Source organism: Nicotiana tomentosiformis, chromosome 8 (assembly GCF_000390325.3).
Source record: "Nicotiana tomentosiformis chromosome 8, ASM39032v3, whole genome shotgun sequence".
NCBI lineage: Eukaryota > Viridiplantae > Streptophyta > Magnoliopsida > Solanales > Solanaceae > Nicotiana > Nicotiana tomentosiformis.
The window spans coordinates 25478039-25550127 of NC_090819.1; the positions used below are offsets into that span (position 1 = coordinate 25478039).

The window sequence follows — 72089 nt, forward strand, 5'->3', positions numbered from 1 at the left end:
CCGAACCCGAACCATTTATCCCGGCAAGTCACACAACAAATATAAAGCCCAAATTGAGCAATAAATGGTGAAACGGGGCTGTGATACTCAAAACGACCGGCTGGGTCGTTACATTATCTCCCACTTAAACATACGTTCGTCCTCGAACGTGACAAGAGTTGTTTCCAAGCCATCAAATCACTGTTCTATCTTAACACACACGTACCCGGGGGTGAACCCACGTCACCCTATTCCATATAGGCTTGACAACACAATACAACTGAAATCATTTATTTAACTTTAGCCTGCAAACCTTGGAATTTAATTTCCAACCCTTAGAATTTCTTTTAAGACACGAATCTTACATTTACACACTGTATGAGTTTGAACAAGCTGTATCAAGCCATAACCATGACCATAACCACAAACATAATCACCTAACATATTACACAACTCGCATGCTCGTAGCACCATTCCTGATCACAATGACTACTCCAAAACCAACCAATTACTAGTATTAAACCCATATCGAACCAAATCTCATCCCAAAACCTTCGTACACTGTTGATAATAAAAGAAAAAATGCGAAATTGCATGACCACTTACTAGATTGACAAGTCACGGAGCTCTCTCGCCCCAACCAGAACCATAATCGCTTTCTAAGACGACTTTCAATATTATCCTCCCTAATATACCATAATCAAACCTGATAGTACCCATTCTAGGTCCAATGACCTTATATTATTAAACACAACTATCCCACAGTCTTTCCACACCAATATAACTCAGAGCCATAAACCGTGCCATTGGTGCGCCAATACACAATAATTCAAATGTACTCAGTCATGAAAAATGACTCAAATGAGAGAACTGCCCCGCAAGATTAACAAGTACCGCCACAACGAAATGCTGGAAATTCATCATACACCGTAGAACCATCACCCGATTCTAACACAAGGTTCATACCTTAACATTACTCCGCTGCAATGCATGACCCCATCCAAACGTTGGTTCATATTATATACCCCGAGCCACCCTGCTTAAAATCAATAACCACGGAGAGGCAAATGACACAATGCCACACAAAACCTGAAAGAACATAACCAATACGCAATCAATCATGCAATACCCAAATGCTCATCTCATTCAAATTCTGCCATAAGGCCCCCAATAGAACCACACCATGTGTACACATAACCAATGAATCACAACTTCTCGTAGCATAAAGGAGTAACTCACAGATCATTTCAGAATACGAATAAGTTCAACATTAACCGAATGGTACATCCCTCAACAATAGCAGTATGGAGCCAACCATTCCGGCTCAGTGTAGAATACACATCTTAATTGGGCCTACCAATGGACTCCCAAATCAACTCTGGCCGCCCACAGTAAATAAATAACCCTCCGAAAATTCACAACGATGGAGTAATAATATATACCATTATCTGGCTAGCTTCGGCCATGACTTCACAGTCCGCCACCATGAAACAATCTGCTCCAAATCCATAGAACACACGAATCACCATTTCTGATTCCCTCTCCACCACCTGAATGTCTAACACATCTCTCATACATAATCATCCCACGAGGAATATTTCTCCCATCCTTTCTTGCCACATAGCAACGTCTTAAAATCAGTAGTCGATCAACCAGGAAAATGCCGCAATACCTATAAAATATCCATAATTCAAAGCATAGTGCACCTTCTGAAATGTATGCTCTACTTACACAATCACAAATAGTTATAGCATTCATCTAAACATCAAAAACCATCCATGCCCTCTACGAATTTATGACCTCCCTTTCAAAACTAAATTGTGACCTTACACACGCCAACCTTAATCCCACTCAATACACTGCATCTAACATGCTATCATTTGAAAAATACGAGAACCTCATAATCATTCCGAGTCACAAGTAAAATACATATCCGAGAATGCTTTGGAATCCATTTGCACATAATCAAGCCTCAGAGTTGAATCTCCCTAGCTCAACCAAGCCACATAGGTCGCCAAACCCAGGTGTATTCCCATAAAGCACCTGTAAAAAAAACCCCACATCATAAGCACCCAAAGAACTGATCATATCTTTTACCATACTGATCCAACCTATTATCGAGTTGTCTTATTTTCTCCGAGTTTCTTCCGAATCTGTCTTCAGATTGATACTTCTCCTTGCTAAAATGCAACGATCTTTAGCCACGGCTTACCCCACAAACCTAGCATAGAACCACAATGCCCTACGGCCCATAAGCAATTGTATTCTTCTTAAGCACCTCCATAAATACCACAACTGTAACACTCACTCTAAAAATACCTTATGTGAATTTAAAATTGTTCTTCTTACCTTCCTTATACTAAAAGGCAGAATCCATAGTCATACAAAATTTCCGCAAGTCCAGGCACTATCAAATGCAAATCTCAGATTTTATCCATACACAAGTCCGGAGAAATTCTCAATTGCTCTATATAAACCTTAAACCTATTGGAACTTTCTCGAGAGTCACCCACTTTGTTCAAATCCAAATTGCACCGCCCAAACGCGCTGAAAGACACGTGCCCTAATAGCGCACAACACTCAAAGAATTAACTCTACTTTTTAATACCACCCATCAATTTCATACTCTGTGGGCACTACATCATTCACAAATAACAATTCACTCATTCCACGATTTTCATATACTCATAAAGCGCAATACAACCCGTATCCAAAAATTTCCTTACTCGAGTCATTTTCGAACTCCACTTCTGCAAGTCTTCACTGATTCCCAAGTATACTTCAGACCAAAACAAAAATTTGACACATACTCATGAATTGATTTGTCCATAACATACTCCCCCACTTGGCTCAAAGCCGTAGATTAAAATACTTCATAACTCACAATACTCATACTCCATTACTGCCATAATGCCACAATCAGTTCAACGAAACTTCTTCTCAAACTCATACAACGCCAACCATAAAAATACCCCAAATCATCCGTTAAGCTCGCAATCATTTTCTTGACACTCAAGTCAACTTTCTCAGCCAGGTTCAAATTCAAATCTCCCATATGTCCTGCTGGCAGAAAAGAAACTCTCCACTCACATATAAGGAAACATACCTACGTAGGTTACCCCGCAGGGGATAACCCACCTGCTTAGCCTCGAATTGGTATCTTGTTATAGCCTTTCGCAGTCACAATTACTATGCAATCACTTAATCTTTCTAAGTCCAAACTCATTAAAAAGACACAAGAATTTAATTTACCTCAAAATTTAACAACGTGAAAGATCTTTCAAAATATTCACACTCGAGATTATACGTCACATCAAAATGAAATTAAAGCACCCAATGGACTTCCTTTACATTTCAAGGAAACACTTCTCGTCATATTCAAATCGTCTTAACATATCCCGCGGTCACATCATACCCATCACATAGCCATTTCACCGCTCATCAAGCCACAAATTCCACTCATAGGGTCATTACCGGACATATGAGTTCAATTGTACAAGTTACAACTGAAGCTACCGAGCTTAAGCTTCGGTCTAATCCTGGCATCAAGTCCTCCAGACTGGCCCATTACCAAAACACAGAATACACATTTCAAACCTCGTTCATGGGATAACCAGCTGACGATGCACAAATGATACCGAGCGCTCATGTGCGCATATGAATACGTGGAAGGAATCCAAAGGGTTATATTTCAAGCTGAATCAATTCTGCACGATAAAGAAAGAAAGATGAGAAATTATCCTAAATGTCTTGTTGCCTCTCGAAGATAAGTATGAACGTCATCATACCGATCTGCAAGACTCTACTAGACACTTGCTCATGACTTGAAGACCCTATGAACCAAGACCTCTGATACCATCTTGTCACGATCCAAAATCCGTCTAGTCGTGATGGCACCTAACCCAACCCGCTAGGTAAGCCAATTAACCACTAACCAATTCCAATAACAATTATTAATGCAATTTAAGTGCAGAAAAATCTTAATCTTAAACATTCCCCAAGAACTGGTAGTACAAATCATGAACTTCTATGAATAGAATTTACAAAGCTGATATGAAGTAAATACATCTTCTGTTTGAAAGGTACATAAACAGAGTTTTTATAATCTAAGGCTGCCATGAAAAAGAGACAGCTACCATAAGAACGCAGGTACATCTTAAAATTCGGCAACCATCGAGCACAACAACAACTTCAGCCAAATATCTACACGCAATATGCAGAAGTATAGTATCAGTACAACCAGCCACATGTACTGAGTAAGTAACAAACATGGCCTTAGGTTGAAAGTAGTGATGAGCTTTTACCAAGGTCGGGTCCAAAACCAATAGTCCACCACAGTCCATCACAACGTAAAGAAAATAATACAAAAGGTAATTCAGAGGAAAATGCTCGGCTAAATCATAATTTCCAAAAATAGTTCTTTCTTTCAAGTACATCAGTGAAACCCAAAATCATTTACCGAAGTTGCCAAAATTATGAATAAGTTTGAAAACAATAATTTTCTCAAATTCCTTTCAATAATAAATGATATGTTTCATTCTCTTTCCAAATAACCTGTGTAAAAACAAATGCATCACTATACCCATCTGTCAGCATGTGTGAGAAATCATGAATGATGTGATACTGTACAGCATGAGAAAAATACATCTCTATACATGTATATCATGTGTGTATGTCAATGCGATGCAACTCAGTGATAAAACCATATGCATGCTCTTAGAGTATCATTTCACTCAGTCCTCCCAGTCACTCAGTCCTTATAGTCACGCAGTCCTCACAGTCACTCAGTCCTCCTAAACACTCAGTCCTCCCAATCGCTCGGCACTCGCACTCAGTAGGTACCTGCGCTCACTGGAGGTGTATACAAACTCTGGAGGGGCTCCTTCCGCCCAAGCGCTATAATCTGCACGGACAACTCACGTGTTGCATGGACAACTCACGTGCTATAATAATATCTGGATCCGTATGGACAACTCACGTGCTATAAAAATATCTGGATTCGCACGGACAACTCACGTGCTATAGTAAGCCAATCTGGCCTGCTGCGGCGTGCAGCCCGATCCCATAATTATCCTCACAATCAAGCTCTCGGCCTCACTAAGTCATCAATCTCTCCAGTCTCTCTCTCATGGGCTCACAATGTCATGAAAATAGCCCAAAAATGATAATATGTTATATCAATAAATAACAACAGAGACTGAGATATGATATGTAATGACATGAATATGACTGAGTATGTATTTTCAATTTACAACAAATAATTCACAACAATATGACCTTTGGGGGTCCCAATAATATTGGCACATAGTCTCAACATGATTTTTAATATGCTTTTCAGCTCAATTTCTTTAACACATAAAACCGCATGGAAAATGCCAAGATTATTTAACTACAAAATTCCATAGAAATAATTATGTCATAATTTCTATAGTGTACGCCCACACGCCCGTCACCTAGCGTGTGCGTCACCTCCCAACAATTCACATAATACATATATACAGGGTCCATACCCTCAGCTCCAAGATTAGAAGAGTTACTTACCTCGAACAAGCCAAATCCAATGCCAAGCAAGCTTAACAATGGTCCAAAAATCCCATTATGCGCGTATCAACTTTCGAACGGCTCGAATCTAGTCACAATAATTTGATTCAGTCCACACAATTTATAGGAATTAATTCCATATCAAAATACTAATATTTCTCAAAAAATCCGAAATTATGCCCCAAAATTCACCCATGCGGCCCACATCTCGAAATCCGACGAAACTTACAAAATATGTCAACCCATCCAATTACAAGTTCAGCCATACTAATTTCACTCAAATCCGACTCCGAATCGGTATTCAAACTCAAAAAATTCATTTTGTGACATTATAGAAATTTCCTTCTATTTCTCTTGAAGATTCGATAATCTTACACAAAAAATGAAGATTAATTCATGAAATATAATCACAGGGGAGTCAAGAACACTTACCCAAAGTTGTGTGGAAATATTTCTCTCCAAAATCACCCAAACCGAGCTCCAAAATCCAAAAAATAGGTAAAAATCACGAAACCCCGAATTTAAGCTTTTGTCCCAGCGATTTCTGCATCTGCGGACAAGGGGTTGCACCTGCGACCCTCACTTCTGCGGACAAAAATTGCGCGCCTGCGAAAATAGTTGGCCTTTTCAAAATCTCGCATCTGCGGCGCCCTTCTCGCATCTACGAGCTCGCAGATGCGCACACCCCTTCGCACATGCGGAAAATTCTTTCGCACCTGCGAGCACTGCCCAATTCCACTCTTGGCCGCTTCTGCGACTGGTTGTGTGCACGTGCGGCTTCGCGCTTGCGGTCAAAAGCTTCGTAGGTGCGATCACACCAGTAGGCAGCAGTTCCAGCATTTTCTTAAGTCTGAATTTGATCTATTAACCATCCAAAAGTCACCCGAGGCCCCCGGGACCTCAACCAGATATACCAACAAGTCCCATAACATAATACGGACCTACTCGAGGCCTCAAAACACACATAACAACATCGAAACGACGAATCACACCTCAATTCTAAATCATTGAACTTTGAAACTTCAATTCTATATCTTATGCCGAAACACATCAAATCAATCCGGAGTGACTTAAAATTTTGCACACAAGTCACATTTCACATTACGGACCTATTCCAATTTCCAGAATTGGATTCTGACCCCGATATCAAAATGTCAACCACCCGGTCAAACTTTCCAAAAATTTAACTTTCGGCATTTCAAGCCAATCTCCACTACGTACCTCCAAATAATTTTCCAGACACACTCCTAAGTCCAAAATCACTATACGGAGCTATTGGAATTATCAAAACTCTATTTCGGGGTCATTTACACATAAGTCGACATCCGGTCACTATTTTAACTTAAGCTTTAAACCATGGAACTAAGTGTTCCAATTCATTCCAAAACCTCACCAGACCCGAATCATTTACCCCGGCAAGTCACACTACAATTGTAAAGCCCAAATTGAGTAGTAAATGGGAAAACGGGGTTGTGATACTCAAAACGACCGGTCAGGTCATTACACCTTTCTTGTTGAACCATTACCTAAATTAACCTGCCTTAATTATATTTATCCCTTGCCAGCCCCCTTGAGCCTAAATAAATTATCCCTTATTTTCTTGATAGCCAAATTTTAACCCTTAACTTATTTTTATTATCACATCTATTTTTTCACCGTATATCCTTTTTGGCGCTTTACAAATACAAAAAACTAAGTGTGATATTGTTGTAGTGGAAGGAAGAGACAGATGATTGTTGGGTTTACTTATCTTTTGAGAATGTTGTCATGTGACTTAAAAAGAAATAAATTGTTGCGTGTGAAAAAAATTTAAAGCAACAAAGAAAATTTTTACAACTGCGAAAAAAAATTAGGGCAAACAAGAAAAACAATAATAGAGTTTAGAAAGGAAAGACAACGAAAAAAGGGAGGTTAAATTGTTTTAGAAAGAAGGAAGACAATTATACTTAATTGTTAAAAGTATTGTCGTGCTTGTAAGAGACTTGAGTCACTTTATCCATATATATCTTACCTGTTCTTGTACCAACATTACAACCTTATTAAAGCCCTACATGATCTCAACTCAAAGACTCATATATTAGTGGAGAATCACATGATAGTCAAGCTTATGGAAATTTTCAGTGGCTTGAGATACTTCTTTGTTGAGAGTGAGCAAATTTTTCAATGTCCTTTATTATTTTGTATTGATATACTGTGATTTATGGGCATCTATCTTCATTTAGTGAGACACACTTGAGATTTAAAAGTATTATAATTTTGGTTCTCAATAAGTGAACATGAGTACGATTAAATATTATTTGAACTCGTGGCTTGATCTTGGTTATATTCTTGTTTGCAGAAAGTTCTCATAATTTTATTTTAAAAACTTTAGCCGTTATTTTATTCTGTATATTTTGCTCGAGGATGAGAAAACGTTCAAGTATGGGGGTATTTTATAAGTATATATTATATTAAATAAACAAATACTTTATTTATAGATATGACTTTTTGTTCAATATTTGCACAAATTATTAATATAAGTTGCAGGAAAAGAAAAGAAAAGAAAAAGAGAAGAAAGAAGAGTGTTCAAGCAGAGATAGCATAAAGGCCAAGGATGGCATCCCCAATTCAAGGATATCATCCTCAATTCTAAGGATGCCATCCGTGGAAAGAGGCACCGGGAAGAAATTGATTCAAGAGCTAGGGATGTTGTCACAACCCAATTCTCCTATTGGTCGTGATGGCGCCCAGCTCCGCCGCTAGGCTAGCCAATAATGAACTAACCACGTGATTACTCCTCTTAATAAGTTCCCAAATAATTAAATTCCATTAATTAAAAGGTTACGAAATTGCAAATTTAAATAAATATGACGAAAGGAGCTAAGTGCAATCATAACAATAGTAATAATCCCAAAACCATAAAGTCTACTAGTGTGTGTGTGCCAAGATCTGGTATCCCAAGTATATGAGCTACTAGTAGAATATACAAAACACTAAGCTATTGTCCGAAATAAAGTAGATAGAAAGCAAAACACAAAAGAAAGACTTCGGGTGCTGCAGAATGGCTCAGAAGGCGGCTCACCGCTCAGTCTCTGAGTATCAGGGGTGTGCGCCGGAGTAACTACCAGATACACCTGCCTCAGAACCTACACAATTAGTGCAGAAGTGTAGTGTGAGTACATAAATAACATGTACCCAGTAAGTATCAAGTCTAACCTCGAAGAAGTAGTGACGAAGGGTCGACATCGACACTTACTATGGGCTAACAATAAACTGCAGGAATTATAAATAAGTATGGGTTATGTAAACGATTAATACAACTTAGTAAAAAGTAGTAAATAATAATTCTTTCACTAAAAATAAATTCCGAGTCAATTCCTGTCATTTAAATAATTATAATCGCTCAAGCCATAAATTAATATCAAGTAAAGTTAGGCTCCGAGTAATATCACGCACGATTTATGTCGAGGTCGTACGACCTGATCCAGAAATATACTGTGTGCACTGCCGAGGGTCGAACGGCACGAACCATAGATACATCTATTAACTTGCCGAGACAAACGACCCACTCCCATGAGAGTAGAGGAACTTACCTCGCTCGCGGAAATACTTGCGACGCGAGTGAACATAGATTTCTCAAAGTTAATATAAAATTGTTCAATTCTTCCCAAACATAAGAAATCCAAACTGGGGATTTTAAATCTAAAAATCCTTAATCTCGTTTCAATGTAAGAAAATTAACAAGTATAACCACATAACAATGCAAACAAGGCATAATATAAACCTAAGACTACTCGGACATCGCATGTAATATAGCTACACATGGATACTCATCACCTAGTGCGTACGTAGCTCCCCACACAAATAATTTACAATGAAATACACCTAAGGGGATGAGCTCCCTCTTAAAAGGTTAGGTAAGAGACTTACCTCGTTCTCAAGCTCACTTCCGAGCCTCAAATTCGTTCTAAAGCTTCAACTCGGTGCCAAACGACTCGGAACTAATCAAATGTTATATAATTTAGTCAATACATGTTCAAAAGTTCATAATTTAACTATTAGAGTAATTACCCAACACAAATTGGAAAATTCCTAATATTCACCCCCGGTCCCACGTGCCCGGATTTCAAAAATTTTCAAAGATAAAATATTACCCATAACCTCACAAACTCAAATATATAATTTTCACCCAAACCTACAACCATTTTCGTGGTTAAATCCCATTTTTATCAAAACCTAGGGTTTTTATCTAAACCTATAATTTTCATAAATTTACATGTTAAAATCCACCCATAATCTATGTATTTAACTCACATTTGATAGAAATTACTTACGTCCAAATAGCTAGTGAAAACCCCTCTCTAAGAGCTCCAAAAATCGCCCAAGGAATGCAATAAAGGAGCCAAAAATGTTTTAAGTCTCGACTTAAATGAAGGTTCTGCCCAGCAGGTTTTTCGCTTCTGCGGTTCCTTGGCCTCATCTGCGGCTCTGCATCTACGGGAAACTCATCGCAGATACGGTCCTCCCTTAGTCGGCCTAAATCTGTATTTGCGGAATGAGGGTTCGCTTTTGCGCTGCCGCTCTTGCGGAAGATGTGTCGCACCTGCGCACGCCCACGCTTCTGTGGTCCCTTGACCGCTTCTGCGGTCGCGCATCTGTAGTTTCTGGGCTGCCTGCACTGGGACGCATCTGCGGCTACTGGCTCGCTTCTGCAAGCATGCACATGCGGCTGGCCCTCCGCAGGTGCGATTACACCAGAAGCTTGGTGCTTCAGCTATTTAACCAAGGCCAAATGACTTTCGCGCATCGTCCGAGGGACATCAGAGGCCTCCGAGGCCCCGCCCAAACATACCAACAAGTTTGAAATTATGAGACAGACTTGCTCGAACCCTCGGAAAGCGAAAATCAACACCAAAACTAAGAATCAAACGCCAAAACCAATAGAATCAACTTATGAACTTCAAGTTCTTCCAATTTGCTCCGAACGCGCTGAATCATACTTAAACTACTCTGAATGACTCCAAATTTTGCGTGCAAGTCTTAAATTACCATACAGAATTATTCCCAAGTTCGGAATCCTAATTGTACCTGGATAACACCCAATCCTACTTCAAACCAAATTTAAAGAACTTTAAAACCTTCAATGTGCCAACTTCTAATATTAAGCGCCGAAACGCTCCCAGATCATCCAAAATCAGATCCGATCATACGCCCAAGTCCAAAATCATCATATTAACCTATTGGAACCGTCAAATCCTGATTCTGAGGTCGTTTACTCAAAATATTGACCAAAGTCAAACTTAGCCTTTTAAAGCCAAACCAAGGAACTAAGTGTTCCAATTTCAACCCAAACCGTTTCAAACCCTGAACAAACCATCCCCGCAAGTCATAAAATAATAAAAGTATATACGGGAAGTCTTATTTAGGGGAACGGGGATCTAGGAAGTAAAATAACTGGTTGGGTCGTTACAGAGGTCATCCTCAATCCAAGGATAACATCCCTGAGAATGTTACGGGCATAATTTCCTAAAAATAGGCATGACTTTTCAGTGGAAGAAGAAGAAGAAGAAGGGCCGGGGGGGACCATTCTTGTGTAGAGAACACCAGCTTTAATTGGCTTTGTTTTAGTTTTATAAGTTATTTCTTTCATCATAGGAATAGTATTTTTCTATTTTATCTTTTATCCATAATGAAGTAATTTTATTTGGTTGGCATACTAGATGAAGCTATAAAAGTATTATAATAATTATCTTAATTTTATTATCTTCTTATGTTGAGATTTTCTCTCAATCATCTTTATACACCAAGGTATTTGATATTGATTATTTCTATTATTTGATATAATTATATCACTTACTGAAATCTTTATCTTGTTATTTTATTTCTTATTCGGTATAAGAGAAAGATTTAAAAAAATTTATCGATTTATAAAAGGCTAATCGAAAGAGGCTTTTTTTCACTTGGTGCACTCAACTAAGATAATTCTTGTTCGAAGCCATTACTTTAATTGGTTAACTATACTAATCGAAAGAGGTGTTATTAGTCAATTACTGTTTAATATCACTAACTGTCAATAAATTAATAACACTAAGCGCGAGCGGTGCTATTTATATATTGTTGTTATGTGGAGTGATTGTCTTAGAAATAAGTGGTCATTCTTTAAACAAGGTCTCTGTTTGACTGTTAATCTATTAACTACACTAATAGAAAGAGGTATTATTAATTGGATACTTTTATGTGATTTGGTTGAATTAGAAATAAGCAATCATTTCATTAAACAGAGAAATAAGTAATAGAATTTTGATATTATTATATTGGTTTTATCTTGCTAATTCAAAGTATTCCAACCTCTATTTTTATTTTCAAAAAAACAAAAATATAAAGCTTCTTTTATTTCACATTTTTAAGAACTCTTTTCACCAATTTGATTCTCTCAAATAGTGACAAAGACAATACAAATCTGTAGCCTGGGTCGTTCCAATCTCTGTGGGACGATATCTTAAACTTTACTATAATTTGATAGAGTACGAGCAGAAAAATCATATACGTCTAGAGCTCATCACTTGTCTTAAAAAGAGCACAATTGAAGTCCATTCGACACCCAATGGCCACCCCACGCTTAAGATATATTCGTATTGCCAATAGAGGTAGGTTAGCTACTCAGACTTCACTAAACCTCACCAAAAGAATTCATTCGATAATTCATCGAACACTTTATGTGCACAACTTTTGTTAATCTTCATTTGGTTCAATTTGCTAATAGTATCATGACCTAAGGGAACGAGAGAGTTTTTTTATTTTTTATTTTTTATTTTTATTTTTTTTATAAACTAACTAGAAAACAGAAAAATAGAAAGAAAACAAATTAAAAATATACTTGGGGTCACGCTAGGACCCCGCAACGCGCGACCTAGAGACACGCCCCTTTACTTGTTCAGTTGTGGCCAGTCCCAGTCTCGGAGGGCCTTTTTGTGACCCATTATGCGGGTCGCAGAAGTGTTATGCGACCGCACAGTGTGTTTCGGGGCTTCATTTTTCTGGTTTAATAAACCCGACCCCATTCTTATAAAACACTATTAGGGGTCATTTTGAAGGGTTTCATCTTATATTTTAGAGAGAGGTGAGAGCATCTTAGAGAGAGAAAATGAATACCTAGCCATTTGTTCATCAATTCTTGTTCAAGGCTTGAAGATTTCACAAGGATCTTGCTAGGGCTTCAAAGAGGTAAGAATTTCATTCTCAAAATTCTTCTATTTCGAATTTGGAGTAAAGGATAGGGGATTAAGAGTATGATTCTTGGGTATAAGAGTATTATTTATACCTAAACATACCAATAAGGTTGTGGAAAGATTGTTGAGTTCAAATGGGTAAATATTGGGTTGAAAATGGTAGAAATCTTCAAAGATTTCAATTGGAGATTTGAGGGTCGAGTTGATGTCGGAATTTGGTGAAATTTATATGGTTGGACTCGTGGATGAATGTGAATTCATATTTTGTAATTTTTGTCGGGTTTCGAGGCGTGGATCCCACAGGCGGGGACTTGGGTGAGCTGCATTCTATACTACGATCTGCAGCCAGCAGAGTCTCTTTCAGAGTATTTATATTTCTCCTGTCCAAATTTGTATTCCGGATAGATGTTTAATTTTATTTTATATTCCTAGTTGAGGCTCATGCACTTGTGACACCAGGTATTGGGTTGTCCTGTATTGAAATTGTTATAAATAATATTATTATTTATTCTGTAAATTCCATCTTTTACTTTTTAATTGAAGGAAATATGATTTCAAAAATAATAAAATGAGAACCAAATTAAGTATTTATTTTTGGCTTGCCTGACAGCGGTGTCCGGCGCCATCACGACCTTTAATGGATGTTGGGTCGTGACAGATTATGTGTTATATGATTGGTTTTGAGGTGACGCACATGCTAGGTGATGGGCGTGTGGGTGTGCACCATAGGAATTGTGACTTGGTCAAATTCCATGGAACTGTGTAGTTGAAAAATATGTTGTTATCCGTACATTCTCCATGCAGTAGAGAAATTGAACCACAAATCATATTTAGATTATGTGTTGGCACTGTAGGGACCCACAGAGGTCGTGTACATGTTGAACTATCTGTTTAATTGTTGTTTTGTACTCAGTCACAGTTTACTTATTTATTTTATCTCAGTCTCTATTGTTCATTATTGATGCATCATATCATTGTTGTTTGGGTTGATTTCATAATCATTGAGAGCCCGAGAGACTGGAGAGATTTATGACTGAGTAAGGCCGAGGGCCTGATTGTGAGATATTATATTATAGCACGTGAGTTATCTGTGCAGCACGTGAGTTGTCCGTGCGGATCCAGATATAATACTATAGCATGTGAGTTGTCCGAGTAGCACGTGAGTTGTCCGTGCGGATCCAGATATTATACTATAGCATGTGAGTTGTCCGTGCATCACGTGAGTTGTCCATGCGGATCCAGATATTTATACTATAGCACGTGAGTTTTCCATGCATCACGTGAGTTGTCCATGCGGATTATAGCACTTGGGTTGTAGGAGCCCCTCCGGAGTCTGTACACACCCCCAGTGAGCGCATGTACCTACAGAGTATGAGTGCTGAGTGAATGAAATCGCTAAGTGATTGTGGTCCTGAGAGGATGCATTTGATTTTATTACTGTTGCACTTCAGCTGTCATATATCACGGTTTTGGAAATTTCTGAGAGATATTATCTTATGTTTCAGTTGAACTTGACATGAAATTACTATTTTGGCCTTAAATATTGAACTTGAAAGCATGCCTATCTTATTACATTGGAAATTACTGTAATTGGATTCAGTTGTGAAGCTCGTCACTACTTTCAGTTCTTTATTTAGTATTGTTACTTGCTGAGTTGGTTGTACTCATACTACACCCTGCACTTCGTGTGCAGATCCAAGTGTTCTCGGACATAGTGGGTGTTGATTCTTTCGCACAGTTGATTTTTCGGAGATTCAGAGGTAGCTGTCGCATTTCGCAGTCCTTGTCTCTCCTTCCCTATCTCCTTGTTTACTGTATTTGGTCTCAGATTATTATAGACCGTATTTTCCAAAGTTGTATTCATATTAGATAGGCGCCATAACGACGGGAGAGATTTTGGGTCGTGACAAGTTGGTATCAGAGCCTAGGTTACATAGGTCTCACGAGTCATGAACAGGTTTAGTAGTCTTGCGGATCGGTACGGAGACGTCTGTACTTATCTTTGAGATGTTGCCGAACCCTTAGGAAAATTTCACTTTCTTTTATTCTATCGTGCGAACTTGTTGATTCCAGAAAACTAAAATTCTGTTATTCTATTCTCTCACAAATGGTGAGAACACGTAATACCGGATCGGACGGTTAGCCACTAATGCCACCAGTTGGGGCCGCGAGAGGCCGGGGCCATGGTAGAGGCCGGGGCCGAGGTAGAGGTCGAGGTCGAGGTGTCGCTCGTACATCAGTTGGAGCAGCACCTATAGCACCACCAGTTGCTCCAACTCAGGAGAAGATTCCAGATATAGTTGAGCCGGCGGGACCCGCTCAGGCACCAGCTGTGCCCATTGAGATTCCAGGCCTATAGGAGGCTTTGGCTCAGATATTGACAGTTTGCACTGGCCTTACTCAAGTGGTTTCAGCTCAGGCCGCACCAGCCACTTCTAAGGCCGGGGGAGGTACTCATACCCTTGTTGCCCGTACTCCGGAGCAGGTAGTGCAGGAACTTCAGATACCTGGGGCACTACCAGCCAAGCCAGTTACAGCTGCTCAGGCCCCGGTAGTCCCCGTTATGGCAGATGATGAGCAGAGGAGACTTGAGAGATTTGAGAGGCTTCGACCTCCATCATTTAGCGGTGCTGAGTCAGAGGATGCTCAGGGTTTTCTGGATAAGTACCAGCAGATGCTTCGGACAGCGGGTATTCTGGAGACCAGCGGGGTCTCGTTCACTACTTTTCAGTTTTCTAGGGCTGCCTTCAGATGGTGGGAGGCCTATGAGAGGCGCAGGCCGGTCGGTGCAGTACCACTTACATGGCAGGAATTCTCTATTCTCTTTTTGGAGAAGTTCGTGCCGCAGTCTCGTAGGGAGGAGCTGCGCAGACAGTTTGAGCAACTTTGGCAGGATGGCATATCTGTGACCCAGAATGAGATGAGGTTTTCTGATTTGGCTCGTCACACAATTTGGTTGGTTCACACTGATAGGGAGAGGATTAGGAGGTTCATTGATGGCCTCACGTATCAGCTACAGTTTCTTATGACTAGAGATAGGGTATCTGGTGCCACTTTTAACGAGATGGTTGACATTGCTCGACAGATAGAGGTGGTCCGTATCCAGGAGCCTGGTGACAGGGAGGCTAAGAGGCCTTGAGGTTCGGGCAGTTTTGGTGGGATACCTTCTGGGGGACAGTCCTACCACAGAAGGGGTCACCCTTATAGGCTCGCTGAGATGACTCGTCCAGCTCATCGTAGTGCATCAGCTAGCCACGGTTCTTACAGTGCCCACTCAAGACAGTCTACATTTTGTGCACTACTAGCATCGATTTCTCATCATGCCTCATCCACAAAGGCTTCTACGGGTAAATCCTTGGGTTATCAAGAGAATTAGTTCCGTCAGAGGAGGGGTTATTTCGGGTGCGGAGAATTTGGTCATTACAAGAGAGATTTTCCTAGGCTGTTGAGTGGGGCTCCACAGCAAAATTCTTGGTCAAAGGCACTAGCACCAGCAGTTACACCACCCGCCCAGCCAGCTCGGGGTAGGGTCCAAGAGGGGGAGGCCGATCAGGTGGCGGTCATGCCCGATTCTATGTTTTTTCTGCCAAGCCAGATGTTGTTGCTTCAGATACAGTAATCACAGGTATTGTCTCAGTGTGCCACAGGGAAGCTTCTATATTATTTAACCCTAGTTCTACTTATTCGTATGTATCATCGTACTTTAATCATTATTTGGATATGCCCCGTGAGTCCTTAGTTTTACCTGTACGTGTATCTACGCCGGTGGGCGATACTATTATGGTGGACCATGTGTATCGGTCGTGTGTGGTAACTATTGGGGGATTAGAGACTAGAGTTGAACTTTTATTGCTTAGTATGGTTGATTTCGATGTAATCCTGGGTATGGATTGGTTGTCCCCATGTCATGCTATTCTGGGTTGTCACGCAAAAACCATAATGTTGGCAATGCCGGGGTTGCCAAAGGTCGAATGGAGAGGTTCTCTAGATTATGTCCCCAGTACGGTAATTTCTTATTGAAGGCCCAACGTTTGGTGGGGAAGGGGTGTTTGTCATATTTGGCCTTTGTGAGAAAAGTTGATGCAGATACCCCTATTATTGATTCAGTATCGGTAGTGTGAGACTTTCCAGATATATTTCTTGCAGACCTGCCGGGTGGTTGATTTCGGTATTGACTTGGTGTCGGCCACACAACCCATTTCTATTCCTCCGTATCGTATGGCACCAGCTGAATTGAAAGAACAACTTCATGAACTCCTTGATAAGGGGTTTATTAGGCCTAGTGTGTCCCCTTGGGGTGCACCAGTTTTGTTTGTGAAAAAGAAAGATGGTAGTATGCAGATGTGCATTGATTACAGACAACTGAACAAAGTTACAATCAAGAAAAAATATCCCTTGCCGCGTCTTGATGATTTATTTGTCAACTTTAGGGAGCGAGGGTATTCTTCAAAATTGATTTGAGATCGGGGTATCACCAGTTGAAAATTCAGGATTCGGATGTTCTAAAGATAGCATTCAGGGATCGTTATGGTCACTATGAATTTCTTGTGATGTCATTTGGGCTAACCAATGCCCCAACAACATTTATGCACTTGATGAATAGTGTATTCCATCCATATCTTGATTTATTTGTTGTAGTATCTATTGATGATATCCTGGTGTACTCGCGTAGCCAAGAGGAGCATGCACAACACTTGGGTATTGTATTACAAAGGCTCAGAGAGGAGAGACTGTATGCCAAATTCTCTAAGTGTGAGTTCTGGCTTAGTTCGGTGGCATTCTTGGGACATATAGTGTCCAGTGAAGGAATTAAGGTAGATCTAAAAAAGATAGAGGCAGTTCAAAGTTGGCCTAGGCCATCTTTAGCTATAGTGATTCAAAGTTTTCTAAGCTTGGCCGGTTATTATCGTCGTTTTGTGGAGGGTTACTCGTCTATTGCGTCTTCTATGACTAAATTGACCCAGAAAGGTGCTCCGTTCTGATGGTCAGATGAATGTGAAGAGAGCTTTCAGAAGCTCAAGATAGCTTTGACTACAGTCCCAGTATTGGTGTTGCCTACAGGTTCAAGGTCTTATACTATGTATTGTGATATGTCGTGTATTGGTCTTGGCACAGTGCTGATGCAAGACGGTAGGGTGATTTCCTATACGTCTAGACAATTAAAGGTACATGAGAAGAATTATTCAGTCCACGATCTTGAGTTAGCAGCTATTGTTCATGCCTTGAAGATTTGGCGGCATTATTTTTACGGTGTCCATTGTGAGGTTTATAGCAATCACTGGAGTCTACATCATCTATTTAAATAGAAGGATCTTAATTTGCGGCAGTGAAGGTGGTTGGAGTTGCTTAAGGATTATGATATCACCATTCTCTATCACCCCAGAAAGGCCAATGTGGTGGCCGATGTCTTGAGTCATAAGGCAGAGAGTTTGGGCAGCTTAGCATACTTACCGGTAGCAGAGAGGCCTTATGCCTTAGATGTTCAGGTGTTGGCCAAGCAGTTTGTCAGATTGGATATTTTCGAGCCGAGCTGAGTTTTGGATTGCATGGTTTCTCAGTCTTCTCTTTGTGATCGTATCAGAGAACGTCAATATGATGACCCACATCTGCTTGTCATTAAGGACACGGTTCAGCATGGTGATGCCTAGGAAGTCACTATTGGAGATGACAGTGTATTACGGATGCAGGGCAGGCTATGTGTTCCTAATATAGATAGTTTGCATGAGTTTGTTCTGCAGGAGGCTCACAGTTCGCGGTACTCCATTCATCCCGATGTCGCGAAGATATATCAGGATTTGAGGCAGCACTATTAGTGGAGGCGAATGAAGAATGATATAGTTAGACTTGTAGCTTGGTGTTTAAATTGTTAATAGGTGAAGTACGAACATCGAAGATCGGGCGAATTACTGCATAGACTTGAAATTCCGGAGTGGAAGTGGGAGCGTATTACCATGGACTTCGTAGTTGGGCTCCCACAGACTTTGAGGAAGTTGGATGCTGTTTGGGTGATTGTAGATTGGTTGACCAAGTCCGTGCATTTTATTCCAGTTGGTACTACTTATTCTTCGGAGCGGTTGGCTGAGATTTATATTCGCGAGATTGTTCGCCTGCATGGTATGCCAATGTCCATCATTTCAGATCGGGGTACGCAGTTGACATCACAGTTTTGGAGAGCAGCATAACGAGAATTAGGTACACAAATTCAGCTGAGTACAACATTTCACCCTCAGACGGACGGGCAGTCCGAGCGCATTATTCAGATATTGGAAGATATGCTACGCGCTTGTGTTATAGATTTTGGAGGTTCTTGGGATCAGTTTCTGTCGCTTGAAGAGTTTGCTTACAATAATAGCTATCAATCAAGCATTTAGATGGCTCCTTATGAGGCTCTATATGGGAGATAGTGTCGGTCTCCGGTGGGTTGGTTTGAGCCGGGTGAGACTAGGCTATTGGGTACTGATTTGGTTCAGGATGCTTTGGAGAAGGTTAAATTGATTCAGGAGCAGCTTCACACGACGCAGTCTAGACAGAAGAGTTATTTTGACCGGAAGGTCCGTGATGTTGCTTTCATGGTTAGGACAAGGTTCTGCTCAAGATTTCGTCCATGAAGAGTGTGTTGAGGTTGGGGAAGAAGGGCAAGTTGAGCCTTCGGTATATTGGGCCGTTTGAGGTGCTTAAGAAGATTGGAGAGGTGGCTTATGAACTTGCATTGCCGCCTAGTCTATCCAGTGTTTCATCTATCTATGCTCCGGAAGTATTTCGAGGATCCGTCTCATGTTTTGGATTTCAGCACAGTGCAGTTGGATGGTAATTTGACTTATGATGTGGAACCGGTGGCCATTTTAGACCGGCAGGTTCGAAAGTTGAGATCAAACAACATAACTTTAGTGAAAGTGTAGTGGAGAGGCCAGCCAGTCAGAGAAGCTACTTGGGAGACTGAGCGGGAAATGCGGAGCAAATATCCACACCTATTTGAGACTCCAGGTATAATTCTAAACCCGTTCGAGGACGAACGTTTGTTTAAGAGGGGAAGAATGTAATGACCCGGTTGGTCGTTTTGAGTATTACAACCCCGTCTCCCCAAATTACTGTTCAAATTATGTTTTACGATTAATATTTGACTTGTAGGGGTAATTGGTTCAGAACCGGTGAGGTTTTGGAATGATTTGGAACACTTAGTTCAAAGGTTTAGAACTTAAGTTGGAAAGGTTGACCGGATGTTGACTTATGTGTAACGACCCCGGAGAATTTTTGCTAAGAAAATTAAGGTTTTGTGGCGCCAAGGTAAATCAATTGAACAATATGCTGGTGAGTAAAAGAAAAATTTCGGACAGGAAAATACATTTTTACGGCCCACTATGCGGCCGCAGAATTACTCTGCAGACCGCATAATGGCCGCAGAGTGAAGCAGTTGAGGCAAGTTTGGAGATCAGGCTTGCGGCGCATTATGCGACCACATACCAGTTCTGCGGTGCATTATGCGACCGCAAAATAGGTATGCGAGCCGCATAATGACCGCAGACTGAAGCAGTGTTGCCCAGTTCCGGAGGGCCTTTTTGCGACCCATTATGCGGGCCGCAGAAGCGTTATGCGGTCTTATATGCGATCGCATAGTGTGTTTCGGGGATTCATTTTTCTGGTTTTATAAACCCGACCCCATTCTTATAAAACACTATTAGGGGTCATTTTGAAGGGTTTCATCTGATATTTTAGAGAGAGGTTAGAGAATCTTAGAGAGAGAAAGTGAAGACCTAGCCATTTGTTCATCAATTCTTATCCAAGGCTTGAAGATTTCACAAGGATCTTGCTAGGGCTTCAAAGAGGTAAGAATTTCTTTCCCCAAATTCTTCAATTTTGAGTTTGGAATAAAGGATGGGGGATCAAGAGTATGATTCTTGGGTGTAAGAGTATTATTTATACCTACACGTACCAATAAGGTTGTGGAAAGATTGTTGAGTTCAAATGGGTAAAAATTGGGTTGAAAATGGTAGAAATCTTCAAAGACTTTAATTGAAGATTTGAGGGTCGAGTTGATGTCGGAATTTGGTAAAATTTGTATGGTTGGACTCGTGGTTGAATGGGCATTCATATTTTATAATTTTTGTCGGGTTCCGAGGCATGGGCCTCACAAGCAATTTTTGAGTGCAATATCGGATTTTTGTTGGAAAAATTATATTTTCATATGGAATTAATTCCAATAATTCGAATTGATTGAATCAAATTAATTGTGACTAGATTCGAGATGTTCGGAGGCTGATTCGCGAGGCAAAGGCTTATTGAAATAAAGAATTGCTCGAATTGAGTTAAGTAACAGTTCTAAATTTGGTCCTGAGGGTATGAAACCCTGGATTATATGTTATATGATTGGTTTTGAGGTGACGCACATGTTAGGTGACGGGCGTGTAGGCGTGCACTGTAGGAATTGTGACTTGGTCAAGTTCCATGAAACTGTGTAGTTGAAAGATCTGTTGTTATCTGTACGTTCTCCATGTAGTAGAGAAATTGAACCACAAATCATGTTTAAATTATGTGTTGGCACTGTGGGGACCCATAGAGATCGTGTACATGTTGAACTATCTGCTTAATTGTTATTTTGTACTCAGTCACAATTTACTTATTTATTTTATCTCAATCTCTATTGTTCATTATTGATGCATCATATCATTGTTGTTTGGGCTGATTTCATGATCATTGAGAGCTCGAGAGACTGGAGAGATTTATGACTGAGTGAGGCCGAGGGCCTAATTATGAGATATTATATTATAGCACGTGAGTTGTCCGTGCAACACGTGAATTATCCGAGCAGCACGTGAGTTGTCCATGCAGATATATATATTATACTATAGCCCGTGAGTTGTCCGTGCAGCACGTGAGTTGTCCGTGCGGGTCCAGATATTTATACTGTAGCACGTGAGTTGTCTGTGCATCACGTGAGTTGTCCGTGCGGATTATAGCACTTGGGCTGTAGGAGCCCCTCCAGAGTCTGTACACACTCCCAGTGAGTGCATGTACCTACTGAGTGCGAGTGCTGAGTGCTGAGTGAATAAAATGGCTAAGTGATTATGGTTCTGAGAGGATACAGTTGATTTCATTACTGTTGCACTTCAGCTGTCATATATCACTGTTTTGGAAATTTTTGAGAGATATTATCTTCTGTTTCAGTTGAACTTGACATGAAATTACTGTTTTGGCCTTAAATGTTGAACTTGAACTATCTTATTATATTGGAAATTACTATAATTGGACTCAGCTGTGAAGCTCGTCACTACTTTCAATTCTTTATTTAGTATTGTTACTTACTGAGTTGGTTGTACTCATACTACACCCTGTTCTTCATGTGCAGATCCAGGTGTTCCCGGACATAGTGGGTGTTGATTCTTTCGCACAGTTGATTTTTCGGAGATTCAGAGGTAGCTGCTGCATTTGCCAGTCCTTGTCTCTCCTTCCCTATCTCCTTGTTTACTGTATTTGGTCTCAGACTATTATAGATCGTGTTTTCCAAACTTGTATTCATATTAGATGTTCATGTACTCAGTGACACCGGATTTTGGGAGTGTTTATATTTGTACTTGTGAGATTTCTTCCACTGAATTTAATTATTGTGTTTTCAAATTTAAAAGATATGTGTTTTATTGAGATTGTCGGTTTGCCTAGTTTTGAGATAGGCGCCATCACGAAGGGTGAGATTTTGGGTCATGACACTGCGCTGCCCCCAAAAGTTTGCTCATCAGCATTCTTGGTCTCGGTCTCGCAAAACGAGTTGCGCTTCGCTGCTACCTCCTATGTTATCTTCTTTTGTTTTTGAAAAATAAATGACAACTAGACGAAAACAAGAAAATTGGGTTGCCTCCCAACAAGCGCTTGATTTAATGTCATGGCACGACGAATTACAACATTACAATGGACTGCCTCACATGAAGCGCCTGATTTAACGTCGCGGCACGACTCGGGCCATCCCTTATCAAGGATCCTTCAAGTACATGGTCGAGATCACTTTATCTTCCCCAACCATGCCTTGATAATATTTTAGACTTTGCCTGTTAACTTTGAACTTGCGGGAGCCATCTTCTGATGCAATTTCTACAGCTCTGGCAGGATGCATCTCTACCACACGAAATGGTCCTGACCATCTTGACTTTAACTTGCCCGAAAACAGCTTCAATCTCGAATTGTATAGCAATACCACATCTCTAGGTATAAAATTTCTCTCAAGAATATTTTTTTTATGCATCATCTTCATTACAACAACAACAACAACAACAACCCAGTATAATCCCTCTAATGGGGTTTGGATAGGGTAGTTTGTACGCAAACCTTACCCCTACCTTGGGGTAGAAAGGCTGTTTCCGATAGACCCTCGGCTCCCTCCCTCCAAGAACTCCCCACCTTACCTCTTGGTTGGAAGTGGAGGATGCATCATCTTCATTCTCTCTTTATATAGCCTTGTACTCTCAAAAGCATGGGAGCGAAACTCATCAAGCTCATGCAACTGTATGACTTTACGTGTACCCGTTATTTCCATGTCGAGATTCAGCTGCCTTAATGCCGACAAAGCTCTATGCTCCAACTCCACGGGTAAGTGACATGCTTTCCCAAATACCAGTTTATCTAGAGACATGCCAGTTAGAGTTTTAAAAGCGGTACGATAGGATCAGAGTGCATCGTCTAACTTTTTCGCCCAATCCGTTCTTGCAGCATTCACGGTCATTGTCAACACACTCTTTATTTCTCTATTCGACACTTCCACTTGCCCGCTTGTTTGTGGATGATATGATATGGAAACCTTGTGGCGAACACCATATTTTTCTAACAACTTTGAGAAAGCTCTGTTGTAGAAGTGAGTGCCTCCATCACTGATTATTTCCCTTGGAGTGACAAACCGGGTGAATATATTCTTTCTAAAAAACACTAATGACTCTCTTTGCATCATTTGTAGGGAGTGCCACAACTTCCACCCATTTTGACACATAGTCCACAGTTATAAGTATGTACTTGTTGCCATATGAGCTGACAAAAGGCCCCATGAAATCGACTCCCCATACATCAAACACTTCCACCTCCTGAATTGGGTTCATGGGTATCTCATGTCGGCGAGAAATATTCCCGGTCCATTGGCATTCATCACAACCCTTCACCCATAGGTGTGCATCTTTGAACAATGTCAGCCAGTAAAAGCCCGACTCCAACACTTCTGCGATTATCCTTACTCCCCTGAAATGGCCACCATATGGGGATGTGTGACAAGCTTTCAAAACAAAAGATTGGCATTTCTCGGGGATACATATACGGATCATGTTATCAACAAAAATCCTGAACAGATATGGCTCATCCCAATAATACATGTGATAGCCACGAAAGAACTTTTTCTTTTGAATAGAGGAAAGGTCATAGGGGACAATACCGCTCGCCAGGTAGTTTGCAATGTCTACATACTATGGCGCTACATCAAGGCTCGTAGTCAACAGTTGTTCATCCGGGAATGTATCCATAATCTCTTCCACCTCAACCTTCTTCACTACTCCTTCTAGCCTAGACAAGTGATCAACCACTTGGTTCTCCGTTCCCTTTCGGTCATGGATTTCCAAGTCAAATTCTTGCAGCAGTAGCACCCATCGAATCAGGCGCAGTTTTGACTCCTTCTTCTCAATTAGGTACCTGAGAGCAGCAGCATGGTTAGTATACACAATTACCTTCGAGCCTATCAAGTATGACCGTAATTTGTCAAATGTGAACACCACTACTAACATCTCTTTCTCGGTCACTATGTAATTTAGTTGGGCACCAGTCAAGGTTCTACTTGCATAGTAGATTGGATGCATGACTTTATCATTTCACTGCCCAAGAACTACTCCCACAGCATAGTCGCTTGCATCACACATCAGCTCAAAAGGTTGCTCTCAGTTAGGTGCCGCTATGATTGGTGCAGTCACTACCCTCTTTTTTAATTCTTCAGAAGCTACCATGTCGTCATCAGAAAACACAAAGGGTTGATCTTTTTCAAGAAATTTACACAAAGGGTTAGCAATTTTAGAAAATTCTTTTATAAATCGCTTGTAGAAGCCGGCGTGACCAAGGAAACTTCTTATGGCCTTTACGGAAGTGGGTGGAGGCAACTTCTCAATTACATCAACCTTAGCACGGTCCACCTCAATGCCCCTACTTGAAACTAGGTGTCCCAAGACTATACCTTCATGTACCATGAAATGGCACTTTTCCCAGTTCAGTACTAGATTAGTCCCCATACACCTCTTCAATACTCTTTTCAAATTCATAAGGTAGTCATCCAATGATTTCCCCACGACTGAGAAGTCATTCATGAAAACCTCCATTATGTCCTCTACCATATCTGTGAAGATGGCCATCACGCACCTTTGGAATGTGGCGGGAGCATTGCATAGGCCAAATGACATTCTCCAAAAGGCATAGATGCCATACGGATAGGTGAACGGCGTTTTTTCTCTTTCCTCCAAGGTAATAGAGATCTGGTTATACCCCGAGTATCCATCCAGGAAGCAAAAATGGGACCTCCCCGCCAATCTATCTAACATTTGATCAATGAACGGCAACGGAAAATGGTCTTTTCGGGTGGCCTTGTTCAGTCTTCTATAATCCATACAAATTAGCCATCTTGTGACTATTCTTGTTGAGATCAACTCGTTTTTCTCATTTTGCACTACAATCATTCCACACTTATTTGGCACACACTGAACTGGGCTGACCTAGTTGTTGTCAGAGATGGGGAAGATGATTCCCGCATCTAACCACTTGATCATTTCTTTCTTCATCACTTCTTTCATGTTGGGGTTCAGCCTTCTCTGATGTTCTCTGGAAGGTTTGTGCCCATCTTCCAGTAAAATCTTATGCATGCAAAATGATGGACTAATACCTTTTATGTATGCAATGGTCTACCCAATTGCAGTCTTGCATTCCTTCAGAACCTGCAAAAGTTGTTCTACCTGCACATCTAACAAACCAGATAAGATAATAACAGGTAATGTTGAACTAGGTCCTAAGAAAGCATACTTGAGGTGAGACGGTAACGGTTTTAGCTCCAACTGTGGTGGCTGTTCAATTGATGGCTTAGCTGGAGGGGTCTTTCTTTCTTCTAAGTGTAAGGGCTCGAATTCGAGCTCTCTTTTCTTGTATCTTTGGCCTTCAAGGGCCAAAACCCATTCCGCCAAGTCCTCACCATCTACCTCTTCTACGTTCATCAGGCAGGCTGCTAGAGGGTGTTTTGCATTTAGTGTCTCATCTTCCTCCTCCAGAATCACATCCACAGCTTTAATCAGAAAATAGTTAGCAAACTCACGGGGTCGCCACATAGACTTCTGCACATTGAATGTTATTTCTTCATCGTTCAGTCTCATCTTTAGCTTCCTAGTTTCACAATCAATCATAGCTATCCCTGTGGCCAAGAATGGCCCTCCCAAAATTATGGGAATCTCTTCATCAACCGGGCAATCCAGAATGACAAAATTTGCCGGAAACGCAAACTTTCCAACCTGCACAAGTACATCGTCAAGTATACCTGATGGCCTTTTCACCGTTTAGTCGGCTAGCTGTAGTAACATGGATGTGGGCCTTGCTCTTTTAATGCCTAACCTTTTATAGATAAACAATGGCATCAAGTTTATGCTCGCCCCCAAATCACATAATGCTTTAGCAAAACCATAGATGCCTATGGTGCATGGAATTGTGAAACTTCCAGGGTCGGATAACTTTTCAGCTACTGGTCTTGTCACCACAGCACTATAAGTCTCGGTTAATGTCATAGTGGCCAGGTCTTAAAATTCAAACTTGCGAGACATCAAGTCCTTCATCATTTTTGCATAACCTGGCATCTCTCGCAAGGCATCTATCAGAGGAATGTTCACCTGAATCTGCTTCAACATCGCCATGAATTTTTTGTACTTCTCATCCCTCTAATATTTAGCCAACCTCTGCGGGAAGGGTGTTGGAGGTCGCTTCCTTCCTATGACTTGAGTTGAATCTTGCTCAAGCACTTTTTCTGATACCTTCTCTTGCACTTGTTGAGTCTCCTTTGCCACCTCTTTTTATTTGTTTGTTTCCTCTTGGGCCTGTTGCATTGTTACCTATGTTAAATCAATTGACTCATCTATCTCAAGTGGTACTGGTGCAAGTGTTTCAGTTGGTCGGTTTTTGCGAGCAATTTCTTGATCTAAATCAAGATCTCTCCCATTTAGCATACTCACAGCCATCAGCTGCTTCGGGCCCTGCTCTTTCGGGTTAACATGTGTGTCTGCAGGTAATGTCCCATGAGGACGATTGTTAAGGGCCATGGATATTTGCCTTAGTTGAATCTCAATGCCCTTGATAGTTGAGTCGTGTGATACTACCTTTTCTTGCATCTAGTGGACCTTTTTTCTATTTTTTTGCTGGACCCAATGAGATATTGCAACATTCCTTTAATTTCGAACAGCCCGTCATCTTGTCTCACTATCTGTTGTTGTTGAGGATGTTGATAAGCTGCCTGCCGATTTTGCTGATTGTATCCCTGTTGCCTTTGGTAAGGCATAACTTGACTCTGTGGTTGCCTAGCTCCAGGATTGTTATTGTTATTGTACTGTTGTTGTGCTGGTCTGTACTGTTGATTTTGCTGCCCCCAATTCTGACCACTTTTCCTCTGGCCTCCATAATTTCCCACAAAGTTCATATTCTCTTGATAGTTCTGATTATCACTCTCACCACTCCACGAGCATATATATGGCTAGTTATTGCATTGTGTGCATAATCCTCCATTTGTCGTGTCAACTATGTGCACCTGTTTTTGGCCCGACTCATCAATCTTTTTGGTGAGGATACTCAATTGCGTCATCATAGTATCCATATTCTGAGACATGGAGTTCTTTAGGTCTAGAGCTACTAAGTGAACTACCGTAGTGATTGTAGAGTCCCTTCTCATCCATCCTGAGTTTTGAGCCATTTTATCAAGCAAAACCTTACACTCTCTAAATGATTTACTCAAAAATGCTCCACCTGCTAAAGCATCAAGGTTGGCTTTCAATCTGTCTGCCAATCCCATGTAAAATCTTTGTCCCAACATCTGATTCAGAATGCCATGGTGTGGACTCTTAACCAGCATCCCTTTGAATCTCTCCCACGTCTCTTGCAATGTTTCAGCTAGTTTCTACCTGAATCTCAATGTCTCATCAACTTGCTTGGCAGTCTTATTGGGTGGGTATAATTTGTTCAAAAACTGCTTGACTAATTCCTCCCAAGTAGAGATTGAGTTTATAGGGAGCGAATTAAGCCAAGTCTGAGCCTCTCCCGTCACTGAGAATGGAAACAACAACAACCTTATTACTTCCGGTGTCATATTTGGTTTCCTTTACGTGACACAAATCGACAGGAAATTTTTTAGATATTGCTGAGGATCTTCAATGTAAGACCCTGAGAACAGTCCATTGTTCTGCAACAGATGTAGCATGTTGTTTGTGATTTGAAAAGACTCTGCTTGTATCTGAGGGACTGCAATTATGGTTGCTAGATTTTCAGCAGTGGGTTGTGCCCAATCATACAAGGCTTCTTCTGGCACAAGAAATGCCACACCCTGATTGTTCGGGTCATTCGCATTGTTTCTGTTGTTTTGATTGACATTGATGTCCCCCATCTCTAGTACGATCTGTTCTGTTGAGTTCTGTTGTCGTTTGTCTTTCTTGTTTGATCGATTTAGTGCCTTGAAAGCTTTCTCGGGGTCCGATAATGCTTCGTACAATTCACCAGTTCTTGAGGAGTTTCTTGGCATGCACCTGTAACACATAAGACTACAAACGTTAGAGTTTCAATATAATGAATTTCAAGTCGAGAAAGCTGAATAAACTACGAATTCTAACAGTTCTTTTAGTCATAATTAATAACAATGTTAATTCCCCGGCAACGGTGCCAAAATTTGACCACGCCCAACTATGCCTCCTAAGAGGTCTAGCATTCGTTGCAAATATAATCTGATTTACAAGTCCGGAGTCCAATCCCACAAGGAATTAACCTACTAATCACAAATTCTAGTTTCGCAAGAATTCAAGTAATCAACCTTCAGAAATATTAAATAATGGTTTGAGTGTTTACTAACTAAAGGCAAGGTAATTAAAAAGCTGTAATTTTAATACTAACAAAGCAAATGTTGTAGACAAGATTGGAAAGGTCTAGTGCTATGATTTCCCCTCTCGTCGGAATCCTCCCCGCCACGTCTCATATAAATTCACCTAGATATTCTCTACCGATCATGAGCACTTTAGATATCGTAATTCTCTTCCGAGCAAATACAACAATTTACTAGACGTATTCTTCCGAACTATGCTAGCTGGCACTAGTTTACCGCTCACTAAGATCGCACCAAAGTTTTGTTATTCCTAATCCCATTTTTTGTAATGACCCGGCCAGTCGTTTTTAGAGTTCTAGCCCCATTCCCCCATTTACTACTAAATTTATGCTTTACAGTTGTTATGTGACTTGCCGGGGTGTTTAGTTTAGGTCCGGTGAGGTTTTAGGAATGAATTGGAACACTTAGTTCCAAGGTTTAAAGTTTAAGTTGAAACAGTGACCGGATGTCGACTTATATGTAAACGACCCCGTAATAGAGTTTTAATGAATCCAATAGCTCTGTATGGTAATTTTGGACTTAGGAGCATGTCCGAAAAATTATTTGGAAGTCCGTAGTGGAATTTGGCTTGAAATGGCGAAAGTTGAATTTTTGGAAAGTTTGACCGAGGAGTAGACTTTTTGATATCGGGGCAGGAAATCGAGGCTGAAAATCAGGGCTGGAAATCGAGGGCAGGAAATCGAGGCTGGAAATGGGGCTGGAAATCGGGGGAAGGAATTCGGGGGCAGAAAATCGAGGGCAGCGCCTAGACATAAACTTTAAGTTATAAAAAAAAAGGGACTTCATCCCATTTTCCATTTCTGACAAATTGGAGCTTGGGGAGAGGCAATGTTTTAGAGATTTTCAAGAAAAAATATCGGGGTAAGTGATTCTAAATTGGATTTGGTCAATATACACGAATATATCATTGTTTTCATTGTTTAATCAGAGTTTTGAGATGGAAACTTGGGGGAGATTGTTGAAATTTCATAAAATAAATTTTTGAGATTTCGGTGTCGATACGGAGTCGGATTTGAGTGAAACTAGTATGGTTGGACTCGTAATTGAATGGGTTGTCGGATTTTGTGAGTTTCATTGGATTCCGAGATATGGTCCCCACGGGCGATTTTTGAGTTAAATTTCGGATTTTGTTAGAAAATTTATATTTGTTTATGGAATTTATTCCTATAATTTGTATTAATTGAATCGAATTAATTATGATTAGATTTGAGCCAATCGGAGTCGGAAAATCGAGAAAAATGCATACTACTTGACTGATTGAGCGTGGTTCGAGGTAAGTGACTTGTCTAACCTTGTGGGGGGGAGGGAGGGGGAAATTCCCCTTAGGATTGGTATTGATATGAAAATGTTGATGTGTTGAAAGTCGTATACACGAGGTGACGAGTGTGTACACTGGCTAAATGTGGAAGATTATGTCTTTAAATTGTGTAGAGCATTGTTGCATATTAATTAAATTATTATATTCTGTTATATTCATCATCATTAATATATTTTCGTATTTTAAATTTGCCTGACCTGTTCCTGCTAAGTATTTTACCTGGTTAGTTGAAACTTTGTTCCCTTTGTTTCGTGCATTATTTGAAGGTTGGATTTCTTAATTTAAATATTATTAAAAATGAAGTATTTTACATTTAAAAATTTGATGTTAAGTCAAGATGTTAAATTTGTAAAATATTATTTTTGCTGAATATTTTGTGAAGATTTTTGTATTCATTGTGATTGAGTTGTGAGCTCCGTTTTGTGCAAATAATAGATATTATTTTGCTGAATATTTTGTGAGACTTTGTACTCATCGTGATTGAGCCGTGAGCTCCTTATTGTGAAAAATATTCTTGTTGTTGATTTATTTTGGCAAGTTAAAATATTTGGGCACTTGAGGTGCAAATTGTGATATATTGTGATATTAATACGCATGTGGTGGTATAAGGTCTGGGTGTTGAAACGCATGCAGTGAGATAAGAGTGGCTTGAAACATGTGGCTAGTAGGGGAACTACTAGAAGCCATGCGGTGTGATAAGGGTGGCTAAAACGTGGGATGTTATTTCGGGAAAAAAAAATATTTTCTTTAAAATTTAATGTGAAGGCTCCCGCGGTAATATAAGAAAATGAGATATTGTGAATTTATTTATGATTTGGGACTACGAGACGGTACCTTGGGAGTGTCTTTGTTGATATTTCTTTATGGTTGCATTGCCTTTGGTTATTTTTGGTGTTTTTCTTAAAGTTGTAAATTTTTGTTTCCCTTCCGCGAGGTGTTAATTGCCCTTATTCTGTGTAGTTAAATTGTGACATACTACTTACTTGATTTATCCCCATTGTCATTATTGTTATTATATTGTTAAACGTTTCTCCATGTCTTTTATTATTCGAATAGGGCCTGATCTGACTTCGTCACTACTCTACCGAGGTTAGGCTTGGTACTTACCGGGTACCGCTGTGGTGTACTCATACTACACTTCTGCATATATTTTTGTGCAGATCCAGGTACATCTTATCAGACCAGGCATCAGTGAATTAGTCATACGAGGAGACTTCGAGGTATATCTTCCAGCGTCCGTAGACTCCGGAGTCCTCTTCTATCTTATTATGTTGCCTTTCTTATTTCTTTTAGACTCTGATGTATAGAGACATTGAGAATAATTTTTTAGAAGCTTGTGACTTATTCCTACTGGGTTTTGGGAGTTGAAATTGTTAAATTTGAAGTTCTTATTTATTCGACTGTTGAGGATTAAATTTTAATTTATATTCAGTTATTCCACATTGATAGGCTTACCTAATCTTAGAGACTAGGTGCCATGATGACATCCTACGGAGGAAATTTGGGGTCGTGATACTTTTAAACCCTCCGTATTGATTCTTTATATACATTATGAGTGATGTTGGTCAACAACTACCTAAATGTATACTCTTTTCCAAGCAATACATACTAAATAGGCACAGCCAATTGAGGGTCCTTCAATCAACCACAATAATCATATAGTTGAACAAATAGAGAAAAGTAAATGGCAAATTCATATTAAACACAGTGGAAAAGTCATCCTTCAAGAGGTTCCATCAAACCCTAGATCAGAATTTAGCTACTTATAATTGTTTGCACAAATACAAGATTAGAATTCATAACAACGGAATATTAGGAAGAAAGAGGAAAAAACTTGAAGTTGAGTCCTTCTCCTTGCTCCAAGCGTTTTCTTGCCTCTCCCAAGTCTTCTCTCCCTTCAAAAAGTGGCTAAATCTCATATTTATATGGTTTAGGGTTGAGATGAGCCGAATTGGCTTCTCCTAATTCGGGTTGGAAAACCTGAGGTTTTTTCTGCTCCGGTCCCAATCTGGCAAAGTGAACCTCACTTCGCTATCCGTGACTTTCCTGATTTCTTCTGCTCTGGTCCCGGTCTGGCGAAGTGAACCTTGCTTCGCTGTGCGAGAATTTTCTGTTCAACTCGTTTTTCACCAATTTTCTCCCATTTGATCCTTTTCCGCGCAAGTTTATTCCTACACATAAGAAATAATTAATGAGCACATTTTCACTTCAAAAGCGATGTGAACTCTAGCAACTCACATACGAAATAACACACAAACATACTCAAAACATGTACTTTTCACCATTTATCAGAGACCGAGAAACATTCCTTAAAATACTAGTCCATAAATCTTTAGCTACTTCTATGTATGATATAGACGAATGTAAAGTAGGCTCAATAGCATTCCGAATCCAAGAAACCAACAACGAATTGATGGTCCACCAATCTTCAAGATCCGGAGACTTCTCATCAAGTCTCCTGATTGTTCCGTCAATAAATTCGAATTTCTTCCTCACCCTCAAGGCGGTACTCATGGACCTTGCCCATTCATCATAGTTTTCTCCCTTCAGAGCCACATGTGTTATCAAAATTCCAGGATTGTCATTAAATGTTATATCATATAGAGAGATGATCTTTCGTTCGTCACCACCACCGCTCCTGCCGGTAGTAGTGGTGTCTTTACCATTATCCGTTGCCATTGGTACGTCACTCCGGGTCCTTTATGATTTGGCTCGACCTTGGCTCCGATACCATGCCTAAACACGCAAGCACACGATGGCCAAGTGTGGAAGAGAAAGACTTGCCTTCTTGTATTGATTAAAAAGAATATATATACAAATCAAGTAGTAAACCTTAGTCCTAACAAATATGGAAAACTAATCCTAACAAATATAGAAAGGAAAACTCTCCTAGTCCTAAACATACACAAATATATCTTCTTTAATATGAACTCATAATATTTAACGCAGAGTAAAATTTGTTAAACTTGCAAAAATAGTAGATATGACCCATAACTTCAAAAATATAATAGGTTCAACGCTAAAAATCTTAAAATTTGAACTCATAAAGTTTAAATTATGGATTCTTTGTTGGTCATGGGAGGTCATTTTTTATAATAGTGCGTGTTTTTTATAAAAGTAAATCAAATTGCACAGTTGGCACCTTGATTGGCCTTAATGCTCCCAAATAGTAATCCACAATAATAGGAGGAATAATGAATAACCATAATATCAGGTGAAAATACTAACAGTATTGATAGAGCAAATTGGTCGATGCAAAATGATATGAGAGTATGGACCATGTCTTGTCCAAAAACCGTCCTATAGTATCTCTAAACTGAACATTTGTTCTGCCTTTGCAGCTTCAATGCCCTCTACCCAAAATCAAGGATCTCTCTGTCTTCTCTCACCCTCTTTTCTTCTCTTTCTTTTTGCAAAAAAAAAAACAACTTGCTTCCCTTTCATTTCTTTCAGAGACACCATTGTTCGGCAGATACTCAAATGGTATGTTACTATGTTGTATGCTCTTATCTCTCTTTTTAGTTAGAGATGAAGAAAATATTGAGTCATAAGTAGAGAAAGCAAACGAATTAAAATTTGATGTCCATGTTGTAACAAAAATTATAGAGGCATTCTCTTTTATCTCTGATTTAATAGTCAGATCTTGTGTGTTTTCTTTACTGTGGTACAAAAATTGGAACGGAGTTGCTATGATGGAAATTATTTTTCAGAAAAATATTTTGTATGAGAAAATCATTTTCTTGATTATCAAAAGATGTTTTTTCAAAGAAAACCTTCTCATCAAAGGGGAAAAAATGACTCTCTCACTTACAGGAGGAAATCATCTTTTACAAACAATCTTAAGTAACTTTTAATTGCAGGGGCAAAGTTATCATCCTTTATCGAAAAATTACACTATATATATAAGTAAAATATTAGGTTTTACAGATATATAACATATAACGAACACCCTTTATTCAGAATTCTTTTTTTACTTCTTTCATGTTTGAATACCCTTAAGAAAATTCTTAACTTCGCCACCGTTTAATTGTATATTATTTTCTCCAATCAACACCTATACATTATCATTAACCTTTAGTACTCATAAATCTTATTGAAACACTGTGATTTGCTAATATTGTTATTACTTGAAAAGTATTTTCCATTCACCAAATACAAAAATTATTTTCTAATATACAACATGAAAAATGACATTTATCTTACCAAACACAAAACAATAACATCAATATTGAAATGTTAAAATATTACAGAAAACCAGTGAGGAACTAAGGCTATTTTAGAACTCCTAAAAAGGGACAGAACATGATATTCTGCTTCTTCCCATTACAGAAATTGAAGAAGTTTATGCCCCAACAGTCCCCCTTCCCTAACTCCGTAGAGAAAATATAAGAAAAAGCTTAGTCTGCGACATGGTTTACTTATACTAATAAATAATTTGTTTTCTCGTTTTAAATTCTTAACAATGAAGGTTTTGAGCAAGTTTTCTTTGTTCGTTTTGTATTTCTTTGTGCCATTTTGGATAGGCCAATTCGGCGTCGGGGATAGCAGTGAGCGATGACTGCAAGCTGAAATTCTTGGAATTGAAAGCAAAAAGGAACCACAGATACATAGTGTTCAAGATTGAGGAATCTGTGCAGCAAGTTGTGGTTGAAAAAGTAGGAGGACAGGCAGAGACACATGAAGATTTTGCTAACAGCTTGCCTCCCAATGAGTGCCGTTATGCTGTTTTTGACTATGACTGGACTACTAACGAAAACGTCCAGAAAAGCAGGATCTTTTTTGTTGCTTGGTAACCCATTCCTTTTATTTTTATTTCTTTGTGATTGACTGACCCATTAATTCAAATTTACTTCGTATACGTAAGTACGTAATTGACTGAAAAATGGAGTAATGTGTTATTCTGCAATTTTGGAATGTAGGTCACCAGAGACAGCGAGGGTAAGAAGTAAGATGCTGTATGCAAGTTCAAAAGACAGATTCAGGAGAGAATTAGATGGTGTCCAGGTTGAGTTGCAAGCTACTGATCCAAGTGAGATGAGTTTGGACACATTCATTGGAAGAGTAACCCATTGATTTAATTTCCTATACTTTCTTTGCCGCTATTCATTACTATGTTTAATTTGACTTGGACCTTTATTTATTAGGTTCTAACGAATTATGTTATTAGTTATTTAACTAAGATGTTCAGTTTTGTCTTTTAATACTTTTGGTTTATGTAAACTATATGTTAACATGGTCATGTGACAATTAATGTGGTGCGGGATCCTTTATAAGTAATTTCTATTCAGTTGAATTCTGTTCCTATTGCTTTTTTCTTGAATTAATCATCTGCTTTTGACAAACTACCAAAAATTTGCAATGAAAAATAAGCTGCAAACAGGATTTGCTTAGTGTTAAATTGAGGATTAATCCATGTGAATCTCAGTTCAATTGACAGAAATGGGGAGTTGGGGTTCATCTATGGAAGAAGAATATTCTAGAATCTAGTGAGAAGAAAGTATGAGGAAGCATATGTGATTTTCTCTCTCTTGCTTTACAAAATGCACAAGTCACATACTTTTATACAATTACACTTGGTAGGATCACATGCACATCATGTGTTACTCACTAACCAACTTACTAGCAGCCTTAACTAACTACACCAACAGTAATTAACGGATATAATAGACCGGCTACTCTTTACTCTATTTTAATACTCTCCCTTAAGTTGGAGGGTGGAAGACATCGAACACTCCAAGTTTGGATAGAAGTGATTGATGTTGTGTAGTTCCTAGAGCTTTGGTCAGCAAATCAGCAAGCTGGTCTTTCGTGTTGACATGTTCTGGCAATATCAGCCCACCTTTAATGGTGCCTCTCACAAAGTGACAATCAATTTTAATGTGCTTTATCCGCTCATGATAGATGGGGTTGGAAGCAACTTGTATGGATGCTTTACTATCACACATCAGCTTCACAGGTTGAGAGACAATCACCCTTAATTCCTTCAGCAAACCTGTCAACCAAATCACCTCAAAAACTGCTGCTGCCATGCTTCTATACTCAGTTTCTGCTGAGTTTCTACTCATAGTGTGTTGTTTTTTCGATTTCCAAGAAACAAGTGAATCTCCCAGCTTCACAATATACTTAGTGACAGATCTCCTAGTGTTTGGACAGGATGCCCAATCACTATCACAAAATGCAGTCAATTGTGTACGTGGGCTGCTTCTTAGTAGAATCCCTTGTCCCGGTAAGCCTTTGAGATACCTTACCAATCTGAGAGCAGCCTCCCAATGCGAGTTCTTAGGTTTCTGCATAAATTGGCTAAGAACCTGCACAACAAAACTGATATCTGGCATGGTGATAGTAAGATAGAGCAGCTTCCCAACTAGTTTTTGATAGGAAGTAATGTCTGTAAGCAAAGGATCATTAACACCTCCCACATGTTCATCATAGTCTACAATAGTGAGCTTTGTGTTCACCTCTAGTGGTGTATTAGTCTATAGTAATGAGCTTTGTGTTTACCTCTAGTGGTGTGTTAACTGGTTTAGCACCACTTAAACCAACATCTGAGATCAATTCAAGTGTGTACTTTCTTTGATTGAGAAGTATACCATCCTTAGATCTAAACACCTCAATTCCCAAGAAATACCTTAGCCCACCTAGGTCCTTCACTTTAAAATTTTTACACGGTGTATTCTTGGCTTGCTCAATTAATCTTTCATTATTACCTGTGATTAGAAGGTCATCCACATATACTAAGATAATGACAATTTCATCATTTTCTTTTCTGGTGAACAGAGAATGATCATAAGGGCTTTGAAGATAACCTGTTTCTTGGAGAGCATCTGTGAGTTTTATATCCCATTGTCTTGAGGTTTGCTTCAATCCATACAATGATTTGAGTATTTTGCAAACTTTATACTCCCCCTGCCTCTGAAAACCCTGAGGCAAGTCCATATAAATATCCTCTTGTAAATCTCCTTGTAGGAATGCATTATTAATATCCATCTGGAATAGAGGCCAATTTTTGGAAGCTGCAACACTGATTACTATTCTCACTATCACCATCTTAGCAATAGGTGAAAAAGTTTCATGGTAGTCCAATCCTTCCTATTGAGTGTAACCTTTTGTAACAAGCCTGGCTTTATATTTGTCCATTTCTCTATTTGGCTCATACTTGACTTTATATACCCATTTTGATCCTACATTCTGCTTCCCTTTAGGTAAGTCAACAAACTCCCAAGTGTGGTTTTGCTCTAAAGCATCAACCTCTTGTTGCATTGCTTCAATCCATTTCTGATCTTGAGATGCCTCCTTGAAGTTTCTTGGCTCTGGGGGGCCTGAAAACAGGCTCAAATACTTTTGATAGTCAGCAGATAAGTGATCATATCCCACATAATTTACAATGGAATATGAGCACTTAGCAGACCCTCTTTTGGTAGTGATATAGTCCTTTAACCAAATGGGTGGCTTAGTAACTCTTTTGCCTCTGTCATTCTCTGCCATTTGTTCAGCCGAATGTTGTCCTTCTACTGGTTCCTCATTAGGCATCTCTCCATTAGACTCTGTTGGTTGACAAGCATGTATTGCCTCTATTGAAGAATTAGGTGCAATGTGCTGTGTATCTGACTAATGATCTGCAATGCCATGTGTATGTGTAGTTTCTGTAAACTCACTTCCATCTTGGTGTATTGGATTAGGTGACTACTGTGGTGGGGGTGAAGCATGAGAATTATCTTCATTGTTTGGATGTGTACCTCCTAAATTGGTTATTGGCATGAATAATATATCATCTTTATTTTTAATTGGCATAGATCTGAAAGGGAAAGTTCTTTTCCTAAAACTGACATCCCTACTGATAAAAAAGGTCTTAGTGTCTAAGTCAAATAGCTTGTACCCCTTCAGAGTCTCAGAATAGCCCATTAACATTGCCTTCCTTGTTCTAGGAGCTAGTTTATCAGACCTAGGTAGACTGCTTGTATAGCATAAACAGCCAAACACTCTCAGATGATCCATTACTGGTTCCTTCTCATAGAGTATCTCATATGGTATTTTGCCTTTTAGTACTGGTGTAGGAAACTTATTTATTATATAGACTGTTGTTTTAACACATTCACCCCAAAATCTGACTGGGATAGCACCTTGAATTTTCAATATTCTTGTCACTTCTAAAATATGTCTATGTTTTTCTTTCTACTGTCCTATTTTGCTGTAGTGTATAAGCACAACTGCTTTGATGAATGATTCCAAGAGAAGTGAAGAGTTCATTACATTGAGAATTAAAGAACTTTGTGCCATTATCTGACCTTAATACTTTCACACATACATCAAACTGATATTTTATGATAGTCAAGAAATCCTTAAGTACAACTGATACTTCACATTTAGATTAAAGTAAACAGACCCAAGTGTACCTACTATAGTCATCCATCACAGTAACAAAAAACTGTTTTCTATCAAAAGTAGACCTTCTATAAGGTCTCCATACATCTACATGTATCAGTTGAAAAATACCAGTAGTACTATATGTTAACAAGGTCATGTGACAATTAATGTGGTGCGGGACCCTTTATAAGTAATTTCTATTCAGTTGAATTCTGTTCCTATTGCTTTTTTCTTGAATTAATCATCTGCTTTTGACAAACTACCAAAAATTTGCAATGAAAAATAAGCTGCAAACAGGATTTGCTTAGTGTTAAATTGAGGATTAATCTCTGTGAATCTCAGTTCAATTGATAGAAATGGGGAGCTAGGGTTCATCTATGGAAGAAGAATATTCTAGAATCTGGATAGAAGAAAGTATGAGGAAGAAGATGTGATTTTCTCTCTCTTGCTTTACAAAATGCACAAGTCACATACTTTTATACAATTATAGTTGGTAGGATCACGTGCACATCATGTGCTGCTCACTAATCAACTTACTAGCAGTCTTAACTAACTACACCAACAGTAATTAACGGACATAACAGACTGGCTACTCTTTACTCTATTTTAATACTTAGAGCAACTCCAACATTGTCCCTAAAATGGGAATTTCCCTATTTTTGGGGACAAAAATAGGGAAATTTCACTCCAACCCTCCCCCATTTTTGTCCCCAAAATAGGGAGTGAATAGTGTCTCTCCAAATTTGGGGGCACACTATTCATCTCTCCATTTACTATTCTCCATTAAAATATTATTATTTTTATTATTTAATTTTTTAATTTATCTTTTTATATATAATTAATTATGTTTATAAAATATATTTACCTAATTAATTTTTCATCTTAACTTTGACGTATAATTTTGAAAAATTAATTATCGTGCATCTATTTCTTTTATGTAAAATTGGTAGTTAATTTTATTATGAGTTATAATTGTATGAAAAAGATATAACCATCACAAAAAATGAAATGTGCAAATATAAAATATTTGATGTTGCTAAAATTAAAATATATTAAAACTAAAAATACATTAAAATTGGAAATATATTAAATTAAAATACATTAAAATTAAAAATACATTAAAATTAGAAATACATTAAAATTGAAAATACATTAAATTAAAATCGAGACTACGTTAAATAACATAATAATTTAGTAGCGAGACATGTCGTTTTCAGGTACACCAAAATTATTATAGTACTGAGTGAATAGGGCAAATGATTATTGTGGTTATAACTGCTGTGGTTGTTGACTTCTTTTATACAATATTGTTGTTGTTCTTGTTGCAAATATTCACGACGAACTGGATCCAAAACAGAATCCACATCCATGGACATAATTTTACGATCATATTTCAATTCTTTTAGTCTTATTTTTTCTCTTTCAATGTCATTTATTTCTTTTTGTCTCTCAGTTGCACTATTCATCGCCTCAACAATTCGATTATTTTGTGATTCGACTATCTTCATATAACCATCGTCGATTTTTCTCTTTATTTTTGCTTTCTTCCCTACTTAGTCGTTGTGATGGTGTAGAATCACCTCCAACATCCTCATTTAAATTTACTAAAAATGATAAGTTAGGAGATGATACACAGGGTGAATCAGGGGCACAAGCCTCAGAGTCCGATGATATATTAGCATCGTTTTGCTTTCTTGTTTTTTTTCTTTCAACATTGCCATCGTTAAACTTCTCAAAATCCTTCATTAGAGCCCACACTTCGTAATGCATTAACAGATCATTTATGGGAGAATACTAGAGGTTGAAATTAAATATTTATATAGTATTTCGAATGAATTTTATCGTTATGTAATATGTATTTAATTAATCTTGTATCGCAATGATTTTATTTTTATTTGAATTAATAGTTAATCTATAATAATTGCTTACAAATTATATTATTTAAAATTTTATGGAATTATTTTAATGGAAATTACAAATAAATGAAAATAAAAGATGGAATTTGTTTAATGGAAATTAAAAAATAAAATTGAAATAAAAGATAATAATATAATATAGAAGAGAGAGAAGAATATAAAAAAGAATATTCTTTTTTGGGGGGAAAATGGGGGAATTGTTGGAGTAAGTTATCCCCAAAATGGGAAAATCCCCATTTTGAGGACCAATATGGGGGTAAAGGTCGGAGATGCCCTTGTAAAAATTGCACGGGGCGCTCTATTTGGTTGCCCATATTTAACCTATACCCATATTTTTAAAATTCTTTAACCTATACCCTAATTTTGACAACTTCAGACGCCTCCTCTTCTTCCTCCTGACCTATGCGCTCCTTTCTTCCTCCTCTTCTTTTCTTTCTCAAACACATGAGACTTTGTATAAGTATTATTGATTGGATCTGTAATGTTTTTATTAAATCTTATCAATTACCATATTCTATGTTGAAGGACGAGTGAATAAAACTCCACAAGCTGGTTAAAGTAGGTGTGATTTGTGTCTTTCCCTGATCCATCCTTCTTAAACATACAACAGTAATTGACTACTACATGTCCTCTTTTCCAAGTTACCTGCCACAAGAATGGCACGTGCATATGAAATTTATTATACACAATAGTTGCTCTCGCGATCTCTTGAAATTAGCTTACTCCTTGCTTTATGATATCATCCGCAGGAAAAACGACAAGAAAGGACTGCAGAACTGAAAAATAAAAGATAGGAAATATAACTTCAGAACATTATCAAAAAAATCAGTTAAAACTTCAGCACAATTTGACTTAAGTTATATTTTAAAGTCATATAACGTTCAAAGAAAGGCAGAACACAACTTCAGCTCTAAGACTACTGAAATTTAGCAAATATAAAATAAAAATTTCAGCTCCTAGAATGCTGAAGTTCAGCAAATACAAAACAAAATTTCAGCTCCTAGAATGCTGAAGTTCAGCAATTACAAAACAAAAATTATTGAACTGAAGTTTGTCATTGCACTATGAACTGAAGTTTGCGTGATTGCCTTTGCAAGTCAGGCCAAACTTCAGGTAAAAATATCTGAAGTTTTGCTTTGATAAGGCTACACTTCAGGCAAAACATTCTGAAGTTCAAACTTCAGACATAAATTTTTGCTACTTCAGGCCCGTATATCTGAAGTTACCCGAAAAGTGAGTACGCTTGCAATTTTTTTGCAAAGCGGGTATAAGTTAAAATGTGACCCAAAAACTGAGTATAGATGCAAATCCCCCGATGCTCTTCGTTTAAGTTTTAAGATTGGGCCATATCAATGTGAAATCCAGGCGTAGCCGACTTACATGGATCCATAAAAACAAGTTCAGGTCATAGGATTTAAGTTCACTATCAGGCTTGTTTCTTTTCTCCTGATCCTGCTAAATATTCAAAAATGATTTACATAGAATTTCAATATTTGTTGTCTTTGAAACTATATATATATATATATATATATATATATATATATATATATATATATATATATATGCCACTATATTTTATATGAAATGTGTAAGTATCTGGTTAACATTACATTTGCTTCATAAGTGTTTTGATGTAGTATGTAAGTTAATTATTATTTAATTGTTAGAAATATTTTAGGTAAACAGAAATATATTGACATCATAATTTAGTTCTTCAAATTTCGTAAGGGACCCTTAACGTAACAAAGAGCGGTGTAGAGTCAACTCAGCTTACACTTTGTAGCTGACTTCCATGTTGCATGGCCGTGGCGTAATATACAAAAGCCACGTCCCCCATCTTCAAATGGTGATATTTTAAAAGTCAATACATACTCTCAAGGCTCAGCAAAAGCTTAATTACTCGAAATATCAAATTAAATAAATAAATCCAATAATTACGTTGTAGTAGAGAACCTTAACAATTTACCTAAAAATTATTATGCTTGCACATAATAACACATGAAATGGATGTGACTAATAATGTTAATATTGTTGTGACGTTGTCATCTTTAAATATCTTTATTAATGTATAATCATATCATATGAAACATAAAATAAAACATAAATCTTAATATACTAGTTATGCAAAATTCAATACAGAATGTAGTGTTAGTTATATGGAGTATATATAGCATTTTATGGCAGCAACCAAATATCACATTAGTTTTGCAAATACGACATTTTGAAAATTAAATATCAGATTAGATGATCACTTTTGAATTTAAATCACTAATCTGCTTCAAAAAAGGTGGCGGACTCCTAAATACAAGGCCATAGAATTAGGCTCATAGCGCTTTGTGCAAATAACATAAACAAGTACTAGTAGAGTACTACTATTATTATTATTTAAATTAAATCATGCCTCGAAATTAAAGTCTCAAACTTTCGAGAAACGAACCATCAAAAACCATATTCGACTTGGTAATAGGATTATAGTTGAAGTGGAAATAATTTCTAGTTCTCCCTTTTAACTAAATTTGATCGCCTTGTTTTTTTCTATCAAAAAATGGAAGCTACTGTTATGTCTCGAGTGGAGGAGAGAACTAAACCAGTAGTGCCGCCACCGCCAATAACTCAAGAACCACCGCTTGCATCTGTTGCCATGGCTACTCCAAACGACGTCGTTAAACCACCACTTCATGATACTACGACTACACCTACACCTACACCTCTCACCACCGTCGACATACCCATGCAAAGTAAATTACTATTCAAATAATCCTCCTTACTTCTTCTCAGTCGATCAAATCTACATATTTTTTTCTCTTTTAAATTTTAATGTTAGGTGTTCAGTGCTATTTATATATTTACTGTTTAACCTCTATACCACAGGTTACTTCAACACTAATTAGGGTTATTATAGATAGTAATAGAAGCATGATTCCTGTTCTAGTAATTAATAAATTTTCGTGTATACAAGTTAAATGCTAATAGTACTATAAGTGATTTTTTATATTTTTAGAGTTTGACTTCCATACGTTATATTAATAGTATCAAGAATTTTTAGAACGTATGTCAGGTTACTTGCAGCTGAAATCTAATTATAGGTAATTAGTTGTAGTAAACATAGTTTAGTTACCTACAAAAGACGGTAAACAGCCTGTTATAGACTTATAGCGGGTAAAAGTAAAAATTATATACACCATCAGTATATATTAATTAGTTACATTTATATTTTTAACTATTTGATATGTACAAATGAAAATTAAATAAGCATTTTCTTGCTCGTGTAGTAGTGTTTTTTTTAATTAAATGAAATCTCAGAGGATGCTTTATCAGAAGCCAACATCATAGCTTCCTTTGTTATATTGATATTTTTGCTTTTTATGTCATTGTTTTTAGTGTGCTGTCTAATTCATATATTGACCCTTGTTGATGCTGACTTTGTTATACCAATTTTAATTCTAAGTACTTCCCAGTAATTTGTACTTGTTCTTCAATGACTTCAATCAACAGCTCAGTGTGCATGTGTCAAAATAGCCCGGGCTAGCCAATTTTTGAATTTGTAATTGAAAAATAGCCAGCGTTCGCAAAGTAATGGAAAGATTAAGCATGTGACCTTTTTCTCACTTACTGTTGGTAGCTTCTCTTCAGTATCAAGATGATAAAGACTACTACTATATAAGTAATGCAAAATGTTAACATTTCAAACAAATTTAGCAGAAACAAGTGCTTCATTGGCTGATAATCTTTATAATTTAACTTTTTTTATCAGAAGTTTCTCTACATGTCCAGCATGGGATATTTATACATTTGTGTGAGAAGAAATTAACTGCTTCATTTCTCGACTAGCTACCGACGATGATTTTCTGAGACCATACTGTGGTGTTGTTTCGTGATTTTGGCAGAAACTGACCCTTTATCAAAGAGAAGTTCAAAAGGATCCCTTGACAGAGGTATGTAATACATCTGGACGTTAACCAGTTTTGCAATGCTCATAACATCAGATAGGATTCGAGATGTGCTTATGCATATGTATATGTATGTGTGTGTGTGTGTGTGTGTGTGTAGCAATAATTCCTGAAGAAAACTTAAAGTTTTATTAGTTACCTGAAATCTTGAGAGTGGATCACTTCACTGGTAGCAGTGTTGCATAGCAAAATACTAAATTTATTGGAGGGAATTACTCATTTTTCCGATGTTAACAAGAGCGTTGTGCCTTATTTTTCTTCAGATGTTGCTCTTGCACAGCTTGAAACTGAGAAAAGGTCTTCTTTTGTCAAGGCATGGGAAGAAAGTGAAAAAAGCAAAGTGGACAACAAGTAGGATTTTTATCTTTCTAATTCAATGCATTGCGTAATTGGCCTATTTTTGCTGCCTGTGTATGAACTTAAGTAAATGACAGATACCAACACTTATTTTAGCTATACGGAGATCTCATCTTTCTTAATTGAGTTCTTAGAACTCCACATTTTCCAGATCATACAGATATGAGATCCACACTAACCGTTGTAATTACTGCAAAACTCGTTCCACCTAAAGGAATCTTTACATTTCTTTGATATGAGATCCACCTTCCTCAAGACGTTAATTCTTTTTCCCGCATGTATTTGAGTTAAGATGTTAACAGTTCTATTTACATCATATATAATATGAACAACCAACACATCATTCTGAATTATTAGGCTGCCACGGACGTACTCTTAATACACTATAGCTTGTTGGCGATTCATCTTCTGACTTATCATAACCTTGTTTTTATTATTAAATAGGGCTCAGAAGAAGCTCTCTGCAGTTGCTAGATGGGAAAACACCCGGAAAGCAAAGCTTGAAGCTAAACCGAAAAAACTTGAGGTAACCAGGCTCGGGGTCAAGTATACCCCATGAATTTTTAATAGCAAATCCTTTATTAAAGCAATGATTTGGGTTAATGCATGGTATGCAAAAGTCCAAGTGGTTCAATCTATCAAAATACTTTTGACCATTTTGGTTTTCTGATAAATATTTGGCTCTCCCCGTCTATGTTGATGATCTACAGGAACAACTAGAGCACAAGAAAGCAGAATATGCAGAGAAGATAAAAAATAAAGTAGCATTAATTCATAAGGAGGCAAATGAGAAGAGAGCAATGGTTGACGCGAGACGAGGGAAAGAAATTCTGAAGGCAGAGGAGATGGCAGCCAAGTATCGCGCTACAGGGCAGACCCCTAAGAAGTTTCTTGGATGCTTTTGATGTTAATATGTTATGAAATTGTGAAGATCATGAAGGATAAGTCTTCTCTTTTCACTTTGTAAATTTCATGCTGCTGCTTTTTAGTGTGTGTTGTTTTATGAGTGTCCAATTTGGTTTCACAGGTTTTTACTCTGTATAAATACTTTATGAATAAGATTATCGAATACCTTTCTTATTTAAGAGGTGCGCAAATATTTTAAAAGGCAGATAATATGCATTGAGGTGGTATATACTTGACCAGCAGTTAAAATAAAAGTAGTTTGGATAAATACTTTTTAAGATTAAATGTTGTAATATGGCCATTAATTTTGATTCTTCTCAAGTGGGGGCTAAATTTTCATTACATTTGGCATAACATAATATCCACTATTAGGCCAAGGATTTTTTACTATAAATAGAGGAGCTTCTCCTCATTTGTAAACACACCAATTCAAGAGATTTTCACTCTTGTCTTTTTTTCTCCTCCTTTATTTCATTATAGAGTATTTTGTAAGAGAATGAGTGTTGGGAAACACGTGTGTGAACCCTTTCTTTGGAGTGATCTTGTGAGGTTATTCTCTTGGGGTATTTGGGACTAATTAGAGTATTTACTCTAGTTTTGTACTCTCTTTTGTACTCTTGTTGATATAGTAAAATTGCTCCTCTCCGCTTGTGGACGTAGGTCACCTTGACCGAACCACGTTAAATTTGTGTCTTCTTTATCTTCTTTAATTGTCGTTATTATTAACTTGCATTGTCTTTGTTATTGTCATTATAACATTGTTTGGCTTAATTCCGCACTACCCGGTAACCCGATCCTAACAAATTGGTATCAGAGCCAGATCTAACCAGGTTAGTTTAAATAGCCAAAATGACTCTAACAAAGTCTTATGTTGAGAAATTTAACCGAAGTGCAAACTTCGGAATGTGGCAATTAAATATGAAAACTATCCTAATTCAGGATGGCTTAGATTTGGCACTGCAAGGAAAGGAGAAGATATCGGATAAAATGACGGACGAGGAGTTTGCCGTCATAGACAAAAAGGCAAAAGCAGGTATTATTTTAAATCTTTCAAATGAGGTTTTGCGTGAAGTTGCAGCAGAAAGCTCAACCAAAGGTATATGGGAAAAGCTTAAAACCCTATATATGAAAAGAACAGTAGAAAATAGGCTTTACCTAAAGCAAAAACTCTACACTTTTCGTATGGCTGAAGGTACCTCTATATTTACACATCTTGATACTTTTGATTCTCTTCTTATGGATTTAAGTAACATAGATGTTGAAATCAAAGATGAGGATCAAGCTGTGTTATTGCTTGTTTCCTTACCCCAGTCGTTTAAACATATAAGAGGTATTATGCTTTATGGAAAGGATAATATCTCTTATAAAGATATCAAATCTATTTTGAAATCAAAAGAACAAATAGATAGAGATATTACTAGGGAAACTAGTGGGAACCAATGGGAAGGCTTATTCATAAGAGCTAGATCTAATAAGAAAGATTCAAGTAGTGAGAAACCTAAATCAAGGTCAAAATCCAGATACAGAAATGTCATGTGCAAATATTGTCATAAGAAAGGTCACATTATTTCTGAATGCTTTAAATTGAAAAACAAAGAAAAGCATACAGAAAAGAAAAATGAGCACAAAAATTCTTACATTGCCGAAGCAAGTGTAGCTGCTGATGAGACTGAGGGAACTATTTTTTTAGCAACTAATAATAGTTTCAAATCTAACAATGAGTGAATTTTAAATTCGGGTTGTTCTTATCATGTGTCCCAATCAGAATTTATTTACCACATATGAATCTATTGGAGGTGGAGTTGTCTTGATGGGCAACAATGCTGCCTACAAAGTTATTGGAAAAGGTATAGCCGAAATCAAAATGCACGATGGTGTGGTGAGAACTCTCACCGATGTTAGACATGTTCCTGACTTGAAGAAAAATCTCATCTCTTTGGGCAGTCTAGAATCTCTTGGGTGCAAGTACATAGGTGAAGGTGGAGTTCCGAAAATTTCTCATGGTACTCTTGTGATCATGAAAGTATGCAGATCTGGTACATTGTATACTCTTTTGGGATCTACTGTTATAGGTGCTGCTGCAGTTTTAATATCAGATAAATCAGATTCTGACATCACCAAATTGTGGCATATGCTCAGCAAAAGAGGTCTCTTATGTAGCCAAAGTACCGGAAATATAGACTTCTGTGAACATTGTGTGTTCGGGAAGCAGAAAAGAGTCAGCTTCAAATCTCCAGCGATTCATAGAACAAAAGGTACTTTGGATTACATTCATTCAGATCTTTGGGGTCCTTCACATACCCTATCAAAAGGTGGTGCCAGGTATATGTTAACTTTCATTGATGATTTATTCAAGGAAAGTTTGGGTTTATTTCCTGAAAAATAAATGTGATATTTTCTTAAATTTCAAATAATGGAAAGTTTTGATTGAGAAGCAAACAGGAAAACAAGTTAAGCGGCTTAAACAGATAATGGCTTGGAATTTTGTAATGATGAATTCAACGAATTTTGCAAGAATGAAGGAATTGCTCGACATCGTACTGTGAGAATGACACCTCAGCAAAATGGTGTGGCAGAAAGGATGAATAGAACTCTTTTGGAAAGGGCTCGTTGCATGATTTCAAATGTTAGGTTGACAAATGCCTTTTGGGCAGAAGCTATCTCTACAGCTTGTTATATTGTCAACCGAGCTCCATCTGCACCTTTGAACTTTAAGACTCTAGAGGAAATGTGGTCAGGTACTCCTGCTAATTATTCTAATTTAAAGATATTTGGTTGCCCTGCATACACGCATGTAAATGATGAAAAATTAGAGCCAAGGGCTAAAAAGTGCATTTTCCTTGGGTATGCATCTGGGGTGAAAGGATACCGACTATGGTATCCTGATCCCACGGCACCAAAATTTATAATTAGCAGAGATGTAACCTTTGATGAATCCTCTATGTTACATTCTAGAAAAGAGTCTTCTAGTTCTTGTAATACAGATAAAGAAAAGAGTACACAGAACCAAGTGGATATTGAGATTGGCATTCCTTCTGAGCCAAGCTCATCAACTTTGGAGCAAAATACAGTTGAAACTCCTGAAGTTGAGACAAAAGCTGAAATTCCTGAAGTTGAGACTCCTGAAGTTGAACCAGAAGAAGAGGAGTATTCTATAGCCAAACATAGACCAAGAAGAAAAGGTAAACAACCATTAAGGTTTGGAGATTATATTGCATTTGCTTTTTCAGTTGCAGAGAAAACTGAAGAAATTGGAGAACCATCAAAATATTCAGAAGCAGTTTCTAGTGCTGACTCAGCCAAATGGCTGATTGCAATGGATGAAGAAATTGAGTCTCTCCACAAGAATGGTACTTGGTCTCTTGTGAAGCCGCCATCAGGAAAAAGAATTGTTGGTTGCAAATGTGTCTTCAAGAAAAAGGATGGCATTCCAGGGGTTGAAGATGCGAGGTATAAGGCACGATTAGTTGCAAAGGGCTATAGTCAGGTACAATGAGTTGATTTTAATGATATTTTCTCACCTGTTATTAAACATAGCTCTATTCGTGTCTTGCTTGCCTTCGTTGCCATGTATGATTTGGAATTAGAACAACTTGATGTTAAGACAACTTTCTTACATGGCAAACTTGAGGAATAAATGTACATGCATCAATCCGAAGGATTTGAAGTTGAAGGAAAAAAAGATCATGTTTGCTTGTTGAAGAAATCTTTGTACGGATTAAAGCAGTCTCCAAGACAATGGTACAAAAGGTTTGATTCTCTTATATTGGGTCATGGTTATTCGAGAAGCATGTATGATAGTTGCGTTTACTTCCGGAAGTTAAATGATGGTGCATTTGTGTATTTATTACTTTATGTTGATGACATGCTCATTGCTGCTAAGGATTTAACAGAAATTCACAATTTGAAAAGTCAACTGATAAGTGAATTTGAGATGAAAGATTTGGGAGCAGCTAAGAAAATCCTTAGCATGGAGATCAAAAGAGATCGAAAAGCCAACATGCTATTCCTGACCCAAAAGAAGTACTTGGAGAAAGTCTTGGAGAGGTTTGGCATGATAGATGCTAAACCAGTTAGTACCCCTCTTGCTGCTCATTTTAAGTTATCAGCTGCTCAGTCCCCGCAGTCAGAGGAAGAAGAGAGGTACATGGAACAGGTTCCTTATTCCAATGCAGTCTGCAGTAGTATGTATGCAATGGTTTGTACACGTCCAGACATTTCACAAGCAGTGAGCGTGGTAAGTCGGCATATGGCTTGCCCTGGTAAAGCACATTGGCAGGTTGTGAAATGGATTCTCAGATACTTGCGGGGTACTTCAAACACACGTTAGGAGTTTGGGATAAATACTAACACTTTGGTTGGTTTTGTAGACTCAGATTATGCAAGTGATCTTGACAAAAAAATATCACTGACAGGCTATGTATTTTGCATTGGTGGTTGCGCTATTAGTTGGAAAGCTATATTACAACATGTAGTAGCTTACTACCGAAGCAGAATATATAGCAGTGACCGAGGCAATCAAAGAAGCCTTATGGTTGAAGGGTCTATTTGCGGAACTCAGTTCACACAAAAGTGGTCTTACCATTTTCTATGATAGTCAAAGTATCATTCACTTGACTAAAGATCATATATATCATGAGAGGACGAAGCACATTGATATAGAGTATCATTTCATCCGAGAAACCATTGCTGAAGGAAAAGTCTCTGTTTAGAAGATCAACACTAGAGACAATCCTGCTAACATGTTCACAAAACCTCTTACAGTGTCCAAGTTCAAGCTTTGCTTGAACTTAATTGGCATTTATGAAGAATGATTTTTCCCATTGGGGTTTTTGCGGAGAAGTGGAGAAAATTTACTATATATAAGCCGAAATTAGGCCAAGGTGGAGATTTGTAATATGGCCATTAATTTTGCTTCTTCTCAAGTGGGGGCCAAATTTTCATGACATTTGCCATGACATAATATCCACTATAATAAAATTTGTGGATCATGACATTTGCCATGACATAATATCCACTATTAGGCCAAGGATTTCTTGCTATAAATAGAGGAGTTTTTCCTCATTTGTAAACACACCAATTCAAGAGCTTTTCACTCTTGTCTTTCTTTCTCCTCCTTTGTTTCATTATAGAGTATTTTGTAAGAGAGTGAGTGTTGGGAAATACTTGTGTGAACCCTTTCTTTGTAGTGATCTTGTGAGGTTATTCTCTTGGGGTATTTGGGACTAATTAGAGTATTTACTCTAATTTTGTACTCTTTTTTATACTTTTGTTGGTATAGTAAAATCATTTCTCTCTGCTTGTGGACGTAGGTCACCTTGACCGAACCACGTTAAATTTGTGTCTTCTTTATCTTCTTTAATTATCGTTATTATCAACTTGCATTGTCTTTGTTATTGTCATTATAACGTTGTTTGGTTAAATTCCGCACTACCCGGTAACCCGATCCTAACAAATGTATTTGTCAAGGGGTGTGTAAAAACCTTAAAAGACAGATAATTTGGACCGGAAATAGTATATTCTACATATTTGGCAAGTAGTCCAAATGCAGCAGCATCTAAGAAGAGAAATTTAGGGTTTAAACATTAACTATTCAAAATAAACTAGCAAAATGAGCTCTCCATGTGGCCAGAGCCCGGAAAACCTGGATTTCTAAACATTTTTAAGGGTTAAAAAATTTTAAGGTAAGATCAATATGTAACAGAGCCAAAACATGAATTCCCTTTGTTTCAAAAAGGTTGACACTATTTCCTTATTAGTCTGGTTTAAAAAGATTGACACCTTTCAATATTTTCATAATAAGAATCATTTATAGCCATACAAATACTATGACACGTTTCAGACCATAAGTTTCAAAAAAATTAAATCCACATAGATGTTATGGCTTATTTAAGACCACATATCTCAAAAGTATTCTCTTCTTTACTAAAGTTTGGCCAAGTCAAACTAAGAAAATCTTATTGAAACGAGGGAGTAGCTTTTACTGCAGCAGGAGGTATTAAAAAACAACCAGCTGAGAGATGTAAAAGTCGAGGCGATACAGTTACTTAAAGATGGCAAACTTCATGTTATATGGAATAGCAGTTCAAGCAGGATACATGTTGTAGGTATCACTGTCCCCTAAAAAGCTCATGCCACTGTTACTAGAGAAATCCAAAAGAAGTTGCAACGCTGATTTAGAATCTTCCTCCAAATCGTGGGAGCTAGGAGTGTCTGATCCATGCAAGATATCTCCTGTATATGGTTGGCAATTCTTCCACTCCCCATCTTAATTTTTGTTTCTCCTTCCAACTGAGAAACTGGAAAAATTGAGGTCCATTTCGGTTGTTATGCCTGAAGTTGATCCATAATTTGTAGATGTGGACACTTGAGAGGCTGGACATTCTTGTCTACTTTCTTGAAATTCCTAAATGCTTCTCCAATCTCAGAGTTCCATATGCGCAAAAAGTAATCGCTTTCAGACCTTCCAACTGAAGATGGAATCAAGAAGTGTGATTCGTTAGAAAGACGAGCTTCAGCTTGGAGCCTAGCGCTTTCCCATTGTGCCATGTGATGATGGGCTGAAAGTGATGATGGTTTGCAAGTACAAGGATCAATGCCCGTCGAAACAAGGCACTTCTTCAGGTGAGTATTCCATAAGTTCTTGATCTCATTATCTGTCCTTCCAGGAAGTTATGACGCGATTGCAGCCCATCTGGATAGACTCAGGTCATGAGTAATCAAATTAAAGTTATTAGAAAGTACAAGTGCTGCTGCAGATTTTGTGAAATAAAGCCGACTAAGTTTCATTAAGACTAGGCAAAGGCTCAATTTTTGTGATGACCGATAGGTTATTCGTAGCTTTAACCTTCAATTCTGTGTTTCGAAATCCCGAATAGCTCCGTTTAGCCTTTCTCGGTTTGCGTGCACAGTTCGTGTTTTTTTCGAAAGGTTTTTGTGTGAAAATTTGACGAAAATATGAAATAGTACTTTAAAACTCATTTGAGTTAATTTCGGTCAACGTTTTGAGCAAACGGACTCAGATCAGTATTTTGACGGTCCCGGTGGGTCTGTATCCTGATTTGGGACTTGGGCGTATGCCCGAGCCCGAATTCAGAAGTCTCTAGCTCGAATTATTGCAATTTATCGAAAACTAGTAACTTAAAGGTTTAAAGAATTAATAAATTTGACCTAAGTTTGACTTTGTTGCTACCGGGTCCGGATTTTTGTTTTGAAACTTGGTATAGGTTCATTAATGTATTTATGACTTGTCTGCAAAATTTGGTGCAAAACGGAGTTGATTTGACGTAATTCGGACGTCCGGTTGAAATATTGATAGTTCTTAAGTTTCATTGAAAATTTTATTCGTTTTGGTGTCCGATTCGTAGTTCTAGGTGTTATTTTGGTATTTTGATAGCGCGAGGGAGTTCGTATGATATTTTTGGACTTGTGTGCATGTTTGGTTTGGAGCCCCGAGGGCTCGGGTGAGTTTTGGATAGGTTTCGCAGTGGTTTTGGACTTAGAAAAATAGCTGGTGCATCTGGTTCTGATACAAGTCTCTGATCTCGCAATTGCGAGGTCAGTATTCGCATTTGCGAACATTCAAATTCATGTCAGGTTCGCATTTGCGAAGAGGGGTTGGGTCAGCAATAGATCTCATTTGCAAAGTCCTAGAGTTCACATTTGCGGACAAATCATCGCAAATGCGATGATAGCAGAGATGTGGGTTTCTTCGCATTTGCGAAGCTATTCTCGCATTTGCGGGGTTCGCAATTGAGAACCCCAGGTCGCAATTGTGACATATGCGCGTGGACAGAAGTTGAGAAAAATGGGATTTCAGCTCATTCTCTCAAATTCTTAACCCTAAACACCCTAGAGGCGATTTTTCCAAGATTTTTTCTTCCTCAATTCATTGGTTAAGTGACTCTAATCTACCTTCTTTTAATTACCCATTATATTTCATAAGATTTCAACGTTAAATCTGGGATTTCCATGGTAGAAATTAAGAATTTGGATAGAATTAGGAATTTTTGTAAAATTAGAAATTAGACCTTGAATTGAGGCCGGATTTCGAATTGAATTACATAACCGTGCTCGGGGGTGAATGGGTGATCGGATTTTGGTCGGAACCTCGGGTTTTGACCAAGCGGTCCTAGGGGTTGACTTTTATTGACTTTTAAATAATGATCTAAATTTAATCTCTTTCATTCGTGGGTAGTTTCTAAGGCTTATTTTGAATAGTTTAGTTGATAATTTGCTAGATTTTGTTGGTCCGGAGGCTTATTCGAAAGGCAAGGCCATAGTTAAACTTTGAATTGGTTGCGGAGCGAGGCAAGTATCGTGGTTAACCTTGAATTAAGGGATTAAGACTTATTTGCCTATTTTTTATGTGTTTAATATGTTGGAACAACGTATATGTGAGGTGACGAGTACTTATGCGTTATTGTTGGGTTAAAGCATACGGGTAGAACTTGTTTCCTTGTGATTTATTGCCTCTTTATTTTTGACATCCATGCTTAGATTAGATTATTACTATTTGATCGTTCCTTCCGTATTTATGGATTAATTAGTAATGGTTGAGTATTTTGGAAGTTGAGGTTTGGTATTTTGGAATCATAATTGACGTGAAGTACATCCTTTACATTATTTATCTCCCGAATTTGTATATTAATTACGACACGGTAAGGGAGAGTGTTAAGGCACGAAGGGTGATGTCGTGCCATTTATTACTTCATTTATTGATTAAAACATGATGAGGAAGAGAATTAAAGCAAGAAGAGTGATATCGTGCCATTTCATTTCTCTTATGACAGCATTTCATGGTAAGGATTAAAGTAAAAGCACGAAGAGTGATGTCGTACCATTTTCATATCGTATGTTATCTGTCCTCCTTGGTTGATGATTTGTTTGAATGTCTTGTGTTGTCATTCCTGTTGTAGTTATCATATCTTTCCCCCTTTCGCATGTCCCCTCCCAACTATACATATTAAATTTCTATTTTGTTACCGTTTGGTACATATTTCTATGTTGTACAGGTTTAATTATGTGAGTGTCTTGTCATAGCCTCGTCACTATTCTAATGTTGGCTTATCTAGCAAGTGAAATGTTAGTCGCTATCACAGTCCCGAGGGTGGGATTTTCGGATCATGACAAGTTGGTATCAGAGCACTAGGTTCCCTAGGTCTCACGTGTCACGAGCAAGCTTAGTAGAGTCTGTAGGATCGGTACGGAGACGTCTGTACTTATCTTCTAGAGGCTATGGAGTTTAGGAGAAGTCACTTCTTTCTTACTCTGTTGTGCGATTTTATTCTATCATTAATGATAGAACCCTTCAATTCTTGTTCTATCGCAAATGGCAGGGAAAACACGCACTGCATCTACCAGGGGACAGGAGTCAGAGCTCCCTGTGGCAGCTACTACTAGGGGTAGAGGTCGAGGCAGAGGCAGAGCTCGACCTAGAGCTCGAGCAACAGCACTAGCAGTGGAGCCTCGGGTAGATTTTGATGAGGAGGTTCCAGCCAAGTCTGTACCTGTTGGGCCAGCTCAGGTCCTGGAGGGGTTCATAGCCACTCTAGTACTTCAGGAGGCTCTAGTCCGTTTGGTGGGCCTTTTGGAAGTGTGGCCCAGACCGCTACCTTCCCGGTGGCACCAGTATTCTCTCGGGCTAGGGGAGGAGCACAGACTCTCGTTACTCACACTCCGGAGCACGTGGCTCCCCAGTTTCAAACTCCTACAACCTCGCCAGTTGGGGTAGTTCAGCCGATTATTGCGGCACGGGCCGGTAATAGGCCCGCTTTATCTTCTAAGGCTATGTTGAGGTTGGATAAGTTCATCAAGCTCTATCCTGTTCATTTTAGTGGTGCATCTTCTGAGTACCCACAAGATTTTCTGGACCGTTGCCATGAGGTGCTATGGAACATGGGTATAGTTGAGACCAATGGGGTCAATTTTGCAGCATTCCAGCTGGCTGGTTCCTCCCGAAGATGGTGGAGAGATTATATGTTTACTAGACCAGTTGGGTCGCCTGCACTTACCTGGGATCAGTTCTCACAGCTATTTCTAGAGAAATTCATCCTTGTCACCATGAGAGAGGAGTATCGCAGGCAGTTTGAGCGACTTCAGTAGGGTGGTATGACTGTCTCTCAGTACGAGACTCGATTTGTGGACTTAGCTCGCCATGCCACTATCTTGCTTCCTACTGAGAAGAAGCGAGCGAGGAGATTTATTAATGGGATCACTTACACTCTTAGGCTTCAGATGGCCAAGGAGACAGGGAGTAATATTTCCTTCCAGATGGCTATTGATATTGCCAGATGTATCGAGTTGGTTCATGCTCAGGAGAGGGGGCCGGTGTCAGATAAGAGGCCCCGTCATTACGGTGGTTTCAGCGGTGCCTCATCTGGAGGCAGGGGTGCTTTTGGTTGAGGTCATCCTCCCAGTCCATTTCATTCAGCGCTTCAGGCGTCCCATAGTGCTTCAGGGAGCCGTGGTCCTTACGTGCCTCATTCTGGACAGCCAGCCTACAGTGCACCACTAGCTCCTATTAGCGCACCTCCGATCTAGAGCTATCAGAGTGGTTATTCAGGTCCACAGGGCCAGCTCTAGGGTCAGCAGTCACAGCAGATGAGGGCTTGTTATACTTGTGAGGCACATTGCCAGATTTTGTCACAGGTCACAGGTCACAGGGCAGCGTGCAGCAGCAGGGCTATCGTGCCATGATCCCGGTACCGGTTGCTCCACTTCCCGCTCAGCTAGCTAGAGACAGGGGTCAGGCAGCTAGAGGAATAAGTCAAGCTATTAGAGGTGGAGGTCATGCCGTTAGAGGTGGAAGCCAACCAGCTAGAGACCAACCCAGCAACGTAGTTTAGAGTGGTAGGGCCCAGCCCCGATGTTATGCTTTCCCAGCTAGGCCCGAGGCCGAGTCATCTGATGCCGTTATCATAGGTATTGCTCTTGTTTTCCATAGAGATGTCTCAGTTATGTTTGATCTGGATCTACTTATTCCTACGTGTCATCCTATTTTGCCTAATATTTGGTTGTGCCTCGTGATTCTTTGATTGCTCTTGTGTAGGTTTCCACGTATGTGGGAGATTCTATTATTGTAGATCGTGTCTATCGCTCGTGTGTGGTTACTATTGGGAGTCTTGATACTAGTTTAGACTTTGATGTTATCTTGGGTATGGATTAGTTGTCACCTTATCATGCTATATTGGATTGTCACGCCAAGACGGTAACCTTAGCCATACCGGGGCTGCCTCGACTAGAGTGGAGAGGGACTCCTGGTCACTCTACCAACAGGGTTATTTCCTATGTGAAGGCTCGACGTATGGTCTATAAGGGATGTCTAGCTTATCTGGCCTATGTATGTGATTCTAGTGCAGAGATTCCTTCCATGGATTCAATGTCAGTTGTTCGTGAGTTTCTAGATGTGTTTCCTGCAGATCTGCCGGGGATGCCACCCGACAGATATATTGACTTCTATATTGATTTGGCTCCGGGCACTCAGCCCATTTTTATCCCACCATACCGTATGGCGCCACCTGAGTTGAAGGAATTGAATGAGCAGTTGCAAGATTTACTTGATAAGGGCTTCATTAGACCTAGTGTCTTGCCCTAGGGAGCTCTTGTGTTATTCGTGAAGAATAAGGATGGGTAGATGAGGATGTGTATAGACTATCGGCAGTTGAACAAAGTCACTATCAAGAACAAGTATCCGTTGCCGAGGATTGATGACTTATTTGATTAGCTTCAAGGTGCCAAAGTGTTTTCAAAGATTGATTTGAGGTCTGGCTACCATCAGTTGAGGATTAGGGCATTCGATGTTCCTAATACAGCTTTTCGGACTCATTATGGGCATTATGAGTTCCTAGTGATGTCATTTGGGTTGACAAATACCCTAGCAGCATTCATGGATTTGATGAACCGGGTGTTCAAGCCTTACTTGGATTCTTTTGTGATTGTATTCATTGATGATATCTTGATCTACTCCCGCGGCTGAGAGGAGCATGAGCAGCATCTTCGGATTGTACTTCAGACTCTAAGAGATAGCCAATTATATGCCAAGTTTTCAAAGTGTGAGTTTTGGTTAGACTCAATCACCTTTTTGGGACATGTTGTATCAGAAAAGGGCATAAAGGCGGATCCCAAGAAGATTGAGGCAGTTGAGAACTGGCCTAGACCTACTTCAGCTATAGAGATTCGGAGTTTCCTGGGTTTGGCGGGTTATTATCGCCGGTTCGTAAAGGGGTTTTCATCTATAACGACCCCGTTGACCAGATTGATCCAGAAGGGTGCCCCGTTTAGATGGTCGGATGAGTGTGAGTTGAGTTTTCAGAAGCTCAAGACTACTTTGACTACGGCCCCAGTGTTGGTGTTGCCTACCGATTCAGGATCTTACACGGTGTATTGTGGTGCATCTCGTATTGGGCTCGGTGCAGAATTGATGCAGGATGGCATGGTGATTGCATACGCGTGATGGCAGTTGAAGGTTCATGAGAAGAATTACCCTGTTCATGACTTAGAGTTGGCAGCCATTGTTCATGCGTTTAAGATTTGGAGGCACTATATTTATGACGTGTCGTGTGAGGTATTCACGGATCATCGAAGTCTATAGTATTTGTTCAAATAAAGGATCTAAACTTGAGGCAGAGAAGATGGTTGGAGCTATTGAAAGACTATGATTTCACCATTTCGTATCATCTCGGGAAGGCCAATGTGGTGGCCGACGCCTTGAGTAGAAAGGCTGAGAGTATGGGCAGCCTCACATACATTCCAGTTGGTGAGAGGCCGTTTGCTACAGATGTTCGGGATTTGGCCAATCAGCTTGTGAGGTTAGATATTTCAAAGCCCAATCGTGTTTTAGCTTGCATAGGTCGGTCTTCCTTGTATGAGCGTATCATAGAGCTCAGTATGAAGATCCCCATTGTTTGTCCTTATGGACACAGTGCGACACGGTGACGCCAAGCAGGTTACGGTTGGAGATGATGAAGTTTTGAGGATGCAGTGTCGTATTTGTGTGGATAATGTGGATGGGTTTCGTGAGTTGATCCTTGAGGAGGCCCACAGTTCCTGGTATTTTATTCATCCGGGTGCCGCCAAGATGTATCAGGACTTGCGGCAGCATTATTGGTGAAGGAGGATGAAAAAGGATATAGTTTCACATGTAGCTCGGTGTCTGAATTGTCAAGTAAAGTACGAGAATTAGATACCTGGTGGTCTGCTTCAGAAGTTAGATATTCCTGAATGGGGAGCATATCATTATAGATTTTGTTGTTGGACTCCCACGGACTCAGAAGAAGTTCGACGTGGTATGGGTCATTGTGGATAGGTTGACCAAGTCGGCACATTTCATTCATGTGACAGTTACTTATTCTTCAGAGCGGTTAGCTGAGATCTACAACCGCGAGATCGTCCGTCTTCACAGTGTGCCTGTGTCTATCATTTCTGATCGAGGTACGCAGTTCACCTCACACTTCTGGAGGATCGTATAGCGTGAGTTGGGCACACAGGTTGAGTTGAGCACAACACTTCATCCCCAGACGGACGGACAGTCCTAGCGCACTATTCAGATATTAGAGGATATGTTTTGCGATTATGTTATGGACTTCAGGGGTTCTTGGGATCAGTTCTTGCCACTTGCGGAGTTTACCTACAACAACAGCTACCAGTCGAGCATTCATGTAGCTCTGTATGATGCATTATATGGGAGGAGGTGCCGTTCTCCAGTTGGATGGGTATAGATTTGGTACAGGATGCCTTGGATAAGGTCAAGATTATTCAGGATCGACTTTGCACCGCTCAGTCTAGGCAGAAGAGTTATGTCGACTGTAGTGTTAGTGATGTTTCATTCATGTTTGGAGAGAGGGTGTTGCTCCGGGTTTCATCCATGAAGGGTGTGATGAGGTTCGGAAAGAGGGGCAAGTTGAGCCCTAGGTATATCGAACCCTTTGAGATTCTTCAGAGAGTGGGTGAGGTGGCCTTCAAGCTCGCATTGCCACCTAGTTTATCATCAGTCCATCCGGTGTTCCATGTGTCCATGCTCTGGAAGTATCGTGGTGATTCGTCCCATGTGTTAAATTTCAGCTCAGTCCAATTGGATAAGGATTCGATTTAAGAGGAGAAGTCGATGACCATTCTAGCCCCGCAGGTCCGGCAGTTGAGGTCTAAGAGTTATTCTTCAGTTCGAGTGCAGTGGAGAGGTCAGTCGATAGAGGCATCCACTTGGGAGTCCGAGTCGGACATGTGGAGTAGATATCCATACCTTTTCACCAGTCCATGTACTTTTCTATGTCCGTTCGAGGATGAACGTTTGTTTTAGATGTGGATAATATGATGACCCGATAGGTCATTTGTAGTTTTAACCTTGAATTATGTGTTTCGAAATCCTGAATAGCTCCATTTAGCCTTCCTTAATTTGCGTGCGCAGTGCGAGTATTTTCTCGAAAGGTTTTTGTGTGAAAATTTGACAAAAAAATAAAATTTTGCCTTAAAACTTATTTGAGTTGACTTCGGTCAACGTTTCGAGCAAACGGACCCAGATCAGTGTTTTGACGATCTCGGTGGGTCTGTATTGTGATTTCGGACTTGGGTGTATGCCCGGAATCGAATTCGGAAGTCTCTAGCTCGAATTATGGTAATTTATTGAAAACTAGAAGCTTAATGGTTTACAGAATTAATAAATTTGACCGAAGTGTGACTTTGTTGCTACCGGGTCTGAATTTTGATTTCGAAACTTGGTATATGTTCATTACTGTATTTATGATTTGTTTGCAAATTTTGGTGCAAAACGGAGTTGATTTGACGTAATTCGTATGTCCGGTTAAAATATTGAAAGTTCTTAAGTTTCATTAAAAATTGCATTCGTTTTAGTGTATGATTCGTAGTTCTAGGTGTTATTTTGGTGTTTTGATCACGCGAGCGAGTTCATATGATATTTTTGGACTTGTGTGCGTGTTTGGTTTGGAGCCCCGAGGGCTCGGGTGAGTTTCGGATAGGTTTTAGAGTGGTTTTGGACTTAGGAAAATAGCTGGTGCATCTGGTTCTGGTGCAAGTCTATGATCTCGCAATCGCAAGGTCATTATTCGCATTTGCGAACCATTCCTTCTCATTTGCGAAGAGGGGCTAGGTCAGCAATAGATTGCATTTGCGATCAAAAGGTCGTATTTGCGGAGTCCCAGAGTTCGCAAATGCGATGATAGCAGAGATGTGAGTTTCTTCGCATTTGCGAAGCTATTCTCGCATTTGTGGGGTTCGCAATTGCGATATCTGCGCCTGTACAAGAGTTGAGAAAAACGGGATTTTAGCTCATTCTCTCAAATTCTCAATCCTAAACACCCTAGAGACGATTTTTCCAATAGCTTTTCTTCCTTAATTCATTGGTAAGTGACTTTAATCTACCTTCTTTCAATTACCCATTATATTCCATAAGATTTCAACATTAAATCTAGGATTTTCATGGTAGAAATTAGGGATTTTGGTAGAATTATGAATTTTTGTAAAATTAGATTTAGACCTCGAATTGAGGTCGGATTTCGATTTGAATTACATAATCGGTCTCGGGGGTGAATGGGTGATCGGGTTTTGGTTTGAACCTCGGGTTTTGACCAACCGGGGTAGAGGGTGGCTTTTGTTGACTTTTTTAAAAATGATCTAAATTGAACCTCTTTTATTCGTGGGTAGTTTCTAAGGTTTATTTTGAACCGTTTGGTTGATAATTTTCTAGATTTGGTTGGTTCGGAGGCTTGTTCGAAAGGCAAGGCCGTAGTTGAACTTTGAATTTGTTGCGGAGCGAGGTAAGTGGCGTGGTTAACCCTTGACTTGAGGAATTAGGACTTGCTTTCCTATTTGCTACATGTTTAATATATGGGTACAACGTATATGTGAGGTGACGAGTACTTATGCGTTGTTATTGGGTTAAAGCATGCGGGTAGAACTTGTTTCCTTGTGATTTATTGCCGCTTTAATTATGACATTCATGCTTAGAATAAATTATTACTATTTGAACGTTCCTTCCGTATTTATGGATTAATTAGTAATGGTTGAGTATTTTGGAAGTTGAGGTTTGGTATTTTGGAATCATAATTGACGTGAAGTACATCCTTTGCATTATTTATCTCCCGAATTTGTATATTCTATACGACATGGTAAGGGAGAGTGTTAAAGCACGAAGGGTGATGACGTGCCATGTTATTGATTGAAACATGGTGAGGAAGAGAATTAAAGCACGAAGGGTGATGTTGTGCCAATCTATGTGAGTTATTCACTGTTACATGGTGAGAGCGAGAGTAAAAGCACGAAGGGTGATGCCGTGCCATTTCATGGTAAGGATGAGAGTAAAATCACGAAGAGTGATGCCGTGCCATTTTCATATCGTATGTTATCTGTCCTCCTTGGTTGATGATTTGATTGACTGTCTTGTGTTGTCATTCCTGTTGTAGTTATCATATTTTTTTTCCCTTTCGCATGTCCCCTCCCAACTGTACATATTAAATCTCTATTTTGTTATTGTTTGGTACATATATTTATGTTGTACAGGTTTAATTACGTGAGTGTCCTGTCATAGCCTCGTCACTACATCATCGAGGTTAGGATCGATACTTACGGAGTACATTGGATCGGTTGTACTCATACTACACTCTGCACTTCTTGTGCAGATTTTGGTACTGGTCCTATCTGTGCATGAGGTGCACTAGCTCGGATTATCATTCGGAGACTTGAGGTAGATCTGTTGACGTCCGCAGATATTGAAGTCCCCTTCCTCTTTCCTCTTTTACTGTTCATTTCATTCGAAATATTTGTATTTATTTCAGACTCTATCTGTAGAACTTCTAGTAGCTCGTGCACTTGTGACACCGGATTCGGGGCTGTATTAGATATTTCAGTTGTTATGGTTTTCCGCACTTTACTTTAGAAGTTATTTCAGCTATTTTAGTTTTTTTATTATTATTTAATTTTAACTGTTAAAAAATAGATAAACTATTCTAACGTTGGCTTGTCTAGCAAGTGAAATGTTAGGCGTCATCACGGTCCCGATGGTGGAATTTTCGGATCGTGACAATTTGAATACTAGAAAATAAAATTAGTAACTTATAACAAAAGAGTCCGAAGAATGAACAGAATTCTAGTTGCTTACCACATTTTACAGAATACAACAGCAAATGTTCAACAAGCAGACAAAGAAGAAATGAAGAGATATAGAATTCCAGTCAAATGAATGTACTAGATAAAGCTCCCGTTTAGCTATAGATTTTGGCTTTATTTTTTCAAAAAAAAAAATTAAAAACATTATTTGTTTATGAAATATGATCATGTTTTGGGGAAATAATTTCAAAAATTTTCAAGTTCAAAACTTTAACTTTTCTTCAAATAAAATGCATGTCCAAACACAACTTCAACTTTCAAAAAATATTTTTCAACATAACTTAAAAAACTCTTTTTCAAGTTTCAATTAAATCTATGTCCGAACGCTAGCAAAATTTCAATATATCAAATGGTGTAAACACAAGGTGAAAATCTTTAGAAAGACAGGAAATTATGTGCTAGTTGCACCTATATAGTTCAACCCTCAGCTGCAAACATAGGTAGCCAAAAAGAAACAAAAATTTTGCAATGGTCAAGATTTTTTGCCTTAAAATGCAGGGTTCAGTTTCTCAAATGCCAGTTGTGAGAAGATTAGTAGAGCAATATAGGACAATGAAAAAGGGTTTGCATATGGTGTTCATTAATCTAGAGAAAGCATACGGCAACGTCCCGAGAGAAGTACTATGGAGGTGTTTGGAGGCTAAAGGTGTACATGTAGCGTATATTAGGGTGATTAAGGACATGTATGATGGATCTAAGACACGGGTGAGGACAGTTGGAGGAGACTCAAGTCACTTCCCGATTGAGATGGTGTTGCATCAGGGATCCGTCCTTAGCCCGTTTTTATTTCCCTTGGTGATGGACGCATTGACGTGATACATTCAAAGGGAGGTATCATGGGGTATGTTATTTGCAGATGATATAGTTCTAATTTGACGAGACACGGGGTGGTGTTAACGAGAGACTGGAGGTTTGAAGATAGACTCTTGAGTCTAAATATTTCAAGTTGAGCAAGACTAAGACGGAGTATTTGGAGTGCAAGTTTAGTGACATTACCCAGGAAGCAGACATGGATGTGAGGCTTGATACACAAGTCATCCCGAGGAGAGGTAGTTTTAAGTACCTTGGTTCAATAATACAAGGTAATAGAGAGATTGATGAGGAAGTTACGCATCGCATCGAAGCAGGATGGATGAAGGCTAGCTTCTGGTGTGTTGTGTGATAAGAATGTACCACTGAAATTTAAAGGTAAGTTCTACAAAGTAGTGGTTAGACCGACTATGTTGTATGAAGCAGAGTGTTGGCTGGTAAAGAACTCTCATGTCTAGAAGATGAACGTAGCGGAGATGAGGATGTTGAGATGGATGTGTGGGCATATTAGGTTAGATAAAATTAGGAATGAAGTCATTCGGGATAAGGTAGGTGTGGCTCCCGTGGAGGATAAGATGCGGGAGGCGAAGTTGAGATGGTTCGGTCATGGTAAGAGGAGAAGCACAAAAGCCCTTGTTAGGAGGTGTGAGAAGTTAGCCTTGGGGGTATGAGGAGGGGTATAGGTAGACCAAAGAAGTCGTGGGGAGAGGTGATTAGGCGAGACATGGTGCAGCTGGAGCTGCTGAGGACATGACCCTTGATAAGAGGGTGTGGAGATCGAGGATTAGGGTAGTAGGCTAGTAGGTAGTCGAGTGTTTCCCCTTGTACTCTCCGTTTGATAGCATTAGTATTAGTATGTTGTCTTTTATTCTTAGATTGTTATTACTACCAAGCGTATAATTGTTGTCCTGGCTTCGATCTTCGTTTTTATCTTGTTGTTGTTAATAGTTACTGCCTTCACTTCCTTTCATCCTTTCTTTAGCCGAGGGTCTATCGGAAACAACATCTTTACTCTTCTAAAGGTAGGGGTAAGGTTGTGTACATCTTACCCTCCCCATACCCCACATGTGGAAATTCACTGGGTTTGTTGTTATTATTGTTGTTTCTCATATGCCAGTTCATGCCATGATAAGGCAGTGAGAATGAGTGTTATTGAGTATGCTTAGACAAAAGTCATGACTACATTATAAAATAATGACAGCAAATTAACCTGTTGCCAAGAATGGCATGTAAATGTATGACAAGCTCCTCTTCCTTCCGGCTAAATGGACCTCGTTTGATGTTTGGCCTCAGATAATTCGCCCATCGAAGTCGGCAACTTTTACCACATCGAAGAAGACCTTATGAAATGGAAAAATTACAATATCAATCTTCACAGGTGAGAACACTTTAATCCCTAAATCATCATTAGGTCAAAGGCATTTAGAAAAAGGTGTAACACTGCTTATGTGTATAGGCTTCCACAAAATTTCCAGGATGGGGGAAATTACTGTTGTCAACACAATTCATGAACTTGAATCAATGAAATAGCAAAGAGACCTAAACAGGTTATATTGGAACAAATTCCGTGTTCGGATCCTTCAAAAATACAAGTCGTATTCCCAGCACCCGTCAATGAGATTGAGTTAAATCATGAATATTTAATTAATTTAATTAAAATATAAAGTCAAACTATACAATTGATGGAGGCAAAAAATACTAATCCCTGCGACATGGTGGTGTTTGAAAGGGCAGGACATAAACTTTTGAAACTTGTAATCTAAATCAAGTCATAGATATTTCTGTGGTTATAAATCATCTCATTAAAGGTATAATTGAAAAGTTTAAAGTTAAATCGTTTCTAAGTAAAAAAGTATGATATTCTTGCTGAGGCGGAATAAAATCGAAAGTATGCCACATAAATTGGAATGGAGTGAGTAGGTGATTTTTTTTCATCTGTTTAAATCATAGTAGACAGAGTTAACATATATATATATATATATATATATATATATATATATATATATATATATGGTGGTGGGAGAAAGCAGTTATCCAGCGAAATAATAGAGGTCCGTACGAGCTAATCTGGATATTACTGTCGTGAAAAAGAGTTACTTCTTCTTACAATGGAGATAAAAATATAAACATAAAAGAGAATAGTTTTTTGAAACTTGCAAGCCTAGGTAGGGAACAAGACCATTGTTGTTAATAAATTCAACGAGCTTGTGATCCTCCTCATGTGTCCATCCTCCTTTCTTATCTCCCCATTCTCCTCTCTCTCTCATATATATACGCATAATACATTCACATTTTCTCTCTATTTGTATGTCTTTAAGCTATAAAAAATGAGTCTTTCTAGGAAGAGATGAGGTAAACGTAGAAATATTGACTTGTCAAATGCAGTAAGCAGTACGAGTTGTAGCCTCAGCTCAGATAGCAGCAGGAAAGCACCAGCATGTCCTTAGCCGGCTACACATTTAATGCCATGATATGATTTCTATATACTACTATTATATGTTTTCAATTTATATACTAATTCTGAATCTTATGTTTCATTTTATACCGCACTCTTTTCTTTTTAATGAATGTCATTTTTCTATATATAAAAACAATTAACAATCCCTTTTACTCATCTTTCCATGTTTAAAAACAATTAACAACCCATTCTACTCTAACAACTTGTTTAGACGGTAGTTATGTATCATTTCATAATGTATCGTATTATATTATACGGTATCGTTTTAATGTATACAATATTTTGATAGATTGTATTATTTGTCGTCGTTTCATGATGTCATGCACCAACACTATGTAGAATAAACTTATAATATTATAAAAAAAAAGTAAAGTACGAGCTAATATTATTATGTAAAAAGATAGGGTAAAGGATAAAATAGGATTATTTAATAATAAAATTGGGCAAAATAAGAGGAAAATAATGCGACCACACTAAATCGGTTGTTCCATAAAGTGGTATTTTTCATCGTTACGTAATGACAGATTCAAACGATACGATATAATAAAATTTAAGTAACAATCAAAATAAATATTGTATTTTTTAAGTAACAATACGATAAAATACAATATGTAATAACCATCCAAACAAGTTGTAAACTGCATGTTTTTGTAGTCGCACAAATAACATGCTATGTATAAACCCACAAGTTCTAAAAAACAACTCTTTCTTTCTTAAAATGAAATGGGGAAGTAAGACTATCTCCACTTTGATACATTGTAAAATGTACAAGACCATTTTATTTCTATGCAACTTCTATTTTATAAGTTGCAGAGTATTTTTTCAAACTCAACTCCAACTTCAAATACTATTTTCTTTTTTTAAATTTCAACCAAATCACGTAATGCTTACGTACCATTATTTTAGTACTCTAATATAATCTATGAGCCAAATTTACTTTTTTCTAAAATCTGCGTATAGGTCAAATTAACATTTTAAATTTCGTGTTCGATCGTGTATATAAAATTAGCACCTTTTGGACGGACCTAGATTTACTAGTGCAGATAAATGTATTTGCAGGCCATAGGAAACGAAAAAAATTGAATGAGGAACAATAGAGAACAAAGTTGCATTAACTGTTTGCCTCCATTTCAGATCTTGTTTACCAAAATCAGAGGTTTGGGAATTTAATTTGATAAGAGATACTAAAGCAGAATAAGCTTTTGGGGTTTAATGCACGGGTTGAGAGAGAGAGAGAGAAAAAAAAACCATAACAATGCAATACCATGCATTATATTCAATTGAAATCAGCTTAAAATGTTTTAAAATAATAATAGGAATATATAGATACATGTATGTCTATATATTTACAGGAGAGAGAGAAGTAGACCAGTGGGAATGAAAGTGAAAAGCAGTTTAAGTCGATCATGAAATCTCACTGTATTCATAAATATAAATAGGCAAGAGTAAAATATAGAGACATACTAGTGTTCGCAGCAAACTTTCGTCGTACGGAAAATAAACTGCAACAAAAATAATATGAAAAAGAGATTTTATTGATAAATATTTATGAGATCAATCCCCAACTCGACCTCCATGCCCCTAGAGAGTTATGTAACCCCTCTATTTATAGTGGCAGAGGATGGACAGTCCAATTACACATGAACTCTTTTGCTTGATTCTGATTGGCTCATGTGAGTCATCAAACTTATCACATAAGCTATGTGATAAGCTTGCTTGTGATTGGCCAAGACATGTCATTTTAGACACTTGGCAACTCTTAATTGGTCACTGTTTTAGACTGGAATTGCCACATTGCACACGTGGCGTCATCTTGTTGGCTTTGAGTTTGACTGGATATGCCATGTCACTTGATACATGGCATGAGTCTGGGCCTTAAGATAAAATGGACCTTGGGCTTAAAATAATAAAATGGATTAATTTATTTGTAAAGTCCAAATTAATTATTTAACCCAATTGAATTTAATTCAAATTTTGTATGAATTAGACCCAATAAATTTTATATGTCTACAAATTCCCCCTACTTCAAGTCTTGTCGACATTTATAGTTTTAAAGACTTGACTTGAAGTATACATTAATCCAATATATTTGAAATTAATCATAATGCATGGCAACTAATGCGTGACAACAAAATTAACCAATTCTATGGCTGCTTTAGATAACATTTTGGTTTTAAAAAAAAAAAAAAATAGACGACTCAATCCCTCTAACAGATAACGCCAAAAAACAAAAAACAAAAAAAGAGAGTCATATGAACCCAAGGATTCTGAATTGTCAACAGCAACTTAACTCCTCCAAATTTAATTTAGGTCATACTAGAAAAGTCTAATTTGAGTCCCATTAAAAGATTTATACTTCTGCCGCCTCAACAAACTTATAAATAGTAGAACCTCATTAACAAGAATAATTAACATTTTTTTGGCCTCGTCTCATAGCAGACATCATTATCTTCAACCGACACTATAAAAAAATGCTTAATTTGCAGCGGTTTTATTTACATATTGCGGCGGTCAGTAACCTCCGCAATTTGTTATTACGGCGGTTTCCAAAACCCCCCGCAATAATGTTTGCCGCAATCAATTTGCGGGGGTTTTTTCGGAGACCGCCGTTATCATATAGCGGCGGAAATTTAGCGGCAGTCTAACCTCCGCAATTCGATAGTTTAACTTTTTAAGAACACACGTATAAAAGAATAGCGGCAGTCAAAACCCCTACAATATTTTTATTTAACCCCTGCAAGTTTAAACACAATATTATTATATATTAAATTGCAGCAATTATAACATCTGTTATTCATTGAATTTATTTTTTTGGCAATTGTTATACCCATAAATGATCCAATTTCAATTATGTTAATATAATGAAGCATCATCAGATTATATAAAATCAAGTAACATCAATATATTAATAAACTACATTAAAGTAAATTATCATTAGTCTCAAAAACTTACTTTAAACACAACTATTCCGTCAATTAAACACAAAACATCAGTATTATAGTTAGTCTTAAAACAAACTTTAAACAGAACATCTACTCTAACTATTATGGACAAAAGATCTCCTATGACCATTCAATGGAGTACGATACATTTGAAAGCAACTTCAATGGTTATCGTTAGGATTACTTCCACCAGATGATCTTCTTACATCCATGGGTGAAATGGATCCGCTAGCCGCATCTCTTGGCTAAAAAAATTAAAATAAAATATAATTAACGAAAAGTACCTCAACAATATCCTAATTAATAATTACTTAGCTTAAGTCAAGTATCAGTAACTTCAAGAATTACTTTCCTCCCGATCTAACTTCAAAAGTAACATGTACATTTAGAGATAAATAAGTCCCCTATGAAAATTGAAATGGTGGCTGATGCTGCTGTTACAAAGTTTAAGAAGGTAATTTCACTTCTAGATCGAAACAGAACTGGCCATACTAAATAAGTTTAGTTTGAAATTTTAATACATTTCAGTTTTTCAGTACTTACACATTTGATATTATTCATATAAAACATATATATATATATGTATATCACGGACCATTCAAGGAAGCAACAGATATATATATATATATATGTATATGTATATCACGGACCATTCAAGGAAGCAACAGAACCTTACAAAAACTTAGCTTTTGTAGTCACATAAGAATTCAGATTCTGAATATGTACTTATATTTGGATTGTATAGAAAACTTCTTGATGTTTGCTTGAAGGCGCCCATAAAAAGGAAAAATCAAGAATCTACTTCTTTCAAATCAAGAAATGGAATAGGGGATAGGCTGATGTCTTGTGTGCTAATTCATGAAAGATAAAAAATGCACATTTGATGAGAATGTATGTGTAGATATAAGAGTGAAGAAAGTGAGAAAAAGAGTCAAACACCACATAGCACAAAAGTTAAATTAAATAAGAAAGTTATGAACTTTTCTTACCGTTGAATGAGGAGAAACAAAGATTCCTGCAAATTCTTCAGGTATCCTCCCTACTTTCATTATCATATATGCCTTAAAAGCATTCATCATTTGGGTGTTAACATTCATCATTTCTCTGTAGTTCTCTTGGCTTTGATTGTGAGCATTCAACATTTGATTGTACTTCTCTTGGCATTGGGAAGAACATGAACCGTTATTATAACTTGAAGCATTCAAATCATTATAATGAGGTCTTGTTTGTCTAAACGCTCTGCCAGGAACAACTCCTAATCCCAAGCACCTTACCCTTCCAGAGTGCTCTTTTCCCAACACCTTACCAATGGCATCATTTGGCGAAATTTTCGACTCATCCACGGTGCTTTGGCTCAATGCTAGTTCAATTTTTTCCTAAATACATTACACACCAAAAGTCAGTGTACTACCTTCAATCAGTGATTGATAAGTTATTAAAAAAGAATAACAAGAGAAGAAGAATATCCAACTTCTGAACAAGATCAATTTGCCTCATATAGAAGGTTATGCATTCAGTTTTGGATCTTTGGCAGATGTATCAAATGGTGTTTTCGCAGCCATTAATCTATCAGATGGTGTTTTCTCCTTCATTTTACTAATCAATTTGCCTCATATAGAAGGTTATGCATTCAGTTTTGGATCTTTGACAGATGTACAGATGGTGTTTTCGCAGCCATTAATCTATCAGATGGTGTTTTCTCCTTCATTTTACTAATAATAATTTGTTGAAAGAGGACACTTTGCTTTTGAGCTAAGTCAATGTTTCTATATTTGAGCACAAAACCGTCAATAACTGACTTAGGTAGCTAAACTTTAATACTTGCCAAGACATGACAAAATCATACTAATAACAAACAACAACAACATTTCGACCACGATTTTCAATCAACCTAAAGTTTTCATCTAAAACTTTGGTAAGATTCAGATGCTTCTGGAAAAAAATTTCAGCTTTTGTTTAGGCAGAAGTTGAATTTGTTAGTTTATATCTTATGCAAACAATTTGTATTACTGAGATAATATTTTCAGTAATGCACCAGTAACTCAACATTTATTCACTCAATCTTGGTAACCATTTTTTCTTAAAATATAAAGAATATATCACATAATAACATCAACGAAGCCATTATTTGACGAAATTTTCTTTATTCACCCAAATATTCAGATCTGGATAAAAAGTGGATTAATCCTGAAAGTACAGTACCCGAGCATGAACAACTTTCATGTCAAAATCAATTGAAAAGGTTTACTTTCTTATCATTTCTGACTTTCGTAGTGGAATCCAAGCACTGTCACTGATTACTAGGTACTAAATGATTGCAAATTTGATGGAAAAAGTTAAAAACTTACACATATCTCTTTTGCCGCCTCATTAACATATGATCCATCTTCATTCCTATGTGTAACGAGATAAAGTTGTCCTCGTTCAGGATTTTGTCCAGTCTCAGCCATCTATAAATGAAAAAGTTAAAGTCGCATTAACTTGCCTAACTAAGAATAGTTGCTCGTTTAATTAAAGTATTCAAAATGAATCAATACCATTTCATCCCTTCTTCTGGAGTTAGGTTTGGAGCCACCGATATGTGAAATAATTTGTTTCTTCCGAATTTCAGCATTTCTTTTACAAATTTTCTTACAAAAAGATACCACGAATTACACATACTTGCCTATTGTATACTTGTAAAATCATAATATTTGTTTAACAAAAGAACAAAGGCACAAATGATACCAAGAGAAGGAAGACAGTTCAATTCCCATGAATTTAGGTGACTCATTTTGAGTTTTGAAGAATACAGTCTCTCTTTGAAATAAATACCTGTGTCTTTTCTTTAAAGCGGTAATCAACATAAAAAATTTATTGATCCGGTGAAATTCCCAATGGAACGCTATCCATTATGTCAGCTCTGCTCTTAAGTGGATCATAGACCTTATCAAACAACTTTAGCCTTTTTGTGCCCCACTTCTTACACATAGAATTATAAACATATCGTCTTGCATTTGACTCAGTTGTCCGAAAACAAAATCGTGGCTTCAAGAATAAACCAATGGTTAGATAATTATTACATGCAAATATAAAATCTAATGACATAAAATCGAGATATTG

At 38.2% G+C, this 72089-nt stretch overlaps 3 protein-coding genes across 7 annotated transcripts in view; 2 read left to right on the plus strand and 1 right to left on the minus strand.

Moving 5' to 3' along the window:
- Window positions 1–33445: 33445 nt before the first annotated feature.
- On the plus strand, window positions 33446–35459 carry LOC104108187 (actin-depolymerizing factor 10-like). Its single transcript, XM_009617173.4, has 3 exons — window positions 33446–33649; window positions 34690–34955; window positions 35086–35459. Exons 1-3 carry the CDS (start codon window positions 33647–33649, stop codon window positions 35237–35239), a joined length of 423 nt encoding a protein of 140 aa, XP_009615468.1. The 5' UTR covers window positions 33446–33646; the 3' UTR covers window positions 35240–35459.
- A 7382-nt stretch (window positions 35460–42841) lies between these two features.
- On the plus strand, window positions 42842–45838 carry LOC104108188 (remorin-like). The gene is made up of 5 exons (XM_009617174.4): window positions 42842–43184; window positions 44334–44381; window positions 44660–44747; window positions 45198–45279; window positions 45464–45838. The coding sequence occupies exons 1-5, from the start codon at window positions 42992–42994 to the stop codon at window positions 45656–45658; spliced, it is 606 nt and encodes a 201-aa protein (XP_009615469.1). The 5' UTR covers window positions 42842–42991; the 3' UTR covers window positions 45659–45838.
- A 23110-nt stretch (window positions 45839–68948) lies between these two features.
- The window catches only part of LOC104089072 (uncharacterized), a 4996-nt gene continuing 1855 nt past the window's right edge, over window positions 68949–72089 (minus strand). For 2 of the 5 annotated variants that reach the window (XM_070182204.1, XM_070182207.1), the window contains exons 5-8: window positions 71525–72014; window positions 71336–71437; window positions 69977–70363; window positions 68949–69232 (exon numbers count right to left, since the gene is read on the minus strand). In XM_070182204.1, the coding sequence (XP_070038305.1) occupies window positions 69149–69232; window positions 69977–70363; window positions 71336–71437; window positions 71525–71527 (576 nt within the window). In that variant the 5' untranslated portion in view covers window positions 71528–72014 and the 3' untranslated portion in view covers window positions 68949–69148. The remainder of the gene's footprint in view (window positions 69233–69976; window positions 70364–71335; window positions 71438–71524; window positions 72015–72089) is intronic. The other 3 variants (XM_070182205.1, XM_070182206.1, XM_070182208.1) reach the window with 3 other exon arrangements.

Excerpts from the sequence above, each read along its gene's own strand:
- LOC104108187 (XM_009617173.4), top strand. Across the intron at positions 34,956-35,085 it reads AGGATCTTTTTTGTTGCTTG|GTCACCAGAGACAGCGAGGG; the intron begins GTAACCCATTCC and ends TTTGGAATGTAG.
- LOC104108188 (XM_009617174.4), top strand. The coding sequence starts at position 42,992 with ATGGAAGCTACTGTTATGTCTCGAGTGGAGGAGAGAACTAAACCAGTA. Across the intron at positions 43,185-44,333 it reads CGTCGACATACCCATGCAAA|AAACTGACCCTTTATCAAAG; the intron begins GTAAATTACTAT and ends TGATTTTGGCAG. Across the intron at positions 45,280-45,463 it reads CTAAACCGAAAAAACTTGAG|GAACAACTAGAGCACAAGAA; the intron begins GTAACCAGGCTC and ends GATGATCTACAG.